Here is a 72089-nt window from a genome sequence, read left to right on the forward strand (position 1 = left end):
TGTCTCTGACAAATGTCTTGTACAACAAGTGATTTATTTTACATTTTCAGGTACAGCAGTTAGTTTGAAATAAAAGTTTGTTTAACAGAGGAAATCGAGTCTCACATTATTTACATTTTATTTGAACACAAAACATTAATGGTGAACATTTTTGACTTTATAAAATGAATCTTTCCAGTCTTGGCAATAAAGACAATAAAGAAAGTAAGACATCATTTTTATACACACACACACCTCAAACCAAAGTTACACCCTTGCACAGATGTGAAAGAACTGTCAAGTAGACGTACAGGGAAAGTTTTTGTGCAGAGGTGAAATCATTTGTATCACTGTGTAAACTGGCAGCACAGAAATACCCTGTACTGTCAGCTGATGAAAGATTCTTGATAATGAGAGAACCGTTGCTATTCGCATCTCCTTTCATTTCAATTTTCTCTTTAAAATTAGGCTCTACATAATCTTTTTCATTCCAGAGATACCCCATTAATTCAAATGTGTGTTTTGCGCTGTTTTTATACCACAGTATGACGTTGTAATTTTGTATGTCGTGTAGACACTTGAGCTCCACTGTATCTCCTTCAGATTGAGTCAGATCAGAAGGATTCTGCTGGACTTTGCTGCTGAGGGCAGAGTCTATAGTGAGAGAAATAGTGGATAATATTACAGTGAATTCAGATATTCTTAGAAAATTAGAATGGTCTTATCAAAGCCATATTTATCAAGAGTGAAATAAATACCTGTGAGCCAGAGCAGGGAGAAAATAAAGCAGAGCTGAAATTTGAACATGTTGCTTTTTAGGGCCCAGTGAAGCCTCTGAACCACAAACAGCTTCTTCGTGCCTTTAAAGAAACATCATTGTTGAACTTCTGCATTTGTTTTTAGGAAATGTTAAGATAAAGCACGAGCTCCCTCTTTTGAGTTACTACTCCAACACCTTCATCACCCCAACCGCCCACCTCCCAGATTCACAAGTATCAAGATTACACCAGTTACATTTACAAAACATCCATAGCATTTTACATTTAATAGTTACATTTATCTCACTTATACATCTGAGCAGTTGAGTGTTAAGGGCCCTGCAGTGGTAGCTTGGTGAGATCCAACCTTCCAATCAGTAGTTTAATGCCTTAACCACTGAGCTACCACTGCCCATGGTCTGCAATCTAAATTGCCCCTGTTGTGTGTGTGTGTGTGTGTGTGTGGTCCTGTCTTGCAGGCTTTGAATCAACCTCAACCCTAACCATGATTAAGCATTTACTGATAAACGTTACTGAATGGTTATAGAGATGAAATAGTTCATTATCACCACTTTGCACGGAAGACAACGTTCTCAAGAATCTCAATAAATGGAATTAATTGAACTCAAAATTGAATGATTAGGTGATGTGATGTGGCCCAACATAAAGTGGATAAACTATTATCATCTGGAAGCTGATTATTTTGTCTTCTGATCCAGTTCCAGTCTGTTCTTTACTAAAGAAATAAACACTTTGCTTTTGTGTTTTTATTTTTTTAGTGTTGTAGGGCATCAAGGAATGCAGTTAGTTTGTAAAATAATTTGCATCAATAGGACCACTTTAAAAATCATCCTCATCCTCTCACTGGCCTGTTTTATTTGAAGTTATTATGACAGAAAATGGAGCTTGGAGATGATACTGAGAACCTGCAAAGCCTTCCATCCTAAAACTTTCATTTGTTGGTAAACAAACAATTACAGCTTTAGCTCGAATATTGCATATTGCAAACTCTAACACCGGAGAATCCTTCTAAAAATGCTAAATACAAATCTTTGTACAGTAATCAACGATTATACATTTTTAAAAAATTAAATATCAACACATTTTAATCTGGTTATTATCTTATATGACAACATATTATAACGAGTATATTAGCATAAACATGATTTGTCTTGAAGCTGAAAAATCAACAGCTTATGAGAGTTGAACAGTCAAACTGACTTCATGTGCAAAAGACAGCTGTGTTTTGAAACAGATAATATCAGCTGTAGTGGTTGGTGCAGATTTCAGAAGAGAGGATGACTGGTTGTTAGTTTTTGTAATAAAGAGAAGAGCCTCGCACTGCTGTGTAGTATGCTGCACAAAAATAAACCCCTTCACTTTTTAGTGAAAGATTGATAACTTGTAAAAAGCCATGACCATCAAATGCATCCCCGCCGATTTGGATTTTGCCTCTGAAATCTATCTCTATATTTTCATTTTTGGATATCAGATATCCCATGAAGATGATTTTTTTGTTCTTGGTTTCTTTGTACCACATTATACGATCATACTTTTTAATTTGATGGGAGCATTTAATCTGGGCTGATTCTCCTTCTTTCATGATGAGATCATGAGGTGTTTGATGAACAACCGTCCCGTTTGTGAGACCTGTGGAGAAAGATACTATTATTATTAAAATTCAGAAACAAAAGACTTTTTTTTTCGCAGTGAAAATATTCTTACCTGTGAGCAAAAGCACCAGACTGATTATTTTGAAGAAAATGACCACCATTGTTGTGAGCTGGTGTGTAAGATGGATATGATCTGATCAGTCAGATCTCTAGTCAGTTACACTCTCACTCACTGGAGCACCTGACTTTCACAATAAAAACAGAATGTGTTAAAAAACAAAAGTGTCATACTGCCCCCATCAGGCCAAAATCACAGAAAAAAACACTCTGACTACAGTTAGTTAAGCAGTTGGCCTATGTTAAGTCCTATTAGTAAATACATATTGGTCCACTTTCTCAACCTACTGCCCTTCTCTAGCCAAACAGTAAAGTGATGTCACTGACGCACGACTCTGCCGGTTAGTGTTTGAACCTGTCTTAAGTAAGTGCGAAGATGGGCGATTCCACACGGCTACAGGTAATCGATATCAATGTATACGTTAGTTAGATGCCCTTATTGTCCAAGGAATCAGGTGTAATATGTTTAAAATGGTTCTTAAATGTTCCAGTTTGTGTAGGTGTGGATGACATTGCTTTCTTCCTAGAGGAGCAGGGTGCTGGGGATTTGTGTTACAGAGACTGAGTGGATGCTGTGACCACAGGCACAGTTTAGGACACACACTGACCCAAACTCCCCATCCTGAGACTTTGGAGGATATATCTGTATTTCTGTATATCTGTATTTATTAGTTTTAAACTATGTGCAGCAAATGCAAAGGTCCCATTTATTATAAACTTTTTCTCTCCGCGTGCCAAATTGACCTGGTCTGTTTTGACCGCTTATAAAAAACTGAGGTAAAAAACACTATATTGCCTAAAGTATTCGCTCACCTGCCTTGACTCGCATATGAACTTAAGTGACATCCCATTCCTAATCCATAGGGTTCAATATGACGTCGGTCCACCCTTTGCAGCTATAACAGCTTCAACTCTTCTGGGAAGGCTGTCCACAAGGTTTAGGAGTGTGTTTATGGGAATTTCTGACCATTCTTCCAGAAGCACATTTGTGAGGTCACACACTGATGTTGGACGAGAAGGTCTGGCTCTCAGTCTCTGCTCTAATTCATCCCAAAGGTGTTCTATCGGGTTGAGGTCAGGACTCTGTGCAGGCCAGTCAGGTTCATCCACACTAGACTCTGTCATCCATGTCTTTATGGACCTTGCTTTGTGCACTGGTGCACAGTCATGTTGGAAGAGGAAGGGGCCAGCTCCAAACTGTTCCCACAAAGTTGGGAGCATGGAATTGTCCAAAATGTCTTGGTATGCTGAAGCATTCAGAGTTCCTTTCACTGGAACTAAGGGGCCAAGCCCAGCTCCTGAAAAACAACCCCACACCATAATCCCCCTCCACCAAACTTTACACTTGGCACAATGCAGTCAGACAAGTACCGTTCTCCTGGCAACCGCCAAACCCAGACTCGTCCATCAGATTGCCAGATGGAGAAGCGCGATTCGTCACTCCAGAGAACACGTCTCCACTGCTCTAGAGTCCAGTGGCGGCGTGCTTTACACCACTGCATCTGACGCTTTGCATTGCACTTGGTGATGTATGGCTTGGATGCAGCTGCTCGGCCATGGAAACCCATTCCATGAAGCTCTCTGCGCACTGTTCTTGAGCTAATCTGAAGGCCACATGAAGTTTGGAGGTCTGTAGCGATTGACTCTGCAGAAAGTTAGCGACCTCTTCACACTATGCGCCTCAGCATCCGCTGACCCCGCTCCGTCAGTTTACGTGGCCTACCACTTCATGGCTGAGTTGCTGTCGTTCCCAAACACTTCCACGTTCTTATAATACAGCTGACAGTTGACTGTGGAATATTTAGGAGCGAGGAAATTTCACGACTGGATTTGTTGCACAGGTGGCATCCTATCACAGTTCCACGCTGGAATTCACTGAGCTCCTGAGAGCGACCCATTCTTTCACAAATGTTTGTAAAAACAGTCTGCATGCCTAGGTGCTTGATTTTATACACCTGTGGCCATGGAAGTGATTGGAACACCTGATTCTGATTATTTGGATGGGTGAGCGAATACTTTTGGCAATATAGTGTACATTAGCATTACCATTAGCATTAAGACTATTTAGCATTAGCATGAACATTAGCATTAGCCTTAACTTTAGCATTAGCCTTAACATTAGTATTAGCATATTATATATATATATATATATATATATATATATATATATATATATATATATATATATATATATATATATATATATATATATACACTATACACTATACTATAGACTATACACTATACAGAGTCAATCGCTACAGACCTCCAAACTTCATGTGGCCTTATACAATATATACAATATACAATATAATATACACTATACACTATACAGAGTCAATCGCTACAGACCTCCAAACTTCATGTGGCCTTCAGATTAGCTCAAGAACAGTGCGCAGAGAGCTTCATGGAATGGGTTTCCATGGCCGAGCAGCTGCATCCAAGCCATACATCACCAAGTGCAATGCAAAGCGTCGGATGCAGTGGTGTAAAGCACGCCGCCACTGGACTCTAGAGCAGTGGAGACGCGTTCTCTGGAGTGACGAATCGCGCTTCTCCATCTGGCAATCTGATGGATGAGTCTGGGTTTGTCGGTTGCCAGGAGAACGGTACTTGTCTGACTGCATGGTGCCAAGTGTAAAGTTTGGTGGAGGGGGGATTATGGTGTGGGGTTGTTTTTCAGGAGCTGGGCTTGGCCCCTTAGTTCCAGTGAAAGGAACTCTGAATGCTTCAGCATACCAAGACATTTTGGACAATTCCATGCTCCCAACTTTGTGGGAACAGTTTGGAGCTGGCCCCTTCCTCTTCCAACATGACTGTGCACCAGTGCACAAAGCAAGGTCCATAAAGACATGGATGACAGAGTCTGGTGTGGATGAACTTGACTGGCCTGCACAGAGTCCTGACCTCAACCCGATAGAACACCTTTGGGATGAATTAGAGCGGAGACTGAGAGCCAGGCCTTCTCGTCCAACATCAGTGTGTGACCTCACAAATGCACTTCTGGAAGAATGGTCAAAAATTCCCATAAACACACTCCTAAACCTTGTGGACAGCCTTCCCAGAAGAGTTGAAGCTGTTATAGCTGCACAGGGTGGACCAACGTCATATTGAACCCTATGGATTAGGAATGGGATGTCACTTAAGTTCATATGCGAGTCAAGGCAGGTGAGCGAATACTTTTGGCAATATAATGTATGTATAATCACCTTTTTTTTTTTTGTTTCACCTTTTTAGTCAGTTTGTTTCCAACACATTAACATATATTTTGCACTTTTTTTTTATTTTAAATATTTGGTATTATAAATCTCATTTATATAAAATGATACCTTGTTTTTGAGTACTTTTTACACCGGGTCAAATTGACCCGAAGATAACAGGAGGGTTAAGATTGTGTGTGTGTATATATATATATATATTAACTATTATTAATTATTATTAACTATTATCTGTTTAAGAATATACATATTAAGATTATAGATATTTTAGTTATTAATAATATATATAACAAATCTTAATATGTATATTTTTAAACAGATAATATTAAGCACACTATGAGGAATTAATGAAGACACACATTTTAGAGCATGCATTTAAGATATTCACCTAAATGCTGATCTTTGTGTTGTTTATTTGGCTCTAAATCAAATCAAGCCACAGCTGCAGGTGTTGTAACGTGGATCAGATGAAGGTTTTTGTAATTAAGTGAGCTGATCTACAGCACTGTGTAATAAGCTGCACAGAAATACACAGCACTGTCGCTCACTGAAAGACTATTTATGGTCAAAGACCCATTGTTTCTCCCATCACCATTGAACTTGACATTTGATTTAAAATCTGCCTCTGGATTTGGAGATGTATTGAAAATATATCCCATGAATTGAAATCCTGTGTCCTGGCTGTGTTTGTACCACAGTATGCAGTCATAGCTCTTTACTTCGTGTGCACATTTGATCTCAGCAGACTCGTCTTGGTATTTTATTAGGTCAGAAGGATTCTGGGTTACAGAAGAAACAGCTGGATCTGTGGAGAGAAGAGAGAGCAACCAGGACAAATAAAAAAACAACTGTGAAACGTCTGTTTTTTAGATTATGCAAATATTGGGTAAATTTACCTGTGAAATACAAAAGTATGGTGATAATGAGAGCAGTAACCATGTTGAGTCACTCTGTCTATATGTGTGTGTGTTTAGTGTGTGTGTGAGTGTGATGCTGCTCTGAAAGAGAAAACTGATGTGCGATCCCTTTCCTTCTCTTTAAGAAAATGACATTTTTCCTGGTGGATTTGTTTATATGTGCCATTTTCAGAGAAAGTGCTCCCTCTAGCTGCGTCATGTACACTGTTATTTTGCCTCATGATCAATTCCAAAGCCAATGTAAAATTAATCTCTTTATTTTCTTCAGTAAACTGATACTTTTCAGTCGAACAGGTTTCCAAATCAATCAATTTTCCCCATTGGACTGTTAAAAGCAAAATCATTAAAAGTCATTAAATTTAATGAATAATCTTTAATGAATAAATGTTCTTGTATGTTTTATAAATTCCTTGTGTCATGCTGCCATCTTTAGGTGTCTCCACATCTTCCTGACTGACACACAGTGTGTTTTTGTACAGCTCTGCCTTGTGGTTATAGCACTGTGTTCTCTCACAGCACAGAAATACACAGCGCTGTCTTTATTATCCACATCGTTCACTGTGAAAGAGCCTCTCTCAGGAACTGTTTTATTAGCTGAAAATTTATGTTGGGTTAGTTTTCCAAAGTCCAGAGTTCCAAAGCTGGTAGTGAAAACTATGAGCTGCATGCTCTCTCCACGATACTGACGATACCAGTACATTTCTCTATAAGCTGCACCCTTGGTGTGTGAGCAGTCTATTGTGGCTGATTGTCCCTTTTCAGCCCAGAGTATAGGGGGCTGATAGACATCATTTGCCCCTGCAACTCCTGTGAATAAGCAGCAAATAAAGAGGTTTTTTTTTAAAACATATATAATGAAATGAACATTTGTAATATTACTATGACAATCATCTGCTTATTATTTATATACACAGGCATCAGGGAGATTTAATAGTTACCTTGAATCCAGTAAAGTGACTGAAACACTATTATAATCTTGATCATGTTTCTTGATGTCAAGGCTACAGACTGGGGAAGATTACACACATTCTTGTCATGTATGATGTGATGTCAGGACTCCGCCCACAGCGACAGTGGGAAAAATCCCTTCATACTCTTTGCACGGATGATGATAACTCAATAAGGTGACAAAAAAAAACTGAAGTGAATAACTTTTAGTGCAGGAGTTACCTAGAATTTAGTGATCTGATTATTTTTGCTGTTAATTTTTGGGTTGTTGTTCTACTGCGATTCAAGGTTATTCTATTTATAAGACCATGTATCCATGTACAGTATACATTACCTGGGAGACACAATAGTGTTGTAGTGACTGTGATGAGAACAGTACTCATGGTGGTTCCCTGTGCTCTGTGTGATGCTGTGATCTCGATGAACATGAAAGAGCATGGAAGATGTCATACTCCCTCAATTTCCTGCCTGAAGCATGCTGGTAAACCCATGTCCATTTGCCACATTGTCTTTTCTAATGAAAGGGCTCCCTCTAGCTGATTCCATGATTTACAGTAAAAGTCAAATAATTTAATGTTATAGTAATGTTGACCTTTGGCCATTACTGGCGTTGAATTTCTTTTAAAAATTTGACTAATCACTGATATTGAAGCATCCAGGATGTGAGACTTTTAAGGAAGATGATACTAGATATCACATTACATTAACTGTATACAAAACATTACTTTAAAATGTAAATTAAAGTCAGGTTTCCTTGCACATGTTAGTTATTTTCTTACCCAGTTTCAGATGTCTTATGGTAATAATTTGCTTTAAATCTGTGTCATTATAATCATCTGTAAATATGGCATGCATGTATTGTGCTTTTGGGTCAAGGGGAAGGAAGAGTGGCTACAAAAGCTGTCAGGGGTAAAATTTTCCATGGAAAGTTTGTCTCTGGTCATCTGAAACATCTTGAGACATGAGAAGTCCACCATCATCTCCAGGCCAGGGTTTACCATTACCAGTAACCCAGTATAATATAAATCTCTCTCTCTCTTTCTCTCTCTTTCTCTCTCACACACACTCTCATCAGGCTCATTATCATGATAAGTGTCATACCATTTTTTTTGCCATGACACATTTGCACATTTTGTCTAATTTCTATCTAGTTACTAAATATTGTAAGACAGCTTTCATGACAGCTCTTCACTGACATGTGCCATTCAGATGCATGTCATTTTTTATGACAGTTTATGTCTAAAGATCTAAAAATGTCACATGATCAAATTATTACATTTTCAGCAGTCATAACTGCTATTTAATGACTGTATGCTACGTGTAATACTTAGCTATGTAGCATGAAACTATGCATTTCAAATATTATAAACATTTTTATGACATTATCCATCTAATAATGTCTGTGGCATATTTCCCTCTTGAGTGTGTATCTGTTTCTTCCTGACACACACACATAAAATGTGTTTTTGTACAGCTCTGCCTTGTGGTTATAACACTGTGTTCACTCACGGCACAGAAATACACACCTCTATCATTATAATCCACATCTTTCACTTCTAAAGAGCCGCTCGCAGGAACTGTTTTAATAGCAGAAAATTTACTTTGGTTGAAATTTCCAAATTCCTTTGTGCCAAAGCTGGTAGTGTAAACTATGAGCGCCATGCTCTGTCCACGATGCTGAAGGAACCAGTACATTCGATTATAAAGTTCACCCTTGGTGTGTGAGCAGTTTATTGTGGCTGACTGACCCATTTTAACCCAGAGTGTACTGGACTGAGACACATCATTTCCCCCTGCAACTCCTGCCAAAAAACAACACACAATGTCACTGTAGCAAATATAACCTTTCTGTTTTGAATTACAGACATGTAAAGCAGTTATAGTGTTATAGTGTAATAGTGTTATAGGGCATCCAGAAGCTTAAAAAATTAAAAAAGTTACCTTTGATCCAGTACAGTGACTGAAACACTAGTATAATTCTTATCATCTCTCTTAATCTTAGTTAAGACTAAAGACGGAACTAAGACTGTGTAAGACTATACAGAACCTTATCAGTGATGTGTGATGTGACATCATGACTCCGCCCACACAGACAGTGTAAAAAAAAAAAATACAGATATAATGACAAATCTGTCAATAAACAGATCAAGAAACTTGACACAATGGTATCTAAAATCTATAAAATTATACACTGGTTAAATTCACCTGTGAAATACATCATGAGAGCAGTAACCATGTCGCCACTGTGTGTGCAGATTTGTTGTGTCATACTGCCCCTGTAGGTGTCTCCACTTCTTCCTTACTGAGACCCACAGTGTGTTTTTGTACAGCTCCGCCCTGTAGTTATAACACTGTGTTCTCTCACGGCACAGAAATACACAGCGCTTGTCTTTATAATCCACATCATTCACTGAAAGCGCCGCTCTCAGGATCAGGTTTAATGGCTGAGAATTTACTTTTGTTCAATTTTCCAAAGTCTGGATTGCCGTACGTGGAAGAGTACACTATGAGCTCTCTCCTTGATACTGACGATTCAAGTACATCTGATTGTGTGTTGCATCTTTGGTGTGTGAGCAGTTTATTGTGGTTGATTGACCCATTCCAGGTGACTCTGGATGATGAGGCTACAGATTGGACTAGGATATCTAAGATGATTCCAATTTTCATGCGTGACATGACATCATATCTCTACCCATATAGACACAGTATAAAATAATGATTGATAATACCTGCATGAAAGATGATCACTCATTTAAAAACATTTGCCAGACACCCTTATCCAGAGAGGCTTACATTTATCTCATACAACTGAGCAATTCAGGGTTAAGAGCCTCACTCAGGGGCCCACCAGTGGCAGCTTGGTGGTGCTTGGATTTAATCTCACAACCTTACAGTCAGTAGTCCAACACTTTAACCACTGAGCTACCACTTTCATTATGTAAGGTTATTGAGGATAAGGTAACAAACCATTAAGATTTGATTAATTATCATTATTATACGGACTGTTTAAGTGTGTATATTGTACATTTTATATATTGTATTGTGTAGTGCCTATATTGTATAGTGTATATTGTTCTGTTTATTGCTTTGATTTAAAGATATGTTTGACTTCTTTTTTTTTTTCAAATTGCGAATTTAAGACTAATATCTACACTACCAGTCAAAAGTTTGGACACACCTTTTAATTGAATGTTTTTTGTTTAGGGATTTATTTTCTACATTCTAGAAGAATACTGGAGATTTCAAAACTATGAAATAACACACATGGACTTAAGTAATCCATATGTAATGACAACAAAAAAACAGTCAGCTGTTATTTTAAGACACGAAGGTCGGGTGTTCTGGAATAGTTCTTGCAAGAACAGTATTGTCAAGTGCATTTGCAAAACCCATCAAGCACCATGATGAAACTGGCTCACATGAAGACCATCCCAGTAAAGCAAGACCAAAACTTACCTCTGCTGCAGAGGAGAAGTTCATTTAGAGTCACCAGCCTCAGAAATCACCAATTAACAGCACCTCAGATTAGAGCCGTTATGAAGGCTTTACAGAGCATCAGTAGCAGACATATCTCAATATCAACTGTTCAAACGAGATTATTGTGTATTTCGGCCGCCTTCAGCATTGTTTTACAATGTAGAAAGAAATAAACATCAGGAAAGACCATGGAATTAGAAGGTGTGTCCAAACGTTTGACTGGTAGTGTATATACCACTTTATTTACCTTCTTAAATAAAATTAAATGAACAAATTCATTTAATTTTATTAAATGAACAAATTACAAATCAACTTTGTGTTGTTTATTGGCTCTAAGTTAAATCCAGCCACAGCTGCAGGTGTTGTGGTTTTGGGGTAACGTGGAACAGATGAAGGTTTTTGTAATTAAGTGAGCTGATCTACAGCACTGTGTAATAAGCTGCACAGTAATACACAGCACTGTCGCTCACTGAAAGATTGTTAATGGTCAACGTGGCGTTGTTTCTCCCATCACCTTTTAGTTTGATCTTCGTTTCAAATTCTGCCTCTGGCTTTAAAGTAACAGTATAAATGTACCCCATGAATGTAAATCCGGTGTCCTGGCTGTGTTTGTACCATAGTATGCGGTCATAGTTATTTTTATTGTGTGCGCATTTGATCTCAGCCAACTCATCATGATTTTTAATAAGATCTGGAGGATTCTGGATGACAAAACAAAGAGAACCTGTGAAGAGATAAAGAGAGCAATCCACATGTATAAAATGAAAGCAGTTCATTAGAATTCGGGAGAAGATAAACTTATATTAATATTCAATATTAAATTTGTTATATGAAGTATACTGTATTTTACATTATATTTATATCATATTTACCTGGGAGACACAATAATGTGACAGTAAAAGTGATGAGAACAGTACGCATGTTGAGCCTCTATGCTGTGAAAGTGGAAGAGTGTCATTGATCCTCCTCTTTTTGACTGACTCATGAAGGTACTCTGTTATCTATTTGTTTCACTACACTGTTATTTCTAATGAAAGGGCTCCCTCTAGCTTACTGCATGGTGTACAGTAAAAGTAAAATTTCAAAGTTTAGAGTTTGAGAGTTTAGTATTTCAGGTTTACAAACTAAGACTTTACATTCCAGAAATGCAAATTTCTCACTCACAACTCTTTTTTCTTCCTTTTGGTATCTGACTTTGATCCTAACAAACACTCAAGTGTATTAATTTTTTATGATTTTAGGAGGATTCAGGACAATAATACAGCTCTGCTCTGTGGTTATAACAGTTATGCCACTCTTATCCAGAGTATTTCATTTTATACAACCGAGCAGTTAAGGGTTAAGGGCCATACTCAGGGGCCCAGCAGTGATAGCTTGGTGTACACAGGATTGAAACTCACAGCCTTCTGATCAGCAGTAGAATTCCTTAACCACTAAGCCACCACATTCTCCAACATTGTCTTTATTCACATCTTCACTGGCTCAGAAATTGTCTTAATGCTGAAAATTGATCTTGGTTTGCCAAACATCCTTGATGCTGATGATACCAGGACATCCGATTATGATTTGCTTCCTTGCAGTTTATTGTGGTTGGCCACAACCACAGCTGCAGGTGTTGTGGTTTTGGGGTAACGTGGATCAGATAAAGGTTTTTGTAATTAAGTGAGCTGATCTACAGCACTGTGTAATAAGCTGCACAGTAATACACAGCACTGTCGCTCACTGAAACATTGTTTATGGTCAAAGTGCCGTCTTTGGTCCCATCACCATTCAGTTTGATTTTGTTTTGAAATTCTTCCTCTGGCTTCGGAAAAGCATTTAAAAGGTACCCCATGTATTTAAATCCTGTGTCCTGGCTGTGTTTGTACCACAGTATTCGATTGTAGCTGGTTTCACTGTGTGCACATTTGATCTCAGCAAGTGCGTCTTGATTTTTTATGAGATCAGGAGGATTCTGGGTGACTGAACAAACACCAGAACCTGTGGAGAGAAAAAGAAAGTATTTACACTGCACAAGATGAAATGAAATCCATTCAATTACATGTGGATTTTATAAAATATTATATATATAGGAATATATTTACCTGGTAGAAACAATAATGTGGCAGAAAATATGATGAGAACAGTACACATTTTGGTGCTCTGTCCTGTGTGTGCTGTTGTACAGTGGAAATATATCATCCATCTTCTACTTCCTGTCTGAAAATTGCCTTTTCTTATGAAAGGGTTCCCTCTAGCTGACTGCATGATGTACATGATGTACAGGAACAGTAAAATATGTGAATGCTATAATAATTTCGACAGCTAGCCAATTCAGACACTTGCTGAAAAAGCTATTTGCAAGAACTTTGGGCTAAATATGAATTTATTAAACATGAGTTAATTCTAAGATAAAAAAAACACTAGATATATGTGATGAGTTATCATAACAATGTGTATGCAGTAATATAACATTTCTGTCAGTATTGATAATGATAGGTGTCATAATAATATATATCATAACATGTTCCACTAGGTTACATCTTTATCACATGTTTTTGTTCACATTGGAGTCCTTAAGTATTTCAGCCCCTTTTAAGTGTCTTCACTTCTTCCTGACAGACACACAGTGTGTTTTTGTACAGCTCTGCCCTGTGGTTATAACACTGTGTTCTCTCACAGCACAGAAATACACAGCACTGTCTTTATAATCCACATCGGTCACTGTGAAAGAGCCTCTCTCAGGAACTGTTTTATTAGCTGAAAATTTATTTTGGTTGAATTTTTTTACGAAGTCCAGAGTTCCATAGCTGGTAGTGAACACTATGAGCTCCATGCTCTCTCCGTGATACTGACGATACCAGTACATCTGATTGTGATTTACATCTTTGGTGTGTGAGCAGTTTATTGTGGCCGACTGACCCACTTCAGCCCAGAGTATATTGGGCTGAAAGACATAATTTGCCCCTGCAACTCCTGTGAGTAAACAATAAATAACAAGTCATCTTTTAACAAATATTTATGAGCTGTTTATTGGCACGTATAACAGTTCTGTTATTACAGAGGCTTTTTTTTTTTTATTTTTTAGTTACCTTGAATCCAGTAGAGTGACTGAAAAATGACTAGAACTCTGATCATGGTGACTTTCAATAAGGAGACTACAGACTAAACTAAGACTGTGTAAGATTCTAGTCAGTGCTGTAAGATGCGACACCATAACTCCACCCACAGAAACGGTGCATCAGTATCAGATAAAGGTTTTTGTAATTAAGTGAGGTGATCTACAGCACTGTGTAATAAGCTGCACAGAAATACACGGCACTGTCGCTCACTGAAACATTGTTTATGGTCAGAGAGCCGTCGTTTCTCCCATCACCACTGAACTTGACCTTTGATTTAAAATCTGCCTCTATATTTGGATAAGCATTTAAAATGTATCCCATGAATGTGAATCCTGTATCTTGGCTGTGTTTGTACCACAAAATGCGATCATAGAAGTTTACAGTGTGTGCACATTTGATCTCAGCAAACTCGTCTTCATATTTTATGAGATTGGGAGGATTTTGGACGACAGAACAAACGCCTAAACCTGTGGAGAGAAAAAGAGAGCAATCAGGAAAAACAGAAAGAAAAAGGAAACAAAATTGAGAAGTCTAGCAAGAGCTTCTTGATTATGTAAAATATTACACACTAGATAAATTCACCTGTGAAATACAATAGTATGGTGATAATGAGAGCAGTAACCATGTTGCCTCTGTCTGCTGTGTGCGTGTGTGTGTGTGTGTGTGTGTGTGATGTTCTGAATGAAGCTAAGGTAAAACAGATGTATATGCCACAGCATTTTTTCCCCTGTCAAATGGCAGGTATTTTATCTATTTATGTTGGTGTGGCATTTCTAATGAAATGGCTCCATCTAGCTGATTGCATCATGTGCCCAATTATTTGCCTCATTATATTTTTTGTTTCAGATTTAATAATGCGATTAAATTAATTCAAACCTTTTACATTATTCTTATTACACCATATAAGGCAACTTTGTATATTTGCAAGTTGTATAGTTACTCCAGTTTTATAAGATAAGATGACCATGACCATGACTCACAGCAGTATTGATGTGTTGTACCATGTTACCCCCTTAAAGTGATTCCATTTCTTATTTGCCTCATGGATAAATGGTAAATACTGTTATTGTAAGTATATACATTTATTTTTCAACTTTGAGCTGCTTTTCAGATTTTGTAGTTATCTTGAATAAAAATGCACAAATGTGTTCTCACTACCTGTTGAATAGGTAGTGTAACAAAATAGGCATAGGCCTAAAACAATAGTTTGTAACCAGATACTAGATGTTAAATTTTCTGCAATATTCATGTGTAACAGTCAAAAAGACTTTTTTAACTTTGTTTTTCTCCCTTTTAACTTTTGAGGTTAAACCTGATTTTTAATATACTTGAACTTTTCTTGTGATTGAAGGAAATGTTTAAAGTGTTGTCACGTGGCTATTTCTAAGATCTTTACATTGCTTATGTTTTCCAATTTATTCCAGAGTACTAATAAATTCTTATAATACTAATATTTTAGATACTAACTTGTAAGTAGAGAAGTGTGTGTGTAGTTTAGTGATGAACATATTATCATGGAATGATGTGGTAACTAGTATATGATAAAATGTTTACTTAATAAGTTTTACTCTGTTTAAAAAATAATTTTATATGTGAAAAAAATTCATCCACATGCCTGTAAATTCCTTTTCTTTATTTGAATGACATCAAACTACAAATTAAAAATGTTCACCTAAACGCTAAACAGCTGCAGGTGTTGTGGTTTTGGGGTAACGTGGATCAGATGAAGTTTTTTGTAATTAAATGAGCTGATCTACAGCACTGTGTGATAAGCTGCACAGTAATACACAGCACTGTCGCTCACTGAAAGACTGTTTATGGTCATAGAACCGTTGTTTGTCCCATCACCACTCAACACGACCTTTGTTTCAAATTCTGCCTCTAGCTTTATAGATAATACATTAAGGTATCCCATGAGTGTGAATCCTGAGTCCTGGCTGTGTTTGTACCACAGTATGCCATTATAGCTCTCTTTAGTGTGTGCGCATTTAATCTCAGCAAACCCATCATGATTTTTTATGAGATCAGGAGGATTCTGGGTGACAGAACAAATACCAGAACCTGTGGACAGAAAAAAGAGAATTTACAATGCACCTGCTGAAGTAGACAATTCAATTGCTTGTAGATTTTATAGAGTACTCTATCTATCTATCTATCTATCTATCTATCTATCTATCTATCTATCTATCTATCTATCTATCTATCTATCTATCTATCTATCTATCTATCTATCTATCTATCTATCTATCTATCTATCTGTCTGTCTGTCTGTCTGTCTGTCTGTCTGTCTGTCTATCTATATATACAAAAGAGAAATATTTACCCTGGAGACTCAATAGTGTGGCTGAAAATATGATGATAACAGAACACATGTTTTGTCTCTGTGTTGTGTGTGTGCTGTACTCTGCTGAATTATAATAAAAGAGAGGACAACCCTCTACTTCCTGTGTGGGACAGGTTGTTTTTTTTTACGCCGCCTTTTTCTTATGAAATGTCTCCCTCTAGCTGATTACAGTAAAATGTTTGGCAAGATTTTGTTGTGCTATGAGAATACTTAAATAAGTGAATGCCATAATAACTTGGACAGAAAACTGAATGAAATCTTCAATAATAGGTAACATAATGTGAGATCATAACTCCACCCACAGAGAGTCTTGCTATGAAAGATGATATCCATCACAAGGGACTATAATTGGGCATAAACAGATACCAACCTATTAGGATAACAGTTATTTAGTGTTTATTGCTTTGCATTGATTTAAAGCATGCATGACCTTGTTTCCCCAAATTGATATCATATACCATGAAGATTGTAATCCATCCAATTTCTATACACACGTTATTTCTAATTAGGGTCACGGGGGTCTGTTGGAGCCTACACCCTGGACAGCTCGCCAGTCCATCACAGGGCCATACATATAGACAGACAACCACACACACTCACGGGCAATTTAGAGTTATCAGTCAACCTAATGTACATGTTTTTGGGCTGTGGGAGGAAACCAGAGTACCCGGAGTAACCCCACGCAGGCCAGGATTTGAACCCAGGACCTTCTTGGTGTGACACTTAATAACGCTATATTTATCTTTGTTAATAAAAAGAAACATAAAATAAGAAAAGTAAAGTATTGATGGCATGATTTCTAGATGTGATTTAATACAGTGTGATCACTGCCAGTGATATCACAGTGTATTACATGCAAATTAAAAACGAGTCACCTAAATATTGAGCAGCTTTGTGTGGTTCACAAAGCAAAACATGACTGAGCAAAATACGAGTTTATACAGAGAAGACTTGTTGTACCATACTGCCCCCTTTGGTTTGTTTATATTTCATCCTCTTGACTCAGACACACACGAAAGAAGAGGCTCCAGGTTTGTTGTGTCATACTGCCTCCTTTAGGTGCTTCTATTTCTTCCCAAGACATACACATAACATGTTTTTGTACAGCTCTGCCCTGTGGTTATAACACTGTGTTCTCTCACGGCACAGAAATACACAGCGCTGTCTTTATAATCCACATCGTTCACTGTGAAAGATCCTCTCTCAGGAACTGTTTTATTAGCTGAAAATTTACTCTGGTTAAAATTTCCATAGTCTGGGCTGCCAAAGGCATTAGTGAGCACTATGAGCTCCATACTCTCTCCATGATACTGGCGGAACCAGTACATCAGATAATAAGTGAAACCCTTGGTGTGTGAGCAGTTTATTGTGGCTGATAGGCCCGTTTTAACTGAGATTATGCTGGGCTGAGAAACATCATTCGTCCCTGCAACTCCTGTAAATAAACAATAAATAAACTGTTATTTTAATACTGTATTTTATCTGATGTTAATAGTCTTTGTTTCTAAAGCATTATATTACAGTGATAATCCTTCAGCTGCTTTGAGAGATTTTAGTTACCTTGAATCCAGTAGATCGACTGAAACACTATTATAATCCTGAGCATGGTGACTCCTGATGACGAGGCTACAGACTGAAATTACACTATATCAGATTTTTCTGATTCTCATCAGTGGTGTATAATGTGACATCATGGCTCCACCCACAGTGCAGAAATCCATCATTCATACTGCTGACAATTAACAAACCATTTTCGAGAAGGTTACCTGAAATTTATTTTCTCTTTTACTGGATTTAAATTGTAAATAGGAGCCCTGGAATAAGACAAGGACATAATAGGATTATGATTACAGCAGCAGATCCTGGGTACAAATCTACAGTAGTCACAATATTCTGATGACGTTATCCACTGAGATTGGGCATAAGCTGTTTTAGCATATCTATGTAGGACTATGCAAATCATCGAAAATGTTCACATTAGTCAAAGATGAGGAATATTATGTTTAAAAAATAATAATAAACCTGATCATGAAAATCAGGTACTAATTTGCAATATCAGTACATGAATAATCACACACTAATACCTGAATTAATACTTTCATATAAACTAATGATGAGTTAAGACATGTACAGTACATCATAAACTAAGGAAGAGCTAACCTTAACTTGCGACAAGTCTTATGAATTCATATACGACCACCTTAAGTGCTTGTTAGTACATGCTTGTTTGTAAAATAATCTTATAGAACATCGGTTTTAAATGTTAATATATAAAAATGCCTGCATAATGAATAAATGTTATTATATCAGGGCAGTACGGTGGCTTAGTGGTTAGCACTGTTGCCTCACAGCAAGAAGGTCTGGGATTTGAATCCCGGGTTCGAACAGGCAGGGTCCTTTCTGTGTGGAGATTGTATGTTCTCTAGGTACTTTGGTTTCTTCCCACAGTCCAAAAACTGGATTGGTAATTCTAAATTGCCCATGTGTGTGGTTGTCTGTCTATAAGTGGCCCTGTGATGGACTGGCAACCTGTCCAGGGTGTACCCCTGCCTTTCGCCCATTGTGCGCTGGCATAGGCTCCAGCAGACCCCTGTGACCCTAATTAGGAATAAAGCGGGTATAAACAATGGATGGATGGAGGTAAAGAGTCAGAGCCCCGGGTCCTATTGCCCCAGTGCTACACCCAATGCATGTACTATTACTTCAGCATGATTTGAAGAAAAATGGATTGGGAATGATGCAAAACATGTGAGATGAATTTACTGGTGTTTATTATTAGTGCCTCTTTCTACATACAGAAAAGAGTAAATAATCAGTGTAAATCATGAAAGTAATCCTGCGCCATTCACTGATGTTTGTGTAAGCAGCTACATGGCAAATTTGAAATAATGCATGTTTAATAGAGCAGGTTTGATACAGGTTATCTCTTCACGATTCATGATAAGTACATGCTCATAATTAGTTCATATTTAAGTAAGTATTAATTCAGGTATCTGTGCAAGATTATTGAAAAAATCATATCACCATATATTACTGAAGATATTTTGTATTATATATTGAAGAAGAGAACAATGTGGATGCAACATCCAGCCACAGCTGCAGGTGTTGTGGTTTTGGGGTAACGTGGATCAGATGAAGGTTTTTGTAAGTAAGTGAGCTGATCTACAGCACTGTGTGATAAGCTGCACAGTAATACACAGCACTGTCGCTCACGGACAGACTGCTAAGAGTCAAAGTGTTGTTGTTTCTTCCATCACCATTCAGTTTGATCTTCGTTTCAAATTCTGCCTCTAGGTTTGGTATAACATTATTTAGATACCCCATGTATTTAAATCCTGTGTCCTGGCTGTGTTTGTACCACAGTACACGATCATAGTTCTTTACAGTGTGTGCACATTTCATCTCAACAAACTCGTCTTGATACTTTATGAGATCAGGAGGATTCTGGATGACAGAGCAGACAGCGGAGCCTATGAAGAGAAAAAGAGAATATAATGTACTACAGAAATGATATATTATAGAGTTATATGAAGATATTTTTTATACTAGGATTATATCAAATGGAAAGTGATTAGCTTAATTAGCAAAATTAGTTTTAGATTTTTAGAAAATATTATGCTTACCTGCAAGGCATAATAGTGTGGCTGAAAATATGATGAGAAGAGAACACATGCTGGCTCTTTGTGCTGTGTGTAAGACTTCATCTAGGAGAAGCAGTTGTGACACTCATCCTTTTCTTTGGTTTGGCTGTAATAGTGTTAACTTGCCATTTCTAGTCAGAAGGCTCCATCTAGTGCAAAGTTTCTGCAGCCTGGAAGAATCAATAAATTGTAGAAATGATTTATACCCTTGACAAACAATTGTTATTGTACACTCAGTTTATTCAGTAGGGTCCTATTTGATTTTTAGAATCTTACTGGATAGTTTTATTTATTGGTTAACATTTCATTTCATTGTCTGTACCGCTTATCCGATCTATCCTCGGGTCACGGGGAGCCTATCTCAGACATCATCGGGCATCAAGGCAGGATACACCCTGGAAGGAGTGCCAACCCATCGCAGGGCACACACACACTCATTCACACACTATGGGCAATTTAGAGACTCCAATCAGCCTAGAAGCATGTCTTTGGACTGTGGGAGGAAACCGGAGCAACCGGCGTAAACCCACCAAGCACGGGGAGAACATGCAAACTCCACACACACAGTGAGCGGGAGCAAGACTCGAACCCAGGACGCTGGAGGTGTGAGGCGAACGTGCTAACCACTAAGAATTACACCATAAAATTGCACCTTTAGGATTCTTAGAAATATCACATTGATTTCCCACTGAACTGAATAGGAAAACAAATTGATCCATTAAAGAAATCCTGTTCCTACAGGATATTTGTCTTCTCCTTTAACACACTTTCTACAGGAATCTTATTGGAATTGTACCAAAATATGATAGAAATTTTAATTAGAATCCACTACAAATGACAAATACAAAAAAATGTGCTTTTTGACAAGAGTGGGCCAAATTGTTTATTTGTTTGTTGTTGTTGTTTTGATTATTCTGAATTTCTGAACTACTGTGACACCCCAGTGTTTTTACAGCCTGTTGGACTGTATGATGTACACTAAAATGGTATCTCAGAAATGTTCATGGTTAAATTGATTAATGCTTTAATGATTTTTAGAATTGGTTATTATTAATACATTGGCTGAGAAATACAAAGTGCATGAAAACAAAGCCTAAAGGGATTTTTAAGCAAATAACAAGACATTAACACACTAGTCTAAGAACAAATACACTGATTTACTTATGCATAGAAAAGTACAGTCATGTTTTTGTTTCTTAGTAAGAATGAATAAATGCAGGTGTGCTGATGCTGATAAGATGAAGGACATCGGTTTCTAAGAGAACGTTTTTGTAAAGGGATCAGGAAATGTGAGACACTGTGCAAATGCTGCACAGAAATATTCTGCACTATCATTAGACCTTGTGGATTTTATGGCCAGTGTGGCTTTACTGTCTCCATTCCCTGTCAAGGTCACCTGGTTGTTAAATTCAGGCTCCAGTTGAGAACTTGTAAGAAAATTGTATCCCATGAGTTGGTACTCTCTGTCTCGGGTGTGTTTATACCACAGAATGCGATCGTAGCCTGAAATCTTGTGAGAGCACTGAATCTCTGAAGATTCCCCATGCTTCCTGAGCAGATCAGGAGGAGTTTGGAAAACCTCTTTACTGACAGCAAATACTGTGTGGGGAAAACATAAAAAAATGCCTGCAGAATCAATCAAGGTTCCACTTTGTATAATGTACAATGCTTTCGTCTAAAAGAAGCTATGTAAAGTATAACGTAAAGTTTAACAAATTTACCTGCTGACCAGGTTAAAGAATGGATGATGAGAGAAAACATCCACATGAGTCTGTTCATGCCTAGATCTGTTTGATAGAAGCAGTAAGAAAACACTCATTTAAATCATTACACTGTCTAAAGGAAACCATTGAATATGATGTCAGTGGTTAGAGGAGGTTCAGACACAGCATTGCCACCTTTCGATGTGTTACCAAACCACCACGTGAGATGCTTAGCAAATGTAAAAGAATTCACATGGGATTACGTCTAATACACTGGCAATAAAGTATGTATGCTGTATATTTAAAATATATGTATATTTTGCCCATTTTGTTATACTCTAATATTTAAGTTTTTATGTAGTGAAATGTGTTTATAACTGTAGGGTCATTCTTCATAGTGTATTAAAGCTACAGCACCTTAAAAAATAATTTAGGAGGTGAAGATTTGTTGTGTCATACTGCCCCCTTTGGTTCATTCACTTTTCCTCCAACAATACTCATGATTATATTATCAACAATGTTATAAGAATTCATATGGGATTATTTCTGCTACACAGGCTTTATACTGTATACAGTATATGTATAGGAGACTGTAGATTTCTTGTGTCATAGTACCCCCTTTGGTTCATTCACTTTTCCTCCTGACTGAGACCCACAGTGTGTTTTTGTACAGCTCTGCCTAGTGGTTATAACACTTTGTTTACTCACAGCACAGAAATACACAGCTCTGTCTTTGTAATCCACATCTTTCATTGTGAAGGAGCCGCTCTGAGGAACTGTTTTACTGACTGAGAATTTACTTTGGTTGAAATTTCCAAAATCTGGAGTGCTGTATGTTGGAGAGTACACTACGAGCTCCATGCTCTCTCCATGAAGTTGACGGAACCAGTACATCTGATCATACGATACACCTTTAGTGTGTGAGCAGTTTATTGTGGCTGATTGACCCATTGTAACCCAGAGTGTACTGGACTGAGAGACATCATTCGCCCCTAAGACTCCTGTAGATAAATAACAAATTGTTTATTGCCTTATTTTGGTTTATAGTCATGTACAGCAGTTCTATTATTACACTGATAATCATGAAGCTGCCTTGCGAAGTATTTAGTTACCTTGAATCCAGTAGAGTGACTGAAAAGTGACTAGAACTCTGATCATGGTGATTCTCGATAATAAGACTAAAGACTGAACTAAGACTGTGTAAGATTGTTCAGATTCTAGTCACAGATGCAAAATGTGATGTCATAACTCCACCCACAGTGACGGACTAAAAATACATCAGTCATACTGTTTGCAAAACCTGTAAAGAAACTGTTAACATTTTTACTCTAAAATAACTTTTATTCAACATTGTAATGTCTGGTTTAAGTTTCTAACATATTGTGGTCATCATAGATGTTTCTGAGATCTTTATTGTGCTTTTGTATAACTTTATTAACATGATTTAAGAAGGATTATTTTACAATTCAGGGTTTAGGACCTTAGTCAAGGGCCCAAGTAGTGGCAGTTTGCTGGACCTCAAACTCACAACCTTCCAATCAGTAGCCCAACACCTTACCCATTAAGCTATCACATCCCACATTTTTAATAATCCAAATTGTAAAAATGTGTGATTTGCATTAGTGTAACTCATTTTAACAAATCCCTGACCCTCTCAATATACACTAATGTAAAAATGCATAGCAAAATTACTGTAATGTTTTTTTTCACTAAGATATGAGACTATATTGAGGAAATGCTGCACAGGAATATTTTGCACAGTCATTAGGTGATGGGGATTTTATGGTCAGTTTGCTTTCTGTCTCTATTCCCTGTCATGCAGAATAAATCTTTTACATTGATGTTTCAAATTGTTAATGAATGTTTTTAGTCCGTAATAGGTGTTTATTGGTGCTTAGATCAGTTTTACCAAAGTAAACAAAACCAAAACAAACTCCAGAAGAGAAAACAATACTCATGATTATATTATCAACAATGTTGTAAGAATTCATATGGGATTATTTCTGCTACACAGGCTTTATACTGTATACAGTATATGTATAGGAGACTGTAGATTTCTTGTGTCATAGTACCCCCTTTGGTTCATTCACTTTTCCTCCTGACTGAGACCCACAGAGTGTTTTTGTACAGCTCTGTCTTGTGGTTATAACACTGTGTTCACTCACGGCACAGAAATACACACCTCTATCATTATAATCCACATCCTTCACTGTGAAGGAGCCGCTCTGAGGAACTGTTTTACTGACTGAGAATTTACTTTCGCTGAAAGTTCCAAAATCTGGAGTGCCGTATGTGGGAGAGTACACTATGAGCTCCATGCTCTCTCCATGAAGTTGACGGAACCAGTACATCCTATTGTAAGATGAATCCTTGGAGTGTGAGCAGTTTATTGTGGCTGATTGACCCATTGTAACCCAGAGTGTACTGGACTGAGACACATCATTCACCCCTAAGACTCCTGTAGATAAATAACACATTGTTTATTGTCTTATTTTGGTTTATAGTCATGTACAGCAGTTCTATTATTACACTGATAATCATGAAGCTATAGTATTTTAGTTACCTTGAATCCAGTAGAATGACTGAAAAATGACTAGAACTCTGATCATAGTGACTTTTTATAATGAGACTACAGACGGAACTAAGACTGTGTAAGATTATACAGATTCTAGTCAGAGATGCAAGATGTGACATCATAACTCCACCCACAGAGACGGTCTAAAAATACATCATGCATAATGTATTACTGAACACAATACACAAGAACAGATTGTTTCACATAAAATAAAAAGCATTTAAATAAAAGTATGTTGGGGGTTTTTTTGTTTGTTTTCCTCTCCTAATGTGATTACTGTAAATAAGTCATTTTTTTTCATAAGATATTAGTAATAAATATAATATAATAATATTGATATTGTTGGTGATTTCTACTACTGTAACAAACAAATCACAGACCTTTTGGATGTGCTTGTCATGGTTATGCCACATCAGCACTTGACTACAACTCCTATCCTCCCCAGCTCATCACATGTCCCAGTCACACTCACCTGTGTCCTATTTCCCCCTTATCAGCTCTCCTATTTTAATTCTGGTGTCTTTGTACACCTTGCCCTGCTTTTGTTCATGTTGTGTTTGTTTGAAGCTGTGTTTGCCATAGTCTTGTTCATAGCCTGATGTTTTTCCTGCTTTGTTTCTACTCACAGTCGTCTTATGGTGCTGCTCATTATTAACACTCAGCTCCTGCATCTGTCTTCACCTCATATTATGCCACTTTTTTATGTTGTTCAGGGACCCATGAGGATTTCTGGACCTCACATTAAGAATCATTGTTCTTTTGCACTCCATGACGTACAGTAACATCTCAGAAATTCTTTTTATTGCCATTGTCTGATAATAATAAATTGCTTGAAAACTGGAATAATGTGTTGTATATGTGAGAGTGAACCTACTACAGCTAACACAAAGAAGCTAGGCCAATGATACAAGATAAAGGATCCAAAATCCGGCATTGCTCTACATTTAGGAAATACAAATCAAACTATTTCTGTCGCCTGTACAGAATGATTTGTTGTGTCATACTGCCCTCTATGGGCATCTTCATTTCTCCTTGCCACACAGTGTGTTTTTGTACAGCTCTGCCTTGTGATTATAGCACTGTGTTCACAGCACAGAAATACACAGCGCTGTCATTAAAATCCACATTTTTTACTATGAATGACTTTTACTATTAATTACTGAGAATTTTCTTTGGTTGAAATTTCCAAAATCTGTAGTGCTGTATGTTGGAGAGTACACTATGAGCTCCATGCTCTCTCCATGATGTTGACGGAACCAGTGCATACGACTGTATAATGTTCCCATGGTGTGTGAACAGTTTATTCTGGCTGATTGACCCATTGTAACCCAGAGTGTACTGGACTGAGACACATCATCAGCCCCTGCAACTCCTGTAGATGAAGAAAAGATTGTTTATTGTCTTCTGTTGGTTTATAGTCATGTACAGCAGTTATACGGTTACAGCAAAAATCATGCAGTTGATCTGCAAAGTATTTTAGTTACCTTGAATCCAGTAAAGTGTCTGAAAAATGACTAGAACTCTGATCATGGTGACTCTTGATAATAAGACTAAAGACTGAACTGAACTAAAGACTGCGTAAGTTTATACAGATTCTAGTCAGTGATGTAATATGTGACATCATAACCCCACCCACAGAGACGGTCTAAAAATACAAATCATCCATAATGTGTTATTTTCTACAAGGGAAATTAGTAAATAATATATTGACTTAAAAGCTGTTGTTTACTGGCATTATATTAAATCCAGCCACAGCTGCAGGTGTTGTGGTTTTGGGGTAACGTGGATCAGATAAAGGTTTTTGTAATTAAGTGAGCTGATCTACAGCACTGTGTAATAAGCTGCACAGTAATACACAGCACTGTCGCTCACTGAAACATTGTTTATGGTCAAAGTGCCGTCTTTGCTTCCATCTCCAATCAGTTTGATTTTGTTTTGAAATTCTTCCTCTGGCTTTGCATAAGCATTTGAAAGGTATCCCATGAGTGTAAATCCTGTCTCTTGGCTGTGTTTGTACCACAGTATGCGTTCATAGCTCTTTACAGTGTGTGCACATTTGATTTCAGCAATCTCGTCTTGATTTTTTATGAGATCAGGAGGATTCTGGACTACAGAACAAACACCAGAACCTGTGGAGAGAAGAAGAGAGCAGTTAGGCATGACATTGTTAGTTCTAGAGCTTATTAAATGTTATACTTTCAATATATTTACCTGCAAATATGATGATTAGAACACTGATCATGTTGGCTTTTTGTGTTGTGTGTATATGTGTATGCATTAAGCTAAGAGACAATACAAGCGTGTCACTCTGCTTTTTCTTTCATTCTTTCTTTCATTGGAGCACTACAGATGTGTTGACTTGTCGCTTATACGGTAATCAGTGGGCTCCCTCTAGTGCAAAACTTTTATAGCCAAGGACAATTTTAGAAAAGACAACTATAGACCGGATTAGCACTGAACAATTTTTTAGTTAGTAAATATTCTAACAAATATTTAGTTATATCTAAATGTGTTTTGATGTGTGACCAAACTACGGAAGAGAAATCAGATCAGGAGAATTTTGGAAGAATTCACGTGGGATTGCTCCTACGCCACTGGCCATATGCTGTATCCTGTATAGTACACTATATTGCCAAAAGTATTCGCTCACCCATCCAAATAATCAGAATCAGGTGTTCCAATCACTTCCATGGCCACAGGTGTATAAAATCAAGCACCTAGGCATGCGGACTGTTTTTACAAACATTTGTGAAAGAGTGGGTCGCTCTCAGGAGCTCAGTGAATTCCAGCGTGGAACTGTGATAGGATGCCACCTGTGCAACAAATCCAGTCGTGAAATTTCCTCGCTCCTAAATATTCCACAGTCAACTGTCAGCTGTATTATAAGAACGTGGAAGTGTTTGGGAACGACAGCAACTCAGCCACGAAGTGGTAGGCCACGTAAACTGATGGAGCGGGGTCAGCGGATGCTGAGGCGCATAGTGCGAAGAGGTCGCCAACTTTCTGCAGAGTTAATCTCTGCAGACCTCCAAACTTCATGTGGCCTTCAGATTAGCTCAAGAACAGTGCGGAGAGAGCTTCATGGAATGGGTTTCCATGGCCGAGCAGCTGCATCCAAGCCATACATCACCAAGTGCAATGCAAAGCGTCGGATGCAGTGGTGTAAAGCACGCCACCACTGGACTCTAGAGCAGTGGAGACGCGTTCTCTGGAGTGACGAATCGCGCTTCTCCATCTGGCAATCTGATGGACGAGTCTGGGTTTGGCGGTTGCCAGGAGAACGGTACTTGTCTGACTGCATTGTGCCAAGTGTAAAGTTTGGTGGAGGGGGGATTATGGTGTGGGGTTGTTTTTCAGGAGCTGGGCTTGGCCCCTTAGTTCCAGTGAAAGGAACTCTGAATGCTTCAGCATACCAAGACATTTTGGACCATTCCATGCTCCCAACTTTGTGGGAACAGTTTGGAGCTGGCCCCTTCCTCTTCCAACATGACTGTGCACCAGTGCACAAAGCAAGGTCCATAAAGACATGGATGACAGAGTCTGGTGTGGAGGAACTTGACTGGCCTGCACAGAGTCCTGACCTCAACCCGATAGAACACCTTTGGGATGAATTAGAGCGGAGACTGAGAGCCAGGCCTTCTCGTCCAACATCAGTGTGTGACCTCACAAATGCGCTTCTGGAAGAATGGTCAAAAATTCCCATAAACACACTCCTAAACCTTGTGGACAGCCTTCTCAGAAGAGTTGAAGCTGTTATAGCTGCAAAGGGTGGACCGACGTCATATTGAACCCTATGGATTAGGAATGGGATGTCACTTAAGTTCATATGCGAGTCAAGGCAGGTGAGCGAATACTTTTGGCAATATAGTGTATATATACTGTATATTGAAGGAAATAAACTGCACCTCTTTAAATACTGCATTAAGGTTAAGGTTCATGTAGTACAAAGAGTTTATAAGAGGATGGTCATTCTTCATAGAGCAATAAAGCTAATATCAAACAGCACCTTGAAAAACTGAGTTAAAGCTATGAAGCTATAAAGATAGCTTTATAGCTTTGTTGTGTCATACTATCCCCTTTGGTTCATTTACTTTTCCCCTTGACTGAGACAGTGAGTATTTGTACAGCCCTGCCTTGTGGTTATAACATTGTGTATACTTACAGCACAGAAATACACAGCACTGTCTTTATAATCCACATCTTTCACTGTGAAAGAGCCGTTCTCACTGATGGTTTTAATGACTGAGAATTTACTTTGGTTGAAATTTCTAAAATCTGGAGTGCCATATGTTGGAGAGTACACTATGAGCTCCATGCTCTCTCCTTGATATTGACGGAACCAGTACATCTTATCGTAAAATACACCCAGGGTGTGTGAGCAGTTTAATGTGGCTGATTGACCCATTGTAACCCAGAGTGTACTGGACTGAGACACATCATTCGCCCCTGCAAGTCCTGTAGATAAATAACAAATTGTTTATCGTCTTATTTGGGTTTATAGTCATGTACAGCAGTTCTATTATTACACTGATAATCATGCAGGTGCTTTGCGAAGTATTTAGTTACCTTGAATCCAGTAGAGTGACTGAAAAGTGACTAGAACTCTGATCATGGTGACTCTTGATAATGAGACTAAAGACTGAACTAAGACTGTGTAAGATTATTCAGATTCTAGTCAATGATGTAAGATGTGATATCATAACTCCACCCACAGAGAAGTTCTAAAGATACATCATCCATAATGTATCGCTGTATACAATATGAAAGAATGGATTATTTTACATCTGCTATTAAGAGAAATAAATTAAAGTATTTTTTTCCTCTATCAAGCTTCTGTTATGTTATTACTGTGTATGAATTACAAATAATAATAATGGCATCAAAGCTAAGCATCTATTTGTTGCTTACTGGCATTATATTAAATCCAGCCACAGCTGCAGGTGTTGTGGTTTTGGGGTAACGTGGATCAGATAAAGGTTTTTGTAATTAAGTGAGCTGATCTACAGCACTGTGTAATAAGCTGCACAGTAATACACAGCACTGTCGCTCACTGAAAGACTGTTTATAGTCAAAGTGCCGTCTTTGCTTCCATCACCATTCAGTTTGATTTTGTTTTGAAATTCTTCCTCTGGCTTTGCATAGGCATTTGAAAGGTATCCCATGAGTGTAAATCCTGTCTCTTGACTGTGTTTGTACCACAGAATGCGGTCATAGTTCTTTACAGTGTGTGCACATTTGATTTCAGCAATCTCATCTTGGTTTTTTACGAGATCAGGAGGATTCTGGACTACAGAACAAACACCAGAACCTGTAGAGAGAAGAAGAGAGCAATTAGGCCTGACATTGTTAGTTCTATCTTTATTTTTTTTAAAAGTTACACTTTTGATATATTTACCTGCTAGACACAAAAACGTAGCAGAAAATATGATGATGAGAGCATTGCTCATGTTGGCTTTTTGTCCTGTGTGTGTGCGTGCGTGTGTGTGTGTGTGTGTGTGTGTGTGTGTGCATTAAATTAAGAGACAACACAACTGTGTCACTCCTCTTTTTCTTTCATTCTGTGGTGTACTAGGTTTGCCACTTATAATCAGTCAGCTTCCTCTAGTGCAAACAATTTACAGCCAAGGACACATTTAAAAGAGAGAGAGAGAGAGAGAGAGAGAGAGAGAGAGAGAAACTGTGTCATGAGATCCATACACATGCTTCTATTACTAGCAATTTTTGAAGAATTCACTTGGGACTATTTCTACTACACTGACCACATATTGGATGTAGTATCTAAACTGTATATCGAAGAGAATAAAATGCACCGACTGTTATACACTAATAATTGAGGTTCCTGTAGTCAAAAGTGTTTATTAGAAGAGGGTTGTTCCTCATAGTGCAATGAAGCTAAAAACAAAAGAGCTATGAAGATTTCTTATGTCATAGTGCCCCCTTGCCCCCATTTACTTTTCCTCCTGACTGAGACATACAATGGGTTTTTGTTCAGCCCTGCCTTGTGGTTATAACACTGTGTTCACTCACGGCACAGAAATACACACCTCTGTCATTATAATCCACATCATTCACTGTGAAGGAGCCGCTCTGAGGAACTGTTTTACTGACTGAGAATTTACTTTCGCTGAAATTTCCAAAATCTGGAGTGCCGTATGTGGGAGAGTACACTATGAGCTCCATGCTCTCTCCATGAAGTTGACGGAACCAGTACATCCGACTGTAAGCTGAACCCTTGTTGTGTGAGCAGTTTATTGTGGCTGACTGGCCCACTGTAACCCAGAGTGTACTGGACTGAGACACATCATTCGCCCCTAAGATCCCTGAAGATAAATAACAAATTGTCTTTTTATCATCATTATTAAAATGTCTTATTTTGATTTATAATGATGTATAGCCGCTACATTATAACTCTGATAATCATGCAGGTGCTTTGCAGAGTTTTTAGTTACCTTGAATCCAGTAAAGTGACTGAAAAATGACTAGAGCTCTGATCATGGTGACTCTGGACTTGAGGTTACAGACCGAGCTAACAGTGTTTAAAGTTATTCAGACTCCCCATCATAACTCCACCCACATATTTATACAATTTGCACCAGAAAATAGAAAACATTCAGGGCGGATATATATGTTGTTGCAGAGATTGTTATAGTGCAAAAATTTAACGTCGCTATTAACAGTATTATTACAAAAGTTTATATATATTTATTATTACATAAATATATAAATCTCAGAAACAAATGATGAACCTGTTCACTCGAAACACCCCAGATAATGACAATCTAAACAAGCGCATGACTGTAATTTCAATTCAAATCAGTACTTATATCTACACAGATTATTTATTGTCTATACTTTTTATCAATAACATTTTATAAATAACATATTTGGCTACTAATTCATTTGATAATGGATGACCATATATTTATTCTGAATGAAAAATTCTTTGCAAAGATGAATAAACCAAAAGGTAACAATTTTCGCACAGTTTAGCTCTTGTGATCGTAAAGTTTCTAAATGAACTTGAAGTCTGAAGGCATAGCAAGAACAAAGTTTTTTCTTAAAGCATCTCAAAACAAATGCAGCTTCTACCAAGCATTAGAGCTACTATTACTATAATTTCTGGTAAGAAACTGGGGCTTCATCCAAGAAAAAACACAGCGATCCCAAGCGAAAAACATGCCGGTGGTTTATTGATGCGTTAGAGCTGTTTTGTTGCTGGTGGTTCTCGGGCTGTTTTGAAGATTGATAAGACATTTTTATCAGCCCAAAACTTGGTTGCCTTTGCCAGAAGGTTTAGACTTAGACCTTGATAGAGTTTATTTTCAACAAGATGATGAGCCAAGCATACTCGCAAAGTAGGAAAGATTTGTAGGAAAGATGATTTTGTACAATGTATCTCAGTCTCTGGATTTAAATCCCTAATGAAAATCTGTGGTCTGAATTAAAGAGCAAAATATCTGAAGAGCAGCGTCCACATGGACAAACTTAAAATCTAAAGCCGCATAACAAGTTCTACATGCACCAGTTTGTATTCAGACATAAAGTTTTATAAATTTTCCTGTACAGGTCAATTCTATTTTTATTTTAACTCTATTTTTATGACACAAAGAGTTGAATAAAGCATTTCAATGCATGTCGTACTGTGAATAGTCATTTATAAGACCAATAAGATTTAAGTTTGTATTTGAATGCAGGAGTGAACCAACATCTCTGTACAAGTGTCTCCAATGTTGTTATTCACTCCAGGCAAGCTGTCAGAAAGAAGATTCTATTTTATTCAAGTGCAGATCTGGAACCAGTGCACTATAGAAACAAACTGCACTACTTAAAAATATAAAACAAAATGTCCCTGCACGTTTGAGCTCAAAATATTTCTTCTTGCATATGCTATTAGCTGTGAGAGACAATAGTGTGGCAGGATATATGATAAGAACTCTAACCATGTTGACTCTGGATCTGCTTTAAAAACACTTCTTTTTTCCTTCCTGTCTGAAGCAGTTATTTGTTACCTTAACATTTTTAATGAAAGGGCTCTTTCTCTCTCTCTCTCTCGCTCCTCTCTCACATTTTCTCTCTTATTCTCTAGCTGCCTGCACGATATACAGATGTTTTTGCTGTTGCATATTGCTAATGGTTAAATAAGTGAGGACGGTAATGATTTGGACAAGTGGCCATTACAGACATTGACCATGAAACCATGAATAATGTCTTTGTGAGCACAGTGTGTTAATAGCAGTATTCATTCTGAATGAAAATGATTCATACTGTAGAAGCCAGCATGTAAAATGCAATTAACTCTTTTAGGTAAATACACAAAAGATGGCAATACATTCACCAGACACTTGACAGTTTAGCCTAATGCACAAGACTCTAATAGGTTTAAAAATTGCACAGAAACTCAGGCATGGTTTTGTCTTGCGGTAAGAATGACTGAATGCAGGTGTGCAGAAACAGATAAGCCTCATGTAGTCAAAAACATCAGTTTATATGAGAGTGGTTTTTGTAAGGAAATGAAATAAACAGCAATGTGTAAATGCTGCAGAGAAATATTCTCAAATATAATCCTTTATTTGTCACATATACATTACAGCACATTGAAATTCTTCTTCTTCTTTTTTTGCATATCCCAACTTTGGAAGTTGGGGTCAGAGCACAGGATCAGCCATGATGCAGCACTCCTGGAGCTTTGAGGGTTAAGGGCCTTGCTCAAGGGCCCAATAGTGGCAGTACTAGGGCCTGAACCTTAATCCAACCCAAATATTCTGTACTTTCATTTGATTTCATGGTTAATGCACCATTAGAGAATCCATTTCCTGTCAAGGTAACTATATTCCTGAATTGTTTTGAGTTTGTTTGTACAGAATATTGCTGGAGCCTGAAATGCTGTAAGAACACTGTAGCTTTGAAGAGTCTCCACGTTTCCTGAGCAGATCACTGGGAGTTTGGAAAACGTCTTTACTGACAAACCGTGTGAGAAAACACAGAAAACACAAAAATGACTGTAAAATAAATCAAGGGATCAGATTGAATGTTGAATGTTTTTTACATAACAAAGATTCTTTTCGTAGGATTAATGCAAAAAGACCAAATAAAGCAAGCAAATAAAATCAGGATTTTTAAATGGATAATAAATATTAGGTTTTTTTTAATGGACGCTATTGATGAAAAGAAATGTACTTAGCAGTTTATTCATGACTAAAGAATAAAATGTAACTCTTAAACAATAAAATAAGATTTAAGGGAAGGGCAGATACAGCACCTCTGATGGCACAAGAGACATTCTGCAGTAAAATGGCATATACATTCAGTTCACAGCACAATCAATGAGTGTTACAATATAATAATATTGATCAAAACCATGATGATGATCATTTATAGTCTGATTGGTTGGGTATTTGTGGTAAAGCTTTTATAACAACACAATTAATCCTGTCTGAAAATTTGTAAAGTGATAAAACTTAACTTGTAAAGTATGAAATAAAACACATATATAAAATAATAGAGACTTCTCTCTTATAAAAGTATAAAAATCTCTTGTGTTTTATTCTATAATCTTTTTCACTTCACAAATGATTAGTAAGGATTAATGTGTATGTATTTATAGATCTTAAAATCCAGAAAAAGTGTCTGTCTAGAAAAAAAATTCCTGAATTGTATTCCTGAATTCACCTTTAAATTACAAGAGTCAAGTTTAACTAAAGAGTTGCCTTTAAATAAAAAGAGTCAACTATGAATATCAATATTTCATGCTGAGAGATTGGTGTACTGTACTGCCCCCTTTTGGTTTGTACAGTTGTTCCTGGCACAGTTGGATGTAATACAGCTGTGCCTCAGCTCTGTATCTGTAATGAATTATGTAAGCTCCAGCAGTAAGGCTACACATCTTTTTATTGAATGTGCTTCATCCAAACCGTAACTGAACTGAATTACAGTACTGTGTTCTAACTGATTAAAAAAGTCAGTTCAATATGATGCCTTTTCAAGAAAAAGTTACCTCTGACCACTGGATTAAATAATACATTGCTTGGTGGAAAATATGTCTCATAAACTCAAAGCACCAAGTACATTTATCCTCATCAGGGACTAGAGAATCTATGACAATGTTGTGATCTATTAGACATGATTGGCCCTTATGTTTTATGATGTATTGAAATGTACTTGATTGAGAGGAGCTAATTGTGACTGAGTAATTGCAGCCGGATAAGTAAGTCACTCCACTTCATTCATCAAGCACTTCATTCTTTCATTCATCTTCAGAAAGAAACTGATTTTTTCCTGGTCAGGGTTGCAGTGGATCCAGAGCTGATCCAGAACACTATTTATATCCGTATTCACATCTAGGGACAATTTAGAGTAGTCAGTTCAAACAACGCATGTTATGAGGAGATGAGATAAAACCAGAAAGCTCTGAAGAAGCCCACATGGATATGGGGAGAGCAAAACTTGACAGAGACAGCAATTTGAGCTCAGGATCAAACCAAGGACCGTAGTTGCTGCACCACTGCACCATCAAACCACTCGTCATCTTTATTTACTCAAACTTAACTGTAAATGTCACTCTATTCCATGCTACAAGCTACACCAATGACCACAAAGATTAGAGAAATATCCCAGGTGTTCTAAAAGTCTCCATATATATATATATATATATATATATATAGAGAGAGAGAGAGAGAGAGAGAGAGAGGGGTTGGACAATGAAACTGAAACGCCTGGTTTTAGACCACAATAATTCATTAGTATGGTGTAGGGCCTCCTTTTGCGGCCAATACAGCATCAGTTCGTCTTGGGAATGACAGATACAAGTCCTGCACAGTGGCCAGAGGGATTTTGAGCCATTCTTCTTGCAGAATAGTGGCCAGGTCACTACGTGATGCTGGTGGAGGAAAACGTTTCCTGACTTGCTCCTCCAAAACACCCCAAAGTGGCTCAATAATATTTAGATCTGGTGACTGTGCAGGCCATGGGAGATGTCCAACTTCACTTTCATGTTCATCAACCACTCTGTCACCAGTCTTGCTGTGTGTATTGGTGCATTATCATCCTGATACATGGCACCGCCTTCAGGATACAATGTTTGAACCATTGGGTGCACATGGTCCTCCAGGATGGTTCGGTAGTCCTTGGCAGTGACGCGCCCATCTAGCTCAAGTATTGGGCCTAGGGAATGCCATGATATTGCAGCCCAAACCATCACTGATCCACCCCCATGCTTCACTCTGGGCATGCAACAGTCTGGGTGGTACGCTTCTTTGGGGCTTCTCCACACCGTAACTCTCCCAGATGTGGGAAAGACAGTGAAGGTGGACTCATCAGAGAACAATACATGTTTCACATTGTCCACAGCCCAAGATTTTCGCTGCTGGCACCATTGAAATCAACGTTTCGCATTGGCACGAGTGACCAAAGGTTTGGCTATAGCAGCCCGGCCATGTACATTGACCCTGTGGAGCTCCCGACAGACAGTTTTGGTGGAAACAGAAGAGTTGAGGTGCACATTTAATTCTGCAGTGAGTTGGGCAGCTGTGGTTTTATGTTTTTTGGACACAATCCGGGTCAGCACCCGGACATCCCTTTCAGACAGCTTCCTCTTGCGTCCACAGTTACTCCTGTTGGATGTGGTTCGTCCTTCTTGGTGGTATGCTGACATTACCCTGGATACCGTGGCTCTTGATACATCACAAAGACTTGCTGTCTTAGTCACAGATGCGCCAGCGAGACGTGCACCAACAATTTGTCCTCTTTTGAACTCTGATATGTCTCCCATAATGTTGTGTGCATTGCAATATTTTAAGCAAAACTGTGCTATTACTCTGCTAATTAAACCTTCACACTCTGCTCTTACTGGTGGAATGTGCAATCAATGAAGATTGGCCACCAGGCTGGTCAAATTTAGCCATGAAACCTCCAACACTAAATTGGCCAGTGTTTCAGTTTCATTGTCCAACCCCTGTATATATATATATATATATATATATATATATATATATATATATATATATATACAGGACATGAACACGTTTTAACCAAATTGTCTTCCAAACTTTCAGATAGAAAGATACAGCACAAAGATCATTTAAAGAAAATGCAATTACATGCATAACATCAGATATCTTATCTATATAAGATTAAAGCATGAGTGGGTTTCTGTTTATGTGTGTACAAAGAAATACCAATCATATAAAGGCTGTTTTGTAAATAGAGTTACATTTTATTCATCTCCCTTGTGTATATAGACTTTCGCGACAAGTATAATGTGTCTTGTCATTGTGCATGAGTTTGACCGTAACAGAGCCACATGTGTTTATTTTTTCTGGTATATGTAATAGACATATAATCCACATGAAGGCAGTGTTGCTCTACTTAAGCTCTTTAATTCTTCTTATTGGTTGTGCCATAAACGCAGAATGTAACTACAGCGACACTAAGCTTAAAATTGTTTCCAAAAAACTTTGCATGTTTGTTTGTTTGCATAATAGGGGCCATTTTATTTCATCACTAAATAAAATGTGTTTTATATTTGGTTGTTAAATCTCTGTACATGGCATTGCAACACATAGATATACATAGTTTGTTTGTTGGCCTTTTTAGGATTTTTTTTTTTGAAGTGTAATAAAATAAAAGGAGTTTATGAGATACTACCTGCTGTTCAGCTTGAATCTAGAATAAGGAATATACAGTACTGTCAAAAGTTTTAGGTCTTAAACACTGATTTTCCTTTTTTTTTCTTTATCGTAAGATTTTGTTATTAAAGCACTAAACAACCACATTATAAAAATCCACATTATATTACAGATCTTCTAAGTATTTTATATTTCTAGTCCTTTGAGATTGTCTAAAAAAATAAGAAAAGACAAATGGAGATGGGTCATTTTCTGTATTTGCTCCTAAATTATGAAATAATTTTCCTTTACATTCGCTCGGCCTCAGCAGTGAAGATTGTTAAGTCTCAGTTTCCTGAAACTCTCCTTTATACTTTGGCATTTGAATTGGGGGGACCACTGAGTAATGAGGACATGTGTTGCATTTTGTATATGAAGTTTTTGTTGGAGTTTATAATGCTGTAGCATGTGTATGTGTGCAATGTTACTACGTATAAGTCTTAATTGTTATGCACTTAATTCTACTCTGTTGTTTTGAAATGTGCTATATAAATAAAATTGAATGAGTTGAGTATCACAATGTTTGTATGTCAGTGACGAAGGTGACATGTTACATAAAAGACTACTTTTCAGACAAAAAGAAGTCTCCAGAAGAAATGTGGCAAAATGCTTAGAAACTCTTACTAGTCACTTTTCTTTAATAGCTGCACAAAACGTACATAGCTGAGACTAATGATGCATTTTTTTAAAGAAAAAGTGTAAATATTGACTCTACATATTTAGTGCTGTTTGCTGCTCATTATAGAAGTGCTTTTTTTATAGAGAAAAATGATTGAATTATTTTTTTTTTTTTTTACATTTAATGATTTTACATGTGCCTAAGACGTTTGCTAAGGTATATGAATGAACTGCATGACATTTGCAGTCTAAGAAGAACAAAAGAAGACTTCATCATCTGCGAGGAAGCCCGTGGGCAACTGCATAAACTACTGGGAGGTTCAGACCTTCAGCATTTTTCTTGTTTTTTTTAATCAAGCCATTTTGGGAAGAATTTCCAAATCTTCCCGAAAAATTCAGCCAAATATGACATCTACACAAATTGTCCCAGAGTCAGTGAAGATGCAGTATGTCTGGTGTCACAAGTCTGCTTTTTTAGTTTTGTACTCAAATAGCTAAGAAGTAATGAAAGCTTATGACTTTACCAATTTAGCATCATGCACAACTTAAATACACTAGGTTCAGGTTAATTTGCATTAGTAAGTAAGTAATCAAATAAGTGCTTTTCCCCAAAACTTATGGGCACGGTGTTGTACAAAAATAGTGTTAAGTGAGTGTAGTGATGATTGTTAATAAGAAACAGTGCACATTTATGCTCAGAGCAAAACAAGTCTCATTGTCCAAGAGGAAAATTGTTTAGATATTCCTTCTGCTCAAAACTTTAATGGGGCTTTGTATAGCTTTGCTCAGGAGGCATTTGGGTACGCTTGTGTAGAACAATCTGTGGGTGTGTATTACTGTTTAATGTGATGTGACACACGTTTGTATACGTCACAAACACAAAAAGTGGGTTGCTGAGGAGATTTTTCTGTAGATACTATTTGACTTTTGTTGTGAATATTCTGAGCTGTATGTAATCTGAATTTCTGCAAATTACCAACATTTAATTCTCATATAAAAAAAATTCAAGTCTGAAAAGCTTCAGATGAGGATTTCTTAAATATCTGATTTTGCAAAAAGCTGTGCAAAGTGTGTCCTGGAGTAAGAGTGCATGTAAAGCCTACCCTCTTTTGAATGTGAACATTCATGTGATTATTTACACCTTCAAGGCAGCTTGCTTGAACTGCACATCAGTCAATTAACAAATCAGAAATGTGCCTATGATTCCAATTTGGTGTGGAGTCCTTGGCTGCCTTCAGTTCTCTCCCCCTTCTAGATTTTTGCCCTGACAGTGACAAATTACTCCTCCGCTCGCTGAGATTGGAAATTAAAAGCATTTAGAGTTGCTCATGCATTTATGCTAATGAGAAATTCAGATATGATTTGCATGCAAAAGAGGCCAGGCTGAAAGCTCATCATTTTCTCTCCTTGCTTGCTGCATGTTTTCACCTCCTTTTATTTCTTTCTTTTTTTTTTTTAACCAGTGCCAGGAGAGAAAGCACTATGTGTATTTCAAATTTGACCAAAGTTTCATGAGACGTGTGAAATTGTACTATAGGTGGACAGTTTCCAATGGACAATGTTGATAAAATCCTGTTAACGGAATTGTAACACGTTTTCATGTTTGGTGTTTGGTGAGAGAGAAACGAATGGAAACAGCGCACAAGGCTTTCTGTAAATACAGTTCCTCTACTGTGACTAAGTCAGAATAATCACATCTGTTTCACACAGGATTGTATATGTGAGCAATGTGATCAATGTGAACGTGAAGGTGCATTTCAGTAATGTTATGCCCTGAAATTGCATGTGAACTCATTTGAATAGTGGGTGATCACGTGAAAATTTGCAAGTGAAAATAAATGAATCTGATAAAAGTCGATGGAGAAAATAAATGAGAGAGTGGTGAAAATGGCATTTGATCATAAATGAATCACTTGCATGAACTATGTGGGTGTGAAAATTTAACTAAATTTCGAAAACATTATAGAAAAATATACAAAAAATATTTACATAATTATTTCAAAATAAGTGGATCGTTAGAAAATTCATATGTGAAAAATGCATCAATGAAAAAATCGTGCGAAAATGATTCGTTGTTAATCATTTGGGGTAAAAAGAAAAGAAAAAATCATGTGGAAAAATAATTGAATTATTGGATGAATCTTATATGGAAGTAAATGAATCATTGGGAAATAAAGAAAAATATTTAAATAAACAGATTATTAAATGCATCGTATGTTAAAATAAACAAACCATTAGAAAAAAACACTTCAAAAAATGTCGTGAAAATATATGAATCTTTGGAAAAATCACACATGAATTATGACAAAATCACATCATGGGAGAAGTAAACAGTAGCAAAAATCACATGTCAAAACATAAACATAATGTGGAAAATAGTTTAAGCAAAAATCACCTGAAAATTAAGAATCATTACAAAAATTGGGCATGAAAAAAACGTGGGAAAATCACATGTGGAAATGAATCAAGGGGGAAATAACAAGAATAAGAATAAGAATCATGAGAAAAATGACATCTTGTTAAAATCATGTGAAAATGAATGATCCGTGGGGAAAAATAGTAATAATAAATGAACCAAAAATGTGAAATTATTAGAATTATTTTGTGAAAAAGAATTATTTGAACAATCAGCTGTGAGAATAAACAAATCACTGGAAAATTCTAATGCAAAATTAGATCTTTGCCTCGCACCTTCAGGGTCAGGGTTTTGATTCCCACCTCATGTTGCTCTGGGTGTTCCGGTTTCCTCACCCAATCTGAAGACATGTTGTAGGCTGATTAAGATCTGTAAATTGTCTGTGGAGTGTCAATGGTTGTGTGTGTGTGTGCCCTGTGATGGGTTGTCACCTCATTCAGGATGTCCCATGTCTTGTGCCCCGAGTGCCCTCGGATAAACTCTAGGCTCCATTCAACTCTGTGTAGGAAAAGTGGCTCAGAGCGTGGATGATGAACGGAATCCAAATGTGTGAAACCTACATAACCTGTCTTAAAAAGGTGTAAATTGCATATTTGAAGTTCATATGACTCCTCTACAGCCCTTCCTTTATTTGCTGGGGATGTATCCATTCGTGCATTTTATTCTATCCAGTGCTAGCGCTTTCCATGCAGAACCAGACCTGTTGTTATTTGTTTTAATACCCGTTGGATTTTCAGAGAAAGTCAAGCATTTTTTTTTTTTTTTTTTTTTTTTGCAGAGCCTGTTAGATGCATGCTATGGTGAAACACAGAGGTAAATTCGGAGACCTTCTTATTATAGTTGACGCTGGGTGTCAGGTTTAGTCTCAGTTTGAGTTGCACTTAGCTTACTTTAACGGCAGCAGAGGTTGGAGTGCACTCGGGGAGTTTTCTACACTCCCTGAAAGCATTAATTATAGTCTCCTTCAGACAACCTCTGTGAACTCATACAACTTTCAAAAGATGCTGCAGTTCTTTAAAAAGATAAAAGCCCTTAAAGAATATAAACTTCAGCAGCGATTACAGGCCAGACGGAGTGAATGTTTGGCCAGCGTGAGAAAACTGTGAAGCATTAGACAATCCAACAAACAGCATAACACATTACTGTAATGATTACATTTATGAAGAGTTTTCAGCAAGTTTTGTACTTTAATTACTTTTTCCTTAATGTTTGATAAACAAAATAGAATCTGACCTGCTGTGTACAGTATGTGTTTCCTCCTCCCCATGCATTTTTTTTTTTCCCCTGAAGTTTCTTTATGACAGTCCCAGTAAAAGATAACCTTGATAACAGATGCATTAATTAAGATCGAAAATGAAACGCCGGCTTAATTTCTTTTGTGCTGAACATGGTTGCAATGAGATTGGCTTTGAGGTTCAATGAGGTTTTCTTTGATGGAAGGACACGAGCTGCTAAAACACTGAGATGACACTTCTATTTGTTATCGTGTCACTTCAGGGGAGGAGGTGTGAGCAATTATAAATGTGGTTACATAGCAATTAAAATAGACCATGTTCATTAATAATTTTTGTATGAATTAATCATTCACAGCTGTAATGGTAACTGCTGGTACTGGGTTTCCAATTATGGTGCTTAATTAGAAATGCCAATATTAAAAAATAATTAAGCATGGGAATATATTAGCACTTTCAAATAGAAGATGCCACCTTAATTTTTAGGTTGTTTTTGACCCAAATCATGGAGTCTGAGAAATTCTGGGCTTCATCGTTGCAGATCTGATTTCCAACAGATGAATATCCTCTAAAAATCTAGCTCATTAATTGTGAAATGTCAGAAAAAATGGAGAATTTATGTTTCATATCAGTGTATGGTTTAGTAATAAACTGTTTATTTATTCAGTATAGCTTTACTGGGCAGGCTGGTGGGGCAGCAGGAAACTGTGCTACCTCACAGCTCCAGTGTCCCTGATTCAAACCTAACCCTTAGATTGCTGTCTCTGTGGACAATTGTAGTATGTTCTCCCAGAGACTCCCAGTGTCTTCTGGGTTCTCTAGTTTCCGCTTCCCTCTCAAAAACACATTCGGCTATAATTAGCTATAAGTATGAAAGAGTGTGCAAATGTGTACATGCTGTATTCCCAGGGATCTTAGGATGACCCTAAACAAAATAAAAAGCTTTCTGAACATGGATCAATAAATGTTAAATTTTCAATTTTGCTCAGCACTGTTCAGTAGTTCTGGTGACACAATTCAGTTACAGCTGCTTGCTTTCTGAAGTTGTTGCCAGGTTGTAGATCGTCACTACTGAGGAACTTGAAGTATGAAGTATAAGCTTTACATCTAAGCCCATCATTTGTTATGTTCTGGACCATGGTGGGGTCTATAGCTGAGCTCATTCAAGAAACCAAGACCACCAGTATGTTCAATCATTCATTCATTCATTCATTAATGAATTCATTCATTCATTCATTCATTCCTTTTAGTAACTGACTTATGTTGGTTAAGGTGACAAGGAAATTCTGAGTGTAAAACCAGAGAATTTGTTGGGTCCAATTGTACCATCAAATTATACCATTTGTAAGTGAACAAAATAATCATTTTCCTGCCTGACAAAAAATATAACTTTCAGTCAGAACCAGATGTAAGATCACACTGCAAATATATGCAAAATCTAAACTTCACTACTGCTTTGCACTTCTGGTTAGATGCCAACTGCATTTATTGCCTTGTACCCATGACAGTGAAGTTGAATCTAATCTAATCTAAACTAAAAAAAATGTTATCACGTGAAACTATCTTGAATATGATCAAATGTGTTTAGTTTTCCCCATTCCCTTTAACATTACAGCAAACTAAATACTGTATAAGAGTATTAAGCTTGCTTCCGATCTTGTTCTCTTGGCAGATAATTTAACTTCTTTCTAGAAAAACATAAGGAAAATTTCCTGACAATAGAAAAAGACTATTAAGTTTTGTATAATTTATACAAATTAAAACAAATGAATTGAAATAGCTTTAATAATTTGGCTTTAAACTTATAATAGACACATCTGGCTATATACAAGATATATTTACATGCTAAGATGTCATCTTGGGCCATAAAAAAAAAAAGATGCTTTGTGTGAGAATTATCAACTAGATAATTTCCGTCTGCAGTCCTTGAGCAGGTAAAACATTCCTGATCATCCATGTGGCCAGTAAAAATACTGTCAGTATGTTAAATAATCTCATCATCATCCTGAGGTTATTTTAATGACAGTGTTGTTACAGAATTTCCTGAATAATCGATTAAAGACATTCTTCTTCGACTCAGAGGCATGTTTAGTGAGCACTGATATGAGACTTACATTGTATTGGCTCTGACACTGCACAGCCTCTACTGCCTCTGTGTGGACAACTGTAATAAAGTTCCTCGTTGCTCCTTTGTGGTGAAAATCCAGATCCAAACAGTCACACACAACAGACTGAAACAGCTCTACGACACTGATACTTAAATGTTTCTGTAGTCTGCTGTGTGTGACTGGAACACACAACAAGGCTATATGACAGTTATAGAGTGAGAACGCTATGTAGTTCCAGATATATGACACAAGATTCATGTGAGAAATACACAGGGTGATTTACGTTATATTAGATATCATGATTACTGAAAGTCTATTTTTTTCGCTCCTTGCACTCATGCTTGCACCATTCTGCAATTTATACACACAGAAGCTCTGAATCAGTTTGCTACTGCTAACGTTATGGAGGATGCTGTATTTTGAAGAAATTGCTTTCATGCCATTTATGTAGTTGTGATCGAATTAAAAACAAGAAAAAAAGAAAAACACTTCAAACCTATTGGCACCCCCAAAATTATTACATTTTATTTTATTATTATTACATAATATTTACATTATTTTTAAATAAATGTATATACAAAAAATACAAAACTTTCCCAAATCCTGAGACATTTAAAATTTCAGCTAATTATATATTTATAAAAATGGGAGAGTTGTAACAGGAAGGGCATCCGGCATAAAACCTGTGCCAAATCATGCGGATCGAATGATCCGTTAAAAAACAGCGGACCCTGCCATTGCGCTAATGCTAGGATAAAAAATATATATATATTTCTAATCTACATTTCCTGAGTTGTGCAGGCCAATAATTGTATTATATTATATTATATTATATTATATTATATTATATTATATTATATTATATTATATTATATTATATTATATTATATTATATTATATTATATTATATTATATTAATCTGTTAAAAGTTGTCAATTTTCTTTATAATGATGAATGAATTCTACAATCCTAAAGAAAGTCTTTGTATTTTGTAACAAAGAAAAAAATATAATTGTTAATATATGTGAAGCATTCTGTAAAGAATGATTATTTAACATTTATAGAAGGTATAAAGAAGACGAAGGGGTTTGTGCTTACAGGCTTCTCTGTTCTCTGTGTTTATAACTGCTATGATTTCAGTAATAATCTAAACTATCTTGTCTCATGATTGTACCATGCACACTGATTGCACACCCTTTGCACTTTACAGCAATACTGTTTCCAAATTTAGTTAATTCATATCAACATATCGGTCATTACATTCACATCCTATATTTACATGTCATGCTGAGCAAAAAAATAATAATAATTTGATGCTAAATATTAAAAGTCCACTACATGTTATACTGTGTATGATTGTTTATGTGACAAAACTCGATGTTGAATTTGATGCTGAATATTAAAATATACATTTTTCAAGGTACAAAGTGGAATTTGAACTTATGGTCAAATTGTAAAAACACTTCATGATGTGTTGTTTGTGGAAGTTAAGCACATTCGGGTAGTAACAGCACACCCTGATGTCTTTTCTTCATTATTAATAACTTAGAGTTAATAATGTTTTGGGACAGAAGTATGACTGAAGCAAAATCTTGTCTTTCTGACAACAAATTCCTATTCATATTCATAATTCTGACTTTTGTACAAGGAAATACATTGAAGAAATACACATGTTAACGGTACACAGTGATACCCAAAGAAGTAGAGAATTCTCTTTGAAGATCTGTTAATTTTTTTCCTATCTGCACTATAATACAGTTCATATGATATTATTGCAAGCATTTATGAAGGACAGTCTTTTTTTCTGCACGAGATATATTGTGCCTTAGTCTATACTCCTCTGCTGAGCTCCTGATGCCGTAGTAGGATGGTGTTATCCTGAGTCTAGAGGAGAAGGCTTTCAGTAAATCAGATCAATATGATTCTCCTGATGCACACACATCCAATAAGTCCTTGTTAATGCTCACCTGCTTTTCCTCTGTGTGACTAGAAATGAAAGCAGTCTAGCATTCACATGTTCCATCTGGAAGTGTTCATTAGTTCTGTAGGTTTTAGGGCGACTAGAGAGTGTAGACGCTCGTTTGATTTTAATGAAGTTTAAACAATCTTGTGAAAACACCTGTTGGCTGGCATACAGTGGAAAAGAGGGGAAGTTAAAAGAGTTACTCGCTCAAAGGGATGGTCCTCTCTAATGATAGCATCAGTCCCGGTGTTACACACTCGCTGAAAGCACACATGTGACAGGCTTCTAATTAGAGTCCAGCGCTCTCTCAAAGTTGTAGCGTTATTGAAGTTTGTGCTGTTTAATTACTTTGCAACTTACCTCTCTCTTTTTTTTTTTTTAAATGTAAGACTGTCTTTGTAAGATATTATTTAAAATTCTTTAATAATATGAAGAGCTGGTTGCATTTAATTGTGTGATGTTCAGCATGTGTGTGTGTGAGATTGAGAGAGAGAGAGAGAGAGAGAGAGAGAGAGAGAGAGTTCCATCCTTTGGCTTCGTGGAATCAACTCTATTCACCAATTATGTAGTCATGCATATAAAGTTTATGTGCCTTGACATGGGGTTAAAGTGGAATTTGGAAGCTTTGACAGTGATGGAGAAAGGCCATTTATCTCACATCAGTGGCTTAACATTAACAATAAAATTAATGTAGATTTAAGTGACATGTAGATTCTCCACACTAGCATCAAGCTAAATCTAAGCAAACCAGTTATGATGTATGAGTTGTATTAAAGCTTGTTTTAGCCACATGCAAGAAAATATCATGTTAATATATCTTGCAATTAATGTGACTCCTGATTAACCTACCCCTAATCAAGCCACACCAACACCAAACCAAAAGCATTCTCCCTGAGTGGCCAGCTCTCACTGAAAAAAGACTACTTCAGAAAGGTTATATAGCTTGTTTACACACTGCTGGGTTTTGTTGTGGTTTGATTATTGGAACTGCATTATTGGCTGTAGCAATGGTATGAGATTAATAATTATTTGCAAGACAAAAACTCACAATTCTTTGATATTAACTGGCAAGTGTGAGGAAAACATGCAGTTGCATAAATAATAAGTATGAGATAAAGTCTCAACTGAGCTATATTAACTCACAGGTGCAATATAAAAAGTCACAATTGTGCAACATTAACTCCCTTTTGCATGGTAATGGAGTGATACCAAGCTTTCATATTATTATTGATTCATTTTTAAGCTTAGTTATTTTTTATTTATTTTTTTTAAGGTGACCAGACTATAATTGGGGAAATAAACTGGATATTATTTGTTAAACCTGAAACACGACTGATTTTTATTATCTTCCAGTAAAACACTTTTTTATGTCGCAGAGACGCAGAGGGTTTGGAAATTTGTACATTTTTCTAAGAGTTACTCAAGTAGTCTGAATGCTGTCCCAGATCATTCCTGACCCTGACAATCTTTATACATTTGTCCATTTATTTCCTACTTTATACAATTGAAACTTGGACATGTTATGTAGTAGGTGTCATTCATCCCCAGTTAGTCTTCAAATATTTATCCTCCTGCTGTTTTGGCAGAGTTAGATTGAATACATGAATATAAGTTTGGGTAAAATTATAATGTTGGCCTGTGTGTGTCCCAGAGCTGGCCTGTTTTTGAACGCGTTAGCGCTAGGTGCTGAGAGCAGAATAAAGAACCCCTGCTGAGCTGCTTGCTCTGTCACACAGAAACACCTCAGACAACCCCTACCTGTGAATGGCTGCACTTTATCAGAGAAAAGCAAAAGAACACTCCATCTTAACCAAAGGAGAAACAGCACTCGCCTAGGCAGTCTGACAGGCTAAATGGAGGCAATTGCATGAGTGGCAAGGGAAAAAAAACACAGCTACATATTGGCTGGCTCGAGTGTCTGGGGTCTAGACGCCTCCGCAACAAAGGCGAGATGAAATGGCCTTACTGAGCCTCCATTAGTGTTAAGCTATAAGAGCTGACAACACGTACTGCCAGCCTGCTTTAAAGCCTTCAGTTTTCTACCTGTGCCTCATAGTGTGTGTTTATAACTCTAAAAAATTGCATTAGTTCATCTATCTTTGTACGCAATGCCTAATGGAGAAAGGAAGAAAAAGTGCTTCTGAATCTACAGTTAGTCAACTGAATGTTCGACTATAATGTTTAGCAGGAATAGAAAAAAACACCCGCCTGATGGTTACATTGGTTTGTATTAACAGCATCTCTATAATTCAAGATTAGACCATGTTTATGATGTCACATACTTTAAACAGAAGGTAAGGTAAGGTAACTTTTAATGGAGTTGGGAGAACTAGTGTTTCTGGGCTGCTGGATATGTAGAAATCCTAAAGCCAAAGCAAATAGTCCTAAATACCTAAAACATTGAGGTTAAATTCTTAATTCTGATTGGATAAATTGAAGGGAGAACAGTGGTTTAGCACCTCTGCCATATCTGCATTTAGTATGCATGTTCTCCTTGTGCTTCGGGGTTTCCCTAGTTCAATCCACCAGTCAAAGATGTGTATTGTAGGCTGATTGGGATCTCTAAATTGTCTGTAGTGTGAGTGTGTCTATGCGATTGTGCCCTGTGATGGTTGGCCCTCTGCCCAGGGTATCCCCTGCCTTGTGCCCAGAGTCCCCTGGGATAGACCCCAGGCTCCCCACAATCTTGTATCGGATACACGGCACAGAAAATGGTTGAATTGATTGATGATTGGTCAAATGGTGTCATTTATTATTACTATGGTAGCAACTCTGACAGGCAATTGTATTGTGGACACTACATGTTGTTATATTTCTCTAGGTTTTCTGTGAAAAGATTTATTTTGCATTTTTAGAAGGAATCTGTGGTGTCAGTAGTTATTAAGTGTCAGAGCTAAAGTTGTTCCTTTAAGTTTTCCAACATGGAAAAGGCTTCAGGATGAATGACTTTGTGGTTTGTGGTTTCTCAGTTAGCATGGCAAGCTGTGTATTTTTGTCATATTAACTTCCAGAGAGAGGGAAATAAAAGAGAGGCTGGTGAGGGAACTGCTAAGTGTTAACACACATGAGCTTGCTTTGTGGAGGTTATGCAACAATAAAAATTTAACTATTAAGCAGTAAAAAAGTATGATGTGGGGTTTTTTTTTAATTAATTAAAAATGGTAATCATTGGCAAATTGTTTTGCGAGAGGAAAATGAGAAAGGATTAGTTATTAGCTCGTTTGAGTCACACCTACAGGGGTTGGGGGTTGATTCCTGCCTCTGCCCTGTGTGTGTGGAGTTTGCTTGTTCTCCCTGTGCTTCAAGGGTTTCCTCTGTGTACTCCGGTTTCCTCCCCATGTCCATAGTCTTGTGTTGGAGGCTGATTTGCATCTCTAAATTGACCATAGTGTGTGACTGAGTATATGAGTGCATGCTTGTGCCCTGTAATGAGTTGGCACTCTGTTCACTGTCTCAGTGTCCCCTGCCTTCTGCTACGAGTCCCTTTGAATAGATTCCCTGCACCCCTGTGTAGGATAATCAGTACAGAAACTGGATGAATGAATGGATAAATGTTATTATTGGCAATTTGCTGTGCTGTAAGAGGAATAAGACACTTTCATACATGCTGTGATTGGAAAATAATCAACGTCTGGGTGGTACATGTAATTTTGGTCCACATCACAAAACCCCATCATTGATTATTTCCCTAGTACATCATACCCAATTGTGATTTATTCCTAATATGAATTTTTCAAGGATTTAATTAAAACTAAGCACAAACTAAGAGTGTTAAAATTGAAACATCTCAAATATAAGAAAATTGTGTTCAGTGACACTGAATATTTAGTCTTACCAAATCTCTGCTTGACTCTGATCGCAGTCCATAAATATGCAGGTCCTCATGTTTTTAATAGAGCAGCAGCTAACTGTCCGCTATCATGGTAGCGCTACCCATCAGACACTGCTCATCATATAATCTTGCCACACGTTCACTGATCACCTGTTTCCTGCTTTACTTAATTAGTGTCACTATTTAACTTCCAGTTTTCCATATCAATTTGTCAAGCTTTTGTTTCTTGTTGTTTAGCCTGTATGTTTCTTGCCTTGTGTCCCTATTTCCTTCTCGTTGGTTCTTGTTTTCATTCAAGATCCTTTTTGAGATTGTTGCAGGGAAAAATGCTTGATTTTGAGTTTTTTGCACATGTTTTGTGGAAAATGCTTTGAATTTGTGAAATTGCAAGCACAGGAGTTTTCTTTTAAACTCCTTCCAGTGAAGATACTGAGAAGAGAAAAGCCTACAGCGACGCCCACAGTGGCTAAGGTTTTAGACTAATGATTGGAAGGTTGTGAGTTTGAATCCCAAGGCCGTGAAGCTGCCGCTTTCAATTGCTCAATTGTAAGTTGTTCTGGATTAGGGAATCTGCCAAATGTAAGATGTTGTTCTTCAACTCCAAAGATTGTGTTGATTTCTCCCATAAACCTTAATAAATGCTAACCTTACCACTTTTGTCTTTTTCCAGGTTCAGTGTATCTGTGCTCACTGTACAGTAGCTCCAGCTGATGTGCTCTTCTGCTAGTACAGCCCATCTGCCCCAGCTTCAAGACTTTTTGTTGTGTGTTCTGAGACACTTTTCTGCTCACCATGATTGTAAAGAGTAGTTGTTTGGGTTACTGTATCCTTCCTGTCAGCTCGAACCCTTATCCTTCCCCGTCAACAAGGCATTTTCACCTGCAGCCTTCTGCTTACTGGATATTTCACCCTCACTATAGACTTACACATCACTTTCCCACATACCTTCACACATCCCTCTCGCCATACACGTGCAGTACATGAGCATCAAAATATAGCTGTTATAATATCCAATCCAGCATAAATAAGCAGTACAAATTAATAGCTTTACAGAGGTGCTTAATCTCTCATTGTTGGAAATAAATGCAGTTACGTTGTGACAATTAGTAATTAAATCTGTAATTAAGCCATTAATAGATGCACTTTGCAGCTGAGACACTGAGAAGCAAGCAGAGATGTTTATGTACTGCTAAATATTTACACTGTCTGATTTTATGTCTTGTGTGCAGCTCAAAAGATATATATGAAATCTGGTTGATATTGCAGTGCATCATGCCTCATATACTACTTTTCAGGGAGCTATCTGCCTTGATATGGTGTCACCATTCAAATCACAGAGGACAATATTCAGCAGCGGACTATAATACTGAAGGCCACTATCCACTCCTCATCTTGGCTGGCTGAAGTGAGAAAAAAAAAGCAGTAGTGTAGTAAAGCAGAGTGCTCTCTCCGTTGAAAAATTCTCTTGTGTCTATAAATTGGCTTTCAGAAACAGAGAAGGAACCCCATTGTCCTTTACCTTTGAGGTTGCATGTCATTTCTCAGTAGCTTGCACTTGGGCAGATTAAGGTCAAGTGGTGCGTTTTGTCTCTCCTTTGAGTGGAGAGTGAGAAACTGAAGGCCTGTACAAGAGCTTTCCCATCCATCCCCAGTGCTTCTCTGAAGATGCGGCTTGATAATAGTGTGCTGGCTAAGAGCCAAGGCTCTCCTTCAGACCGCACTATGCTTATACGTCTCTCTCTTCAGCTTCTTGTTGATGAACGAGCTCGAGCGTGAACTTTATGCAGCAGTTTTATGGATTTCTTCTCATTGATCACAAGTCCCTTTTTGTTCAGTAAATAACAGCAGAGTTTATTCAAAATAGCTGGCATGATTATTATTTTGCTGTGTTGAGATATAACTCTAGGCACAAGTCAATATTTTAACCGTGTGTCGTTTAACCACGAAAACACACTTTTGATAGGTGTGTAGTTTATTCGTTTCATTGAATAAGTGACTGAAGAACTTAGTTTAAGATGAATAACTAAATAATAAGCCATGAGTTTAATGAGATGTAATGCATTGATGAGTATCTAGGTGTGACAATGACTTTAAGATATGTGTAGTGAGTAAATAAATATCATCAGGTATATTTTCATACATGAAACCTAGATACTCATCAATGCAATGTAAATGTAAATGAATCAATAAAATGGGAGAGTTTTAAAATCAACAAATGCATATGCTTTAAGCACAATGAATATTTATATTAATATTCCTACCGTGCCAAAAAGTACTTCATATTCGGAAAGAAGAATGAGAGAGGTCACTTGAACAGACTGAATTCTTTTATTGTATTATTACACACAGTTATGAATTATTTGTATAATTGACTCTGACATTAAGTGACTCACCTTTGTCTTCTCTGGATACTTTAACAATTTGTGCTTCCCAAAAACAGTTTCACCTTAGAGCTATTATTCAAACTATGCTCATGTTGAACATCCTTTCAACACACACAGTACTGTTTGTCCTTACTCTTTTACAGCTATATACTCTAATGAGTTATAATGGGTGTCCTTTTGAGTCTGGTTTCTATCCAGGTTTCTTCTACACGTCATCTCAGGGAGTTTTTCTTTGCCGCTGTCATCTCAGCTCCCAAGTGGCATTGAGCATCTGTTGCATCCGGAGATCACAATTTCAATCCTGACTATGCCACTGCTGATTATGGCCAGGAGACAAGGGAGCAAAATCGGCTGTGCTTTCTGTGAGGGTGGGATTGCATACTTGCCTCACCTGTCACTCATAGCCAATCGTGGGGGTCTGTGAGGTCGTGTATGCAGAAGATGGTAGATAGTTTTGTTTAAAAATGTATAAAAACAGAAGAAACCTCGCTTCTATGATTCTACGGCAAGGAGTTTCTTATCTACTAATTTCTTGAATGAAGTGACTAACATCAGCAAGTTTCATTTTCCACTTTTTTTGTAAATTAAACATAAAAATTAACGCAGCTTGCCTCTTCTTATACCTACTCCCAATTATACTGCAAGTGAAATCCCCTACTCCTTTTTTCCTTATACAATACAATCCTCCTTCTGCAAGGCCCTTTGGGGTGGAGGACTGCTAAACCCCAGAGTGTGCGCAATCCAAGGCCTCTTAAATGACACACATTATCACCTGCTTAGGAATGATGGAGCACCTCTCATTAACCATAGTGGCAGCTTCACTGGCACAGGAGAGGAGAGGGAGAAAGAGCTCAGATTACCGATGGGGCTCTGAGGTGGGATCCTGTTACTGCGTTTTGGAAAGCCTACACAGAACTGCTGAGCTTCAAGTTTTATCGCCTACATAATATGCAGTCATTATCTCTAATGGTTCTCAAGCCCTGGTGTGCTGCTGTTTTTGGCTGCAAAGTTCCCTGAAGCCCAGAGCTCAGAGCAAACATCAGACGATGGAGAGAGCCCAGAGGCACACAGGTGGTCTCAGCCTGCAGATATTATGCTTGGATCATGTGCATTTTTGGGAGCATAGGGCAGAGCATGGAGATTTGGCTGGGTTCACTAAAATGCATGGTTGCCATTTTCTCTTGTAAATCAATCAGCAGTTCTTGCAGACTCCAAATAGAACTTTTTTTAATCTTTGCTTGGCTTTGTAGCAGAAGTAGTAGATATGGTTTTGATCCAAAGTGATGGCCAAAGTAATTTACATTACAGCACTGATTGTCCGAATTCTTCCCTTGTTTTGTTTCATGTGTATTTATTTCTCAGTGTATTGTTGTTTATTATGCCATGTTATTTAAGTCTTGTCCCCGCCCCTGCCTGGTCAATGGTGTGTTAATTGACTGGACACACCTGCTCTGCATTTGTTAGTTTGTATTTGTATCGAGTCTCTCTTCATTTTGTAGTTCTGTAGGGCATCCACCAAATTCCATAAATGACCAGTAGCTACTGTACGTATTAGTTTATGAATATGGATAATCCTGTGCCTCGACTCCTACTATACATCATGGCCATGATTTCTGTGTCTTATTTTATTACATATAGCAAAAGGTATGTGGACACCTGACAGTTACACCCATATGTGGTTCTTCTCCAAACCATTCCCGCAATGTATAAAACCATATGCTGTACCAGTACAATTTCACCTCACTTGAACTAAGAGGTTCAAACCTGTCCCAGCATGACAATGTCCCAGTACACAACGCCAGCTCCATGAAGATATGGTTTGTCAAAGTTGAAGTGAAAGAACTCGAGTGTCCTACACAGAGCCCTGACTCTGACTCAACCCCACTGAACACATTTGGGATGATCTGGAACTCTTATTGAACCCCAGACTTCCTCGTACAAAATCCTTGCCTGACCTCACTAATGCTCTTGCAGCTGATTGAGCACAAATCCCCAAAGGCACACTCCAAATCTAGTGGGAAGCCCTCCCAGAAGACTGGAGATTAATAGAACAGCATAAGGAGGACTGGAATGTTATTTTAATCAAGTACATTATGGGTATGATGGTCAGGCCACTTTTATAGTGGATACACCACATAATCTAAGGCTAATGATAAGCATTTTTGATGCTACTTAACAACAAAGAATACAATCATTAATATGATAAAGTTTTATTTGCAAAGATATGTTTATTTATATCATCAGTTATGCTTTCCACCATAACAGAGTCTTCAAGATGGAGTTGTGTTTTGTCATTTCTCTGTAATTTCTCTGTATTTTTCTGTATTATTAACTTTAAGTGCAAGAAACAAGAAAGTCTGCTATGGGAATGGTTGTAAGTCACAAAAGAAACAGGCTGTTCGACGGTCTTAAATGTAAATTTAAATGGTTGAAATGTACGATGTGATGTTCATTAAGAAATAAAAAAAGCAGTTGTAAGCACTGGCAATTTGCTGTTGTATACTAGGATTAAAATCATTGGTTATGGGAAAATAATGAACTTTAGGGTGATAATTGCCCTCCATTTGGAATTTTGTTAAAAAACCAACCATGCCCTTATATAAGAGACTAAACTAATTTTGTTTATAAGCAGACAGGCGTGAGTAAGCAAAAGTCATCTATAGAAAAGTCATGCATATTTTATCAAGCAATTATGTTGTAAAGTCAAAGTAGTTTCACTGATCATCTAATTACTATCTTATCTCTGTGTCACTAATATTGACTCCTCCATCTCTGTCCTCTTCTACTCCTCCTGTGCTGGGCTGCATGACTGGCATATCACCATTCAGGTTTTACACACTGCAGTCCCGACCCCTTTTTCTGCTTCCATGCGTTTGTCCTGCACACTTCCTGATTGTTCAGGGCAATCTCGCAAATGCAAGTGGGACCAAATAGGATGTAATTGCTGTGGTGGGATGATTACAACTGAAAACTAATGGTTTCCCAACACCAAGGTCAGCCAGGGTTTAATTAGAAGAAACACAATCAGCGTCACTTCCCTCACACTCGCTTGTCGCCTGGTTCTCTGCCAAGACCCAGCTCCCTAAAATAAATGGGGTACCAAAATGAAAACGCTCCATTTCTGTCAGAACTGGGATTGTTTTGGCAGATAAGCTCCTGAGGGGGTTTGTTTATAAATGGAGCACAGCGACTCAGCTGATACTCATTTGATATTGATGCATTCTTTTTAAATATGGAAAACATTTTGTCTATTGTGATAACCTAATTAACTGGCATTTACCTTATATCTATAAATTTCCAAAACAATTTCATTTTATTTCATTTCATTTCATGTTTAATCCTGCCTTTTCCTAGATAAAAGAGGGAATGACTGTTCTTAATCACCTCTATTATCCACCTCTACTGTCCTCCTCCATTAAGTATGACTGTTGAATGGAGTGTTGAATATTGAAAGCATGTTAATTGTGAACTATTGTGATAACCTTATTAACTGTTATTCAGTCTATATCTATAAATTTCCAAAATTTGAATTTCATTTAGTTTAATTTCATTTAATTTGTTTATCCAGCCTTTTCTCAGAAAAGGAAATAACTGTTTTTAATCACCTCTATTATCCACCTCATCCATTAAGTGCGACTGGTGAATGGAGTATTAAATGTGTAAGACGAGGAGCAAAATGAGCCTCTCTCAGGATTCAGATCAAATCTGGGAGCTGTCCACCTCAGTGAAAAGCCTCGGTAGCATTAACAAGCATGGATCAGGCAGCACAATTGAACTGTAATTCCTTTTCTGACCATTAGCTTGTCCGGTTTGCTGTTTGCTGGTTATTTCTTGATCTCCCTCATGCTTCAGATTAATTCATTAATTCACACAAAGCTTGAATTATATTTCACTTTGGCTTCCCAAATTGAATACATTAAAAATACCCTTTTCACTTTGAGAGTAGGGAATTCAGGTTTACGGTAATTCTTTGCCTTTTGTCTTCATGTTTTATTTATAGTCAGTGATTTTTGTGAATCAACGAGCCAGTGATGCAAATCAGTTTAGTTGTATTGACTAAGCCTGACTCTACAACCTTTCTCCTTATATTTTAGCCTGAATGTTCATGCTGACTCGTAATGAAGGTCCTGAGCACACAGGATGCCAAGCATTCAATATCTCCATTACAGGCCTCATTATGCAGGATCTTCCAACTTGGCTTGTTTTGCTAACATAACCAGTCGAAGAAAAGATTGTAATCCTTAGAAAGCCAATTCAAAATGCATCTTGCTCAGCCCTTTGGCTACTTGTTGAGACTCGTCGACCTTGATTTTGCTGACACGAGGCCCCTTAGCTCAGCCATGCTCACACACTTGCATGCACAGGCTTCTCGTCTCAGTCTTTCTTCACACATTTGGGGCCTGGAGACACAAGACAGGTCCTGTTTAAAATGCGAGGTGTTTCCTGTGGTGCGTATCGATTGGTTGAAGCTGCCCAGGTCCCACACTCCCTGGCAGCGGCAGCCATTCATCACGTCAGGCAGCCATGACTGGGGATTCAGGCTGCCACAGTCCTGTCATTACTGCCCAAAGCAACGCCACTTCTCTGACTTATGAGCTCAACGCCTCCATTTGTTTCTATGGAGGTGACTCTCCATGCACAGTCATGTGTGCATAACACCCATTTTTCCCATTTTCTGTGGGATTTTTTTTATGAAAGTGAAGTAAATGACCGTGTAGGTTGTATCGTCATGCAAATTTAAAATCCTTTAAATTACCATATGCTGGTTATCTGTGTGCCTGATTGTGTCCTGAAGAGACAATTGAAATTAAAAAGAATTTAATAACTGGTTTAATTGGAGGTCTCTCAGGAGACATTACACATTTCCCTGTATATTCTGACACTGAATATTTTAAGACCTCTCCATCATTTGAATCTATTCTGAATAATGATTTATGAGAGATTTATCATATGAATGATACTGAATTGTTTTCCATAACATTTGAATAGATAGCAGTCAGAATTCACTCAAGTGTGCATTGAATTCTCGAAGACATTTGATTGATAAATTCTGAAGCCATCTCTAGACATATGTCCTGCTGTACAGTTGCCTGAGGTTAGGCGTGACAAGGACAAGGAATGGTTCAGAGTCGCATTCCTGTTAAATAACCTTTGACAGAAGGATTTTATTGTCTCTCGGGGCAGGATGTAATCAGATGTGAGGCAGAGCCACACTGAGGTAAATAGGACATGGCTCTGCGGGTGAGAAATCTGCCCTTGCACACATTCTCTTCTCTCACCCTCCCTTTCCATCTTGGGGTTTCATGCTCTTCGCTATTTTCTGTTTTCTCTCTTCAACCCTTTTTTCAGAGGGCAGAGTCTGGTAATTGCTCGAATGCCTCCCCATATTCACTCCATTCGCCTCTCTATGGATGCATCCGCCGTGCTGACATCCAGAAGCAAATCCCATCCAGGGAGGGGAGGCTCACTGGGGCGATTCTCTAAATTCATTGCAGCGTAATCCTCTCAGGCGCTCAGACTTGCCCTGACTCTCCTGCTGCCAGGGGCCCGGCCCCATTAAGCCGCTCCTGCTCACTCTTATTCCCAGCTAAAACGTCCTTTTTAGACCTAGCTGCTGCGCTTTTGTCTTTCCTGGCTCTGGCTGTGGCAGACTGAGGAATCACGCCCTTGCATGGTTACTTACAAATGTGAGTCTCCTTTCACGGGACATGTCGTCTTGTGGCCTGCAGAGAGGGAGAGGCATGAGACTTATTGTCCTGCATTACGCTAAATGACAGAAGCTGTCTGAATGACGAAGGATGAGACACATTCAGGTTGTGTGCTGCTATTTGTGAGCGTTCAAGGCAGAGTCACAGAGATGGTGGGCAAAGCCAGGAGACACAGAGAGCAATTTGGCTGAAAGAACTCCTGACTAAAAGAGAGATGGTGTGAAGGAGGCAGAGGAAAGGCACGATGCTTTGTTTGTAGTGTGCACATTTCGTGTTGTCCTTGGGCCCTGTTCTGCTTCATTACCCCCCTGACATGGACAGGCTGCTCCCTGGACAGCCATAAAGACATGAGTGTCCTCTCTCTATAGACAGCCTGAGCCAGACTATGTCTTGCTCCCCCCTTCACTAGTCACAAACATTTCCCCCACCAGCTCTCATCTCCCTGGAAACTAGATTCGAAATTAGGGCTAGTTATTCACAAGGGAATTTGAATGGAAGTTACAATACTTTTCGTCTAGATATTATGTTTACTATAATTAGCATCCTTTCACCATTGTTGTATTGTGTCCCTGTATTTTGTGTTTTTTGTCATTATACACGTAACTACACAGTATATGTGTTTTGTACATGAGACCGTAGGGGGCAGGAGATAGGAGACAGTGTGGGCAGAGGATGGGAGGAGGAGGTTGGTTTGGGTTTTATTTTGGTTATACCTAATCAAATGCTTGTTATACCCTGTTAGTATGTTTGTGAACAATTGGGCACAAAGAGAAAATTGATTTCTAATGTATTGTAGTTTGTTTAAGAACAACCCACACTTGTGGTATTCACATATCCACAACTTGGGTTGTGATGGAATGTTGACTTTTCTCCATATGACAGGAAGCTTGGTTTGAAATCTGTGCTAAATTTAAATGATGTTGTCATCTCAGCACTAGGTATTTTTTATAGCAGTTAACCAGCAAGTCTAAGAGAAATGTTGTTATTCCTGATAGTTCTATCTCATTTCTGTCATCCCCGTGTTTTTACATTGTTTGTTTTAAAGACCCGGTAGATAAATTGTCAGTCTCAGTCATTAGCTAGCTTTACTTGATATCCATGCCTCCTTAGTTGCCTAGCAACAGTGTTCTCAAGATGTCAACTGTAAGCGTGTCGTGTTTCAACCAAGAAATGCTTAACTATGAGTGTTCTACCAAGATATGATTTCAATTCGATATGTTTATTAGTTTCACAGTTCCCTTGATCAGAGATGGCATTTCTAGCCAAATGCAAGGACAAACTCTCAAAGCGCTCCTGTTAAGCCGTGACTGCAGACAGGTCGGCAGGTGCGCCGATGCCCAGGAGATGTGCCCACTCTGACCGGCCATTCTGCATGATCTGCCTTTAAAGAACAAGTGCCACCATGCCACAGGATGACTTGTCACCAGGCTGCAGTCTATGAAGATCCCCCTGCTGATTGATGACATTTGCTGGCTCGCATCCTGCTCCTCTCCACGAAGCCCCTATCGCTCAGACCAGCGTTTGTTCAGATTAAGTAGGTGACCCGTTGTCTTTGGGAGATGCACTTTGGCAAAGCTTCAGAATATTAAATGTCTAGATCATATCGGTCGTAGCTGTGACATTGTATTGGAAGAAGTGCTCCCTTTGCTCTCCAGCAGCACTTCAGATCAGATGAGCACTGAATTCTGAATTAGATCTTGGAAACTTTTTTTTTCTATGAACTTTTTCATGCCAAAATGGGCTGTTCTTTTATATCAGATATGGATTGAATCCAGTGCTCGCTACAATCGTATCTATGTGCACTAATAGTGTATTTTTTTTTAAACAATCCCTTGCTAACTGAGAATCACATATACTAAATGTAGGGCACTTTCTGAGGCGTATAATACACAAGTCTTCTCTTTGTCCCAGTACATTTACAAGGCACTTCATATTTTTCCTATAATTGGTTTCCATTCCTCATTGACAAACAGCGGGGATCTTCTGCTGGAGACTCCTCCATTCCGCCTCCTCAGTGTCATTGCTTGCTGGTAATAGGCTCGGATAGTGTGCGTTCTCCAGAGGCCTTGCTCATGCTTTGCTGCTGGTGGACACTAGGGAGGCAGTGTACTTTTCACAGGCTGTCTGGGCAATTTAAACCTGCCTCGGGCATGTAGATATTACTCCCTGGTGATGCGGCCGAAAATTAATGGAAATTGTTTTAGAGGGATCATTATTAACATTCTCCTTTGGATGCCCTTTTGATATAATGCTGTGGCTTCCATGCTTCCCCCACCACCCCTGCTTGTGTAGACATATCTTCTGGGAGGAAAGATATGTACTTCTCTTTGCATGAACAAATATAAATTATTATGCAGAAAATTGGTAGATTTTTTCCCCCCATCCCCCTAAAAAAATCTCCTTATGCTAAATATGGTGGTTTAATATGTAATGTTTACATTCGGATGATAGGATTTAAGGAATGTGGTCTTGGCAAAGTTAAGGTCATGACTGAGGAAGTAAGTTTATTACTCTAATAATCACTTTACTAGCCAGAAATGGGCTACATTTAATGAAGTGCAGTCTTTGCTTTAGGCCTTGCAGGAAGGGAGTAAATATCACTTATGTTCCCTCTGGTAAAAAAAAAAGTACAATATTTAAATATGAAGTAATAGAATTGACATTTCAGTTCATTATGCAGCTGGTGACCTTTCTGATGTATGATTCTGATACTCTCGAATGTATGTTCACCTCTAATGAGAAATGTTTGACCCTGTCACCAAGTGGGCAAGGTCAGATACGGATGAACGTAGCTTTAACACTAACTTCACTCACTCATCCATGATATACAAACACAGGCGCAAGCGTTCGACTACCACATAACCAGCTAAGCTGCTAGCTATTATGGAACGAATCGACTCTGCTACACTATAAAACCATTTCAATTGAAATGTCTATCAAAGGCAGCTGGAAGTGTTAGTTACTGTGCTACTTCAATAGTGTCACCTATGCTTATGTAATTGACCATTTCTTTTAAAGCTGCCCAAGGATTTTGGCCATCAGGCGTAAAACAATGGCACCACAGAGAAAGTGAGAGGTATTTTGACCTTGTATATTTGTCCTGCTTTTGAATCACTCATTTCGAAATGCTGTTAATCAAAGCATATTATCTGTAAATTAAGTCAATGTGGTGTGAACACAAAGGATTGTGGAAATAATAACTGTTGCTGAACCTTGCGTTATTTAATTCCAGAAAGTGTATGAAGTGCTTTATTCCCAGAATGTGAGAAATTTTTGGGCATAAATTATGAAATTCTCAGATATTTTGTGGATTGAATTATGAAACTGAATAATTATCATGCCTCGGTATGTCTCAAGTGAACTAAATTGCAGGGAACTAAATTCATTCGAAAAGGATCTTAGACCTCATTGTGCTCATAGCGTGCTCATCTTTTTCGATTGCATATTTTCAGTTATATTTTTCTTTCTTGTTTTAACCATTGTGCTCTCTTTGGGTTAAATTGATCCTTCAAAATGTGTTACTTAAAGTAAAACAATACTTCTTTGTTTTTTTTACAACACAAAGGTGATGTGCTTGCCTTATTTTCACTACCGAACATAAAAAAATGACAAGTTCTTATTTCGTACTTTATATTTATACAACACAAGTTATTTTTCTGCTCATTTTTTGATCTGAGAATAAAGCAGATAAATAAAAGCTCGGGCACGGTTTTCTCAATCACTGTTCGTCAAAAACATCATGATGATTTAAAATAATATTTTCGGTCTCAGCTGCTGAACAGATGCTCGAAGCTAAGCCATGAACAATACATCAAATCAGCAAACCCAAACACAAAGGGTGAATCTCAATCAACTCTCTAGTGCAGTAGTCAGGGCACTGATCAGAGAGTTGGCCATTTTAAGTGCTCTTTCAATCACAAAATCCCTCCAGTGCAATGAAACATTCGCTCCCTAAAAAAATCCCCACAAAAGAACCAAGGAGCATCGATGCTCACTATGTTATCTTAGTGGAAATGACGTCATATTTTCTGAAGCCTCTTAGCTTAGAAAAAGAGAACAAAGAGTGTAAAAATAGTGGACAATCTCTCAATCAACTTCATCGCAATTTCAATCTTCTGTATTTCCTCTACTTATAGCAAAATTGACAATAAAACTGACTCTGACTCTCTGTGATTTACATATCTACTGAGCTTGTTATTGTCACTGTAGCTCTCAGATGATTACTTACATTATATTAAGTATTTCAACTATACATGTGCTATACAGGGCAGCATGGTGGCTTAGTGGTTAGCACTGTTGCCTCACAACAAGAAGGTCCTGGGTCCGGGTTCGAACAGGCAGGGGCCTTTCTGTGTGGAGTTGTTCTCTGCATGGGTTTACTCTGGGTACTCTGGTTTCCTCCCACAGCCCAAAAACATGTACATTAGGTGCATTGGTAATTCTGAATTTCCAATAGGAGTGAGTGGAGTGTGTGGTTGTCTGTCTATATCCCTGTGATGGACTAGTGACCTATCCAGGGTGTACCCCTGCCTTTTACCCAATGTGTGCTGGGATAGGCTCCAGCTGATCCCTGTGACCCTAATTAATAATAAAGTGGGTATAGAAAATGGATGGATGTTCTATTCATGGTTTGTTTGAGTCTAACAACTAATGTTAAGTTCCATGACAGAAAGGTATCTAATTAAGCTTAAAAAAAATCTATGACACATAAAACTAAAATCTTTGATATGTTTGGGTTTCAACAGTGACTGATCAAGTCAGTGTCCCAATGTGTAGTGAGCCAGTGCCCCAACTCGTGTACTTATATACTTATTCATGCCCTAGGAAGCTGATTGAGACGCACCCAAGACATAAATGTAAAACCCAGACCTTTATCTTTGTGCATAAAGCATTCAGGTTCATTCTGCACACTATTATACTGCTCCATTTTCGGGGAGCCCGTGCTGCATTACTTTTTTTTAAAGGCTAATTTTATTATTTTGGCCGTCCTTTGTTTTCATATTGCTCTTTTTACTTCCTATTTAAACCAATCAGTGCAATGGAAACTCCAAATTTGTAGAGCTACATAATTAAGGTATTACTTTAAAAACTCTCTACATTTTTTTTTTCCAGAAGATTATGAATTTAATTCACTGGATTACAGCCCAGCAGAAATCCATGAAACTGCACTCTTCTCTCCCATTATTTCTTGGCTTATTAGTAGAGAAAGAGCATTTATCATGCTAAAAGCCTTTTGTTGTAAAAATGGCAGACACGGCATTTAGGCTGTTCATTTAGTTAGAGAGGTTTTTCAATGATGGACAATTTAAAGATATTTGAACTGAAAGACTGACTGAGCAGCTCAGTGTCCATCACCTCAGACGGGAGTGCAGTGCTGCTTCGTAGTCAGACGGCTGAACCAGAGATCTCTTTCACAGTTCTATAGCCTCATACTCTATGGCTCATTTAAACACTCAAAACCACTTGTCTTTAAGATTTAAGGTAGTACTTAATGTCTGCTAGTGATTATGATGGATTTTCTGCTATAGCCAGTATACATATATTTGCGACTCAAGAAAAAAAATAAGAATACAATTCTAATATTGTGATATTAGAATATTTATATTATTAAATACAATAATAGTTGTTGTTGATCTTTTGTCTGCTCCCTACGTGTGTGAGGGGTCGCCACAGCAGACCAACTGGTCCACACAACAACTTGGCACTGCATCCAGTGGCTTGGGTTTGGGCCTGGCTGGGAATCAAACCCAGGCCTTCCACATGGTAGGTGAGAAACTTACCACAGAGCCACCAGTGCACTTTACATGTACAATAATAGTAATTGTAATAAACATCACAGATGCAGACAACTGGATGTTCATATGCTCATCATTACATCCATCCATCCATCCATCCGTCTTTTTTCTGTACTGTTTATCCTATGCAGGCTTGTGGGGAACCTGGAGCCTCTCCCAGGAGACTCAGGGTTCAAGGCAGGGGACACCTTGAAGGGGTGCTAAAGCAAATAAACTCTACAGTCAATTTAGAAATGTCAATCAGCCTACAACACAAGTCTTTGGACTGGAAAAGGAAACTGGAGTACCCAAAGGAAACCCCAGAAGCACAGGGAGAACATGTAAACTCCACACACACAGCACAGAGGCATGAATCAAACCCCCAAACCTGAATATACTAACCACGAATCCACCGTGCCCCAACATCATTACACTCTCACTAAATTTTTATGCATTTTCTCAATATTACTTGCTCTTCTTGCAAATGAAAAACTTCTCTACAAACTTGCACATGACAATTATATCTTAAAACTTTAAAGATTTTCCTATTAGAATATCTCAAACCTGTGTACTGGATCTGTCCAATACTCCAAGAGAAACTTGCTAGGATTTTTTTTAAACAAATAAATTAGCTTTTTAGGCTTGTTGACAGAATAAGCACAGGAAAATAAGATGACTCCTTTGTTCTGTTGCAAAATGAAAGCACTTTGAAATAACTTTGCTTCAAATAATAAAACAGTATAATTGCCCAAATTATAATCACGCCGCTAATATTTAAATGACTGAAGATGCTGAAATGTTAAAGTAAAATCAATTTTTTTAAAAAAATTGCTAATATTTGAATAGCACGCAGAATAGCAAACAGATTTCTTAATTTTCCTCCATGTTCCACATTTTACGATAAACAATAAAGGTGTTACAAATACTAAATAATAGAACATTCCATTGTTGATCATTTTCCTATAAACGCATGCCCTGACATTTTCCCTTTTACAATAATTAATCAGTTAAAGAACATCATACTTCTGATGGGAAAATGTCATGAAGTTACAAAGCTGCTGACCGTGGAAACTCCACCCATGAACAGATATCTCCATACAGAAGAGTTCATCACACCAATAGTTACATGTTTTTACAACTACACATTGTTTATGGCATGTCTGCCATAAAGGTTCCTGTGTAAGTAGTTACTTTAGAAATGATAGTTGTAGTTTTTAATTGTAGTATAGGGAGTTGTTTTGTGAAAGGAACTACTGTTAGATCTGCTGTCATAGGAAATTAATCAACATCTTTTAACCAATCAGAATTGAGAATTGAATAGTGCTATGGTATAATACATAATAAATCATTCTACAGACAGTCTATATCTAGAGCCTTTAAGGAATTTTCAGTTGGTCCTCTGAGGTAATCTTTAAAGAGACATATAACTAAGTATTTACTCTCAAAAATATATTTTTAGGAAGGTAAAAACTCTCAACTGTAATTTTTTGCTCCCTATTGAATAATGCTTAAGTTGCTTATTTTCATACGGGATGTGTATTATGTTTTATTAGTGCTTCCTTGCAAGCTGCTGAACAAATGCTGAGTAACTTACTTATCAGTAGAATATGGGCTTGTTCATATCCAGACATAACCCCATGAGAGGGAAAGTGGAGAAAATGAGAGTAGAGCCAGGAGAAGAAGGAGGAGGCCAGAGACAGCCATGAATCATCAGCCAGTGGGGGTCAGGGGCAAACAGGAAGAGAGAGAGAGAGAAAGAGAGAGAGAGGGAATGTTCAAAGAGATTTCAGAGATCTGTTGTCGAATAAATGGGAGTTATTCCCACCCTCAAGCTTCAGAACAGGACCTTGGGTTTTGTCGTAAAGGACACGACGGATCAAGGGATGAAATATTGGATGCAGATGTTTTGAAGCAGAGTGATCAAATGGATTAGGTAGCTTCTGAGGTCTGCAGTATTAATTGGACAGGGATGATATTGCAAGTTCTTAAAGGGGCGGGGGGTAGGACTTCAGCTTTGTGGTAAATGCAGGTGATCACAGCCTTGCTGTGTTCTAATCACCATCTCTTCTCTCCTCCCAGCTCTGTGATGCCTCTTAGTCAGATGCTCGAAGCAAAACCATACTTCACGCTTCAGACGCTGATTACTTTAACATTTAAATCTAGTTCCCTCTCGAGGCTATGAAAGCAGGAGTTGATGTCCGTCAGAGATTATGATGTATTTTCTTGTCAATACATCAATCAGAGATGAGGCTAGAAGCAGAGATTATGATGTATGAGCTCATGTCCATCAGAAATTATGATGCATTTTAATAAAATATGGCTTGCCTTTCAGTTCATTCTGCAATCTTTTTGTCCTTGATTTCCTGATTGTACTGGTGTTGTTAATAACACAAGCTAATCTTTTTACGTGTTTATGATGTTACTTTAAACCATACCAATAATCTACAGTAAACCTCAGGACCACTGGCATCCTTTAGGTGCACTTGTGCCATGGTTTTACAGCCGATAGCATCACCGCCTCATGGCTACATTATTATTATTAACACCCCTAAAGAACATTTAAAATAACTGCAAATAAATTATATTGTAAATAAATTTAAGAGAGAGGAATCTGGACAAACTTATATATTAATATACAGGAGCTTAAAATGGTTTTGTATGGAGAAATCCAAGAATTTACAAGTCTCTCATACCTTAGTATATTTCAGATTTTATCTTTATAAATGAGACTTTTGGGTGTGCCAATAATTATAAAATAAAAGTTTTTTACAAAACAAAATGTTTTACAGAATATTGAAAAAAGGTTATAACTACTATGAAAGATAGAGAGTTCTAAAGTTGAGTATAATCCTCATCTGCTGTAAAAAGCTGTTTTAAAATTAAAATAGAAACCACAGTGCTGTTATACAGCTTATTAGACAAACATGAAGTTCATAACCTACCCAAAAGCATGCTACACAGCACTCATACCATGATTTGCTGATTTTATAGGCAGCATTTTAAACCGGTTTTCACTTTATTAAAACTCTTTGAGCTTGAGTGCTGAGAAGTGAATGTTGAAGGCGAGTGATTTGTCTTCAGTGCCTGAGCCAATTTTGTGGCTCCTCTCAGCGCAGCAAGCAAGAGGAGCGGTCTACAGAGGGATAATGGGCATTTCAGACAGGAAAAGCACCCACCACACACAAAACCACATGGAATTATCCACTTGGCTCTCAACATCATCAGACGAGCCGTCTGTGTGTAATTACAATATCGGTGTCTTGTTGGATCCATTATGGCAACAAAAGGTCCACACAATCCGGCCACTTTGGTGAATAATGAGGCGCACACTTGACTTTCATTGAGCGATATTTCCCAATCTGAAACCATTATAGAGCATGACAGCTTGAATTGCAGAAAACCAGCACTAGGTGGATATATGCGGCATAAAAGGATGGTTTACTCTTGAATAGGTACTCAAATTTTAGTCTGAGGTCTACCTCTTTTTGCCAAATCTTTAAACATAAATCCAGTGAATAATGGAACAGGAACAGCAGCTTTTAGCCTTTTATAATAGGGATGTAACTGAATATGAATACACTATTTGGGATGACCTGATAATGTGTTCTAAATGGATAGAAATACAAATCTGGCGTCTGGTTGAAACTGGAGGTGTGCATCAGTACTGAGATCCCATAGGACACCACATAAAAAGGCATGAGCGGAAGGTATTTACATTCATGCAGGCAAGTAGCTCACAGGAGAAAGAAAGACTATGGCAGGGTTAGGATTTGGGGATAGGGTTTTGGTTATGATGGTTTAAATTAGGCTACCACTTTGTTTATGTCTGGGGAAAATAAATTGGTTTGAAAATATAGTAAGCAGTAAAAATAGCCGCATGAATGGGATTATATTAAAAAAAGTTCTAGTGTAGGCCAAGCTCACTTCAGGTTTAACTCCAAATACAGATATTCGGATCACAAATCTATACTATAGTATTTTATCGTAAGGTGTAGTATAGTATAGTATAGTATAGTATAGTATAGTATAGTATAGTATAGTATAGTATAGTATAGTATTGTAGAGTAAGGTGTAGTATAGTATAGTATAGTATAGTATAGTATAGTATAGTATAGTATAGTATAGTATAGTATAGTATAGTATAGTATAGTATTTTAGAGTAAGGTATAGTATAGTATTGTATAGTATAGTATAGTAGAGTAAGGTGTAGTATAGTATAGTATAGTATAGTATTTTAGAGTAAGGTATAGTATAGTATTGTATAGTATAGTATAGTATAGTATAGTATAGTAGAGTAAGGTGTAGTATAGTATAGTATAGTATAGTATGTTAGTGACAAGTATAGTATAGTATAGTATAGTATAGTATAGTAGAGTAAGGTGTAGTATAGTATAGTATAGTATTTTAGAGTAAGGTATAGTATAGTATTGTATAGTATAGTATAGTAGAGTAAGGTGTAGTATAGTATAGTATAGTATAGTATAGTATAGTATAGTATAGTATAGTATTTTAGAGTAAGGTATAGTATAGTATTGTATAGTATAGTATAGTAGAGTGGAGAAGATTAGAGCATAGTACAGTATAGTATAGTAGAGTATAGTAAAGTATATCCTACTATACCATACTATACTAAACTATACTATACTCTACTACACTACACTACACTACACTATATAAGTTTAGCCTCATAATATTACTAATTGTATGTCTTAAATGTATGTCTTAAATGCTCATATTTGCTCATATTCATTTTGATAAAGAATAACATGAGGATTATCTCAGGAAGAATCACTTAAGATTTAACTCCAAATACAGATATTTGGAGCACTGATCAGACACATATACATATTGTGGCATTGCATAACCCACTACATTCACGGCATACGCTCTTATACAGAGAGCAATTGAGGGTTAAGGGCCTTGCTACAAGACCCAGCAGTGGCAGCTTGGTGGACCCAGGATTTGAAATCACAACCTTCTGATCAGTAGTCTAACACCTGAACTACTAAGCTACCACATCCCCTTACACCACATCCCACTATTAAATGAATAACGTGTCACAATAAAACTATACTATACTATACTATACTATATCAATTTAGCCTCATAGTATCACGTCTTGCAGATGTTAAAATGATATGCTCATATATGCTAAATTAAGTTTGATCTAAGGAAGATATCTTTCCCGAGATGTTTTCCTCATCAGCATAGTCAAAATGAAGAGAAATGACACTGTTCTTGACAATGACAGCATAAAGACATAATTTGTTACCTTAGTTCAAACACATCCCAATAGCCAGCATTCTGGAAAGGGAGCTCTGTTGAAAGAGAGAACAACATTGATCATTTCTGTAAGATTCTGTTATGTGACACTTTGCCTCTGACTGTGGAGTTCCATTAGCCTTTCTTTTACAGGAAGGCAGGCAGACCTAATTTTTTAGTACATTTGTTTCCTGTCACTTTAAAATGTTCATTATTATTCAATGTTATCAGTAAGGTAACTCTCACTAAAGCTGAAAGGATTAAATAGAAGAAAAAAGCTGGAAACTTATTTCAAATGGAAGACATTAGAATAGCTGCAGAATATCTAAATGTAGAGGAAGCTTCCTCTAATTCATGCACCTATGAACAGAAGTGTGTCTAAATGGCTGCGGTCCATCAGTCATCCTACTAATTATTCCCCTACTTATTCCTCATATGCACTCATATGCTTCATAGTTACATTTGGGTGATTATTGGCCCGTCCATTCTTTCTGAGTCTTGTGTATAATAAAAGAACACTTTGCTGCAACCTGATACTGAAGACTGCATTTATACTACACTAAATGTAAATGTGCAGTGGTCTGGGAAAACCTGTCAGATTTTATTGGCTGTGGCTGGATTCTGGAAAACAGCCCAAAAAGGTTTTTAAAAAAAATAGTATTATTTGACGTCTGTGCTTCAACAAAACATAAATATACTTAGAAAAATATACTACACTTTACCAAATTTACCCGATAATATTTATTTAGGCTGCTTTTTTAACCTTGCCTTGGCTTTCTGCCTGCAAAGATCACAAACTTAGAAGGAACCTCAATTTGCTGCCTTAAACAAATCTAAAATCTTACTAAACCTGATGTCCTCACACAGTGAATGTCAGGCTTTAGTTTAGTCATTGCCTGCCGACTTTTCCTTTAAGCTTCATTATTTCACAGTTTACAGAACAGCACTTGATCCAGCACATGCTCTTATTTTACATATTGCTGAAATATTGTACCGAAGTTCAAGTAATGCCAGTGTTTTTGTTCATCCTGATATGCTCTTGTGTAAACAAAATATGTCTGCGGACTGACTGAGTACTTTGCTTTAAACGCAGTTTAAGTAAGAGTTGTTCATATTTTATTTAGAAGCAATTCAGCAATCCTCGTGTCTAGCAATGTCTAGCAATTAAGATGCTGTTTCTTCACATGTCCTCCATGCAAAAACAAAACAAAAAATGTTTGTGGATATTAAAGGATACATAACATAATAATTAATTAATAAGGTCATATTTCTGCATTTAATTTAAGCCTTAAATAGCATTCTATATAATTTATGCCTTGGCTTTATATTTAGGATAAGCGGAAAAAATTGCATTTATTCGGTAAATGAACTTTACCGGTTCAGAGTCCTTTGTAATGCTTTGTACTAAACTCAGACATAATTACTCATGAATTCTTTCTTCCTTATGTAAAAGATCTATAAAGGTGTGAGTGTTCCTGTACAATCAGCCTTGCCGTGCTCGGAGCTTAGCATTCATCTACTAACATTAGTAGTGACTTCCGGCAAGCTCTTACCATTAAGTTTTCACGTCAAAGGGATTTAGTTAAATTCAACACAGACAATTAAACGCAGTCTCGCTGTGGATCTTGTAAATGCAGTGTTTGAGTCGTGCCTCTCGGGGGAAACACTTCACACACTTCAGCAGAGTGGGGCTGTGTGAAGAGCTGAGCCAGTGACAGGCATCAGGAAGACTGCACTCTACAGCACTCAAACCACAGGAGAGCTTTCGCACTCACTCATGCCGGCCTCTGGTTCCACTCTCACTAGTTCTTCTGGCAAAACCCATTTAAGAATCAGAAATGCTTTATTAGCTAAATACATTTTTTACACGCGAGGAAATCACCCTGACGTGCTCACCGGACGTGTTTTGTGTCCGAAGTTCTTTTTTTAAAGTTCAATAACTCTAATTCGACTAAATCGATCGAACCAAAATCATTTCCATGAATATACACACTTGACTATTTGCTTCACATGACACCGCAAAGTGGCCATATCTTATTTTTAAATACATCATTTTGTAAATTGGGGCACGTTTGCAAATGTAAATGGAACTATGTTATCAGTCAATCAACTTCCATTTTTCCTGTATAATTTCGCCTTCAAACTCTGAACGCTTTTGGGAATCATCTCGTCGTCTAGCGCAGAACCATAACAAATTGCTACATAGTGCTAGCCGTAATCATCACATCAATCACTGCAAATCTGGTTTAATTTAACAGTATGAGTTCCACCCTGATTATTTCACAGCTTATAAAATGGCACTTGATCCAGCACATACTGGGAAAACAGAGCAGTTATACCTTTAGGAAAGAACATTTTGAAAATTGGGTAAATAGGATGGATTTTTTTTTGGTGCTTCCTTCAACTACACATGTTCAAAATGTAGAAAGAAATTTAAAAAAAAATGCTATTCTTATTATATATATATATATATATATATATATATATATATATATATATATATATATATATAATTCAGGCAGTTGGTGACTGACCCTTTGACCCTACATGTACCAACAGTCAATGTAAATGTGTTCGAGTCAGAAATTCACTTGATTGATTAAAGGCATTGATTAGGTTCGGCTGGAATGGCACCTTTAGGTTATTTCAAGGTTAGCAGAATGTCTCGACATTTTGAAGCTTTCATATCTTCTTTGTGTATTGTGAATATTTTAGAAAACATTCTCCTGAAACATTGCTGCAAAATGTCTAGTTAATAGCATTACCATGATGGAATTATTTGGTCTGCATACTGGTCAAATGCTTTTTAATACCATTCAGATCTAAAGTTGATTTACAGTCGAATTCTTGTCTCTGATTGGTCAGAAGGTGTTCATTAATTCTCTATAGCAGCATCGATCTGACTGTAGTGCTGGCTGCAATGCAAATTACGGTGTATTACTTCATCATTTCTGCATTAACAGCTAATTCTCAGGGACTTGTACGACGGATGCTTCACATAATCTAAGGTTAACGATGAACAAATTTTAAATTGTGCTGTTATTTTACAAAGAAAAGGCTGACGGTATGGAAAAGTTCACTGTAAGGCATCTGTGGTGTAATGAAAGATAGAAGTTTTCAAAAAAGATACAGAAGCATTTTCTCTGTAACATGACAAGCTGCCTTTTTTTTTGTTTGCTTTGTTAGCTTCAAGATTGAAAAAAAAAAAAAGGCTGGTAAGGGAACAACTATTTATAGCCGCTGTAATATAATTAATAACAGGAACTAACTTGTTTTGCAGATGTTCCACGACATTAAATGTAATGAGAAACTAATAAAAATATATGACACATCATGCCACATCACACCACCCCCTTATTGATTATTTTCTAACAGCAGAATGCCACATGGTATTTTATTCTTTATGAAGCAAACCATTATTACAGCAGCTTGTTAAGAAATTGGAGGGGCATTGTTTCTGGGATGTTCCTTTGTAATACTTACTGAACATCTAATAATGCAGACTTTTACTGGAAATCAATGCTACTGCAGAAAATGACATTTGAATTCGTGTAAAAATGATAAATTTGCTATCGGAATGGATAGCCTAAAAATGGATATATATATATACATATATATATATATATATATATATATATATATATATATACAGTTTTAGGCTATCCATTCTGTAAAAATGATAAATTTGCTAAAAATGGATATATATATATCCATTTTTAGCAAATGTATCATATATATT

The 72089-nt window shown here is 37.4% G+C and overlaps 1 protein-coding gene and 6 gene segments (V, D, J or C); all 7 read right to left on the reverse strand.

Moving 5' to 3' along the window:
• Nucleotides 1-7017: 7017 nt before the first annotated feature.
• LOC131359900 (T cell receptor alpha variable 12-2-like) lies at nt 7018-7596 on the reverse strand. The segment is given in 2 exon segments: nt 7018-7409; nt 7541-7596. Coding segments are annotated over 2 exon segments (438 nt in total).
• An 8285-nt stretch (nt 7597-15881) lies between these two features.
• Nucleotides 15882-18096, reverse strand: LOC131359902 (uncharacterized). Its single transcript, XM_058400052.1, has 3 exons — nt 18033-18096; nt 17578-17907; nt 15882-16189 (listed from the first exon to the last, which is right to left on the reverse strand). Exons 1-3 carry the CDS (start codon nt 18076-18078, stop codon nt 15882-15884), a joined length of 684 nt encoding a protein of 227 aa, XP_058256035.1. The 5' UTR covers nt 18079-18096.
• A 1457-nt stretch (nt 18097-19553) lies between these two features.
• On the reverse strand, nt 19554-20175 carry LOC131359945 (T cell receptor alpha variable 4-like). The segment is given in 2 exon segments: nt 19554-19942; nt 20096-20175. Coding segments are annotated over 2 exon segments (357 nt in total).
• Nucleotides 20176-21368: 1193 nt separating this feature from the next.
• LOC131359903 (T cell receptor alpha variable 36/delta variable 7-like) lies at nt 21369-22767 on the reverse strand. The segment is given in 3 exon segments: nt 21369-21712; nt 21835-21900; nt 22617-22767. Coding segments are annotated over 3 exon segments (561 nt in total).
• Nucleotides 22768-23879: 1112 nt separating this feature from the next.
• On the reverse strand, nt 23880-24461 carry LOC131359904 (T cell receptor beta variable 24-1-like). The segment is given in 2 exon segments: nt 23880-24274; nt 24380-24461. Coding segments are annotated over 2 exon segments (441 nt in total).
• A 4930-nt stretch (nt 24462-29391) lies between these two features.
• On the reverse strand, nt 29392-29893 carry LOC131359905 (immunoglobulin kappa variable 4-1-like). The segment is given in 2 exon segments: nt 29392-29699; nt 29787-29893. Coding segments are annotated over 2 exon segments (360 nt in total).
• Nucleotides 29894-30379: 486 nt separating this feature from the next.
• On the reverse strand, nt 30380-30886 carry LOC131359906 (T cell receptor beta variable 24-1-like). The segment is given in 2 exon segments: nt 30380-30711; nt 30841-30886. Coding segments are annotated over 2 exon segments (378 nt in total).
• Nucleotides 30887-72089: the final 41203 nt, after the last annotated feature.

The sequence above is a fragment of the Hemibagrus wyckioides genome, linkage group LG09, assembly GCF_019097595.1.
Source record: "Hemibagrus wyckioides isolate EC202008001 linkage group LG09, SWU_Hwy_1.0, whole genome shotgun sequence".
NCBI lineage: Eukaryota > Metazoa > Chordata > Actinopteri > Siluriformes > Bagridae > Hemibagrus > Hemibagrus wyckioides.

What these genes read in the sequence shown, in the direction of transcription:
- LOC131359902 (XM_058400052.1), bottom strand. Translation starts at nt 18,078, where the DNA reads ATGCTCAGGATTATAATAGTGTTTCAGTCGATCTACTGGATTCAAG. An exon ending in GTCGATCTACTGGATTCAAG is followed by an intron (nt 17,908 to 18,032) that starts GTAACTAAAATC and finishes GTTTATTTACAG; the next exon opens with GAGTTGCAGGGACGAATGAT. An exon ending in TATAACCACAGGGCAGAGCT is followed by an intron (nt 16,190 to 17,577) that starts GTACAAAAACAT and finishes TTCTGTCCACAG; the next exon opens with GTTCTGGTATTTGTTCTGTC.